This window comes from Miscanthus floridulus, chromosome 13 (genome assembly GCF_019320115.1).
Source record: "Miscanthus floridulus cultivar M001 chromosome 13, ASM1932011v1, whole genome shotgun sequence".
Classification (NCBI taxonomy): Eukaryota; Viridiplantae; Streptophyta; class Magnoliopsida; order Poales; family Poaceae; genus Miscanthus; species Miscanthus floridulus.
The window spans coordinates 9,349,152-9,421,240 of NC_089592.1; the positions used below are offsets into that span (position 1 = coordinate 9,349,152).

General features: G+C 45.9%; 2 protein-coding genes, 1 long non-coding RNA gene and 1 pseudogene across 3 annotated transcripts in view; 3 read left to right on the top strand and 1 right to left on the bottom strand.

Annotated features, from left to right (window-relative positions):
• Positions 1–307, bottom strand: part of LOC136499413 (UPF0481 protein At3g47200-like) — a 1,413-nt gene extending 1,106 nt beyond the window's left edge. The window contains exon 1 of the mRNA XM_066495076.1: positions 1–307. This exon is cut by the window's left edge and continues 1,106 nt beyond it. Coding sequence (XP_066351173.1) covers positions 1–307 — 307 coding nt within the window.
• A 19,102-nt stretch (positions 308–19,409) lies between these two features.
• LOC136499184 (uncharacterized) lies at positions 19,410–19,985 on the top strand. Its single transcript, XR_010769931.1, has 3 exons — positions 19,410–19,440; positions 19,530–19,727; positions 19,817–19,985. It is a non-coding gene; the product is annotated as an uncharacterized lncRNA (long non-coding RNA).
• Positions 19,986–20,096: 111 nt separating this feature from the next.
• LOC136499414 (uncharacterized) lies at positions 20,097–21,040 on the top strand. Its single transcript, XM_066495078.1, has 3 exons — positions 20,097–20,456; positions 20,544–20,741; positions 20,936–21,040. Exons 1-3 carry the CDS (start codon positions 20,097–20,099, stop codon positions 21,038–21,040), a joined length of 663 nt encoding a protein of 220 aa, XP_066351175.1.
• A 2,374-nt stretch (positions 21,041–23,414) lies between these two features.
• Positions 23,415–24,770, top strand: LOC136499415 (putative UPF0481 protein At3g02645; annotated as a pseudogene).
• The last annotated feature ends 47,319 nt before the right edge of the window (positions 24,771–72,089 follow it).

Below are 72,089 nucleotides of genomic sequence, written 5' to 3' on the forward strand. Positions count from 1 at the left end.
GACCCGAGTGTTTGTAAAGGTGGTAGGCTGCAGCGAGCTTGACCTCCTCCATCTTCTGCAGGTGCGGCAAGCCATGGTGGTACGGCCCAATGGCCACCACGCTCGGCACGATGTAGCGGTCGCTGTCGCCGCCGATCCCGTGGAGGCCGCGGGGGAATCGGTGGATCTTGGTGTCCACCTTGGAGAATTGAGCCTTGAGTCTCTCGTTCGCCGTCGCCGTCCTCTCGTCAATGGCGAGTACTATCTCATGGGTTGGGCCATCACGGATGAGGATTGTTTTTGTGCCTGCGTTGCTACTGGCGTCCATGGCGCCAAACACCGCTCTGGTAGTAGTCATTTTCAAAGTTTCACATGTCATGTTCGTAGAGCTTCAGCTTATATATATGGTTCTTCACTCATCAGAATCATGATTGGCAAATAAAACTGATCGATCCTTTATCCAGAAAGATCGATCCCTTGCTCAAACCGTTTCCAACATCTAGTTCCAAGCTTCATGTTAACGCGCGTCGCATCTACATGCCCCAGTAGTCTTTGTTTAAGCTTCATGATCGGCAAAACATAGAAATGAATTTATTGAACATGCAATTGTCAGATCAATCCTGATTCAGATGTCAGATGATTAATCGCCTTTCTAGGAAAAAAAAAAACCTGCTGAAGAAGAAACAAAACTACCTTTTGTCATCTTCCAGCCATAACAAAAAGACCAGAGCCTAGAATGAAAGCTTGGAATCAAATGCTATCAAAGATTGGGCAAGGAATAAGGATAAAGTCATAAAGATCAGTTTTGTTGGTCAAGTTTAATTTATAATAATAAAGGGTATAGGCCTGGTCCACAGATGGTCTTTTGCAGAGGAATCAAACTCACTTTATCCTTGGAGTGAACTGCAATTCTAGTCATGCATATGCTTGTATAACCAGCTCTAAAATATCAAGAAAAATCAAACTAGATTATGGCCTTCTCAATTTTTAAGGAAAATTGGTCTATTAACACACGTGCACCTATATGGGATCGCTGTATATTTTATTTATAAGTTAATGTATAATAGACAACATTAAATTACTACTGCTTCGCCGGACAAATTAAACGTACATGTATTACCTACATTTATTTTGTATACTAGCCCATCAACTCGTACTCTCCCTGATATATTCTAGAATCTTATGTTGCATAAGTATTAAAAGTTTTATGGATAAATTTAGTATGCGCAGCTAATCAAAATGATTATCTTTACTCTCTCGTTATTCTTTTCGTAACATAATATCCATTTAGATAGTATATAATCTCTATCTTGCTGTGACAAATGTACCAGTTACTCCATATATGTTTGCATAATTTGCAATTCACCTTTACGGGGGTTTAATTTGTATTTAGTTGAAACCTTAGCTTAAGTTCAAACACTAGTGCTTATGTATCTTTTATTCAAATTTTTTGCTTTTTACATTTTATCAATAATAAATTATAGGTTTATAAACTCCACCTACTCTTAGTTACTAAAATAGTATAACCAGTCATTATAGTTTGCACCATAGCACTCAAGACATTCATCCTCTATGAAAAGAATTATATATATATATATATATATATATATATATATATATATATATATAGGGAAAATGGTGTTCTTGCCCCTTACACAGATGTGCAATTATGATTTTGCCCTCGTTTTTACAACTTTGTGATTTTGCCCTTAACTGTTCACAAGTCAACGCGAATTTGCCCCTGGTCAACGCGAATTTGCCCCTGTTTTTACCGTTGACCAGGGGCAAAATCGCGTTGACTTGTGAACAGTTAAGGGCAAAATCACAAAGTTAGAAAAACGAGGGCAAAATCACAATTTCACAACAAAGTAGGGGCAAGAACACAAGAGCCCTATATATATATATATATATATATATATATATATATATATATATATATATATATATATATATATATATATATATATATATATATATATATATATATATATATATCTGTGTGTGTGTGTGTGTGTGTAGTAGTAGTAGTATGTTTTAACAAAAGCTAGAGTGCTTAAATTAAACTACAATTATTGGTATATATGCTAAAATGTATAAACTTATCTAAAGTAACAACTAAAAAATGTCGCATAGAGTTTTAATATAATTGAGCTTGAACTTCGATTGCTACATGCTAGTAACAAGGTCAGGAATGTGTATATGTTACAAAAAGACTAGTGCAGCATGTAGATGCGACGGGTTAACATGAAGCTTGGAACATATGTTGGCAACAATTTGAGCAAGGGATCTGGGTAAAAGATCAAACTTTCCAAAGTATAACTGAGAACCAAGCGCACCCCAAAGCATATATATATTCTCTGCAATATAATACAGTGTGTGCAAGCATTGAAAAATTATACCCAAATATAAGGGATTCTAGGGACAAAACAGTTTTGCATTAAATAGTTACATAAATTTGATAGGTATTATATTGTTACTTGTCATCTATCAACCAATTACCATTAATTATATATTGATGATAGCATCTGATTATGAAATAAAGTGAGAGTACATGTGTTTGTCCTAAAATCTTTAGAATACATTATATTACAGGACGAAGGGAGTAAGCTCTACGTGTATGACACCATGAAATGACCATTACCACTATATTTCACTCCTGGTCGGAACACTATTATTAGCATATACGGGAGAATGGCAAACCTTGAGGTTGAGAAAATTCCTTTTTTGCTACCAAAGACGAGCATACATATATAGGTGCACATACACCCGTCACTACTGGAAACAGCAACATTGCCGAGGGCAAAAGACTTTGCCGAGGGCCTGATTTCGGGCACTCGGCAAATCCTTTCTTTGCCGAGGGCCGCCCTCGGCGAAGCTTAGCCCTCGGCAACGGCTCGTTCGCCGAGGGCCGGACCCTCGGCAATCAACGACCCACGGTAAAGGCCCACCTTTGCCGAGGGTCGGGCCCTCGGCACAGTACCGCCTCTCGGCGACCTCGGCCGAGCGTGACGGCGGCACCGGCCGTCAGCCTTTGCCGAGGGCTCGGCGTTAGGCCCTCGGCAAAGAATTTGGAAATAAAAAAATAAAACTCTTTGCCGAGGGCCCGTTGTACAGGCCCTCGGCAAATATTTTGAACGGGATGGCGCCGGCGGAAATAAAAAGAAAACATCTTTGCCGAGGGCCTTGGATGTTGGCCCTCGGCAAAGAAATTAAATAAAAAAAATAAAAAAATCTTTGCCGAGGGCTCTGGATCTAGGCCCTCGGCAAAGAGGGGACCCCATATAAAAAAGGGAACGGCCGGGCGGGCGGCCTTATCCCAAGCCGCGCCCGCCCGAGCCGCCACTCGCCTGCCGCCGCCGCCGCTGGTCAGCCGCCGCCGCCGCCGCGCACGCCACCGCGCGCTCGGCCGCCGCCGCGCAGGCCGCCGCCGCGCACGCCACGGCGCGCTCGGCCGCCGCGCGGACGCCGCCGCCGCGCAGGCCGCCGCCGCCGCTCCCCCGTCGCCCCCCGTTTCCTCCTCTCCTGTCAGTCTTGACCTGAAGGTTCGGTGCCGTTATCATTTCATTCAGTGGTAGACCATGATGTTTACGGTTAATCCACCACAATGTCAGTCTTTCGAAAATACTTACAGGATATAACGGTTGTGCATCAGTATGTATATCTATACAAGTACGTGTCTATGTTTGTATCATGTTTTGAAATTATAAAAAAAAACTGCACCTTAATTAGTTGTAACAGTACAACTCTATATATATGCATGATTAATCTAGCTAACCGTTACAAGTAGGTGTTTGATTATTGGCATGATAATTAACGAAATGAAAGTACGCTGATGAACACATTGCACATGTGGCCAGTCTTGCATGCCAGGCAGCCCCGGAACCGTGCATGTGATGTGAGCCCTCTGCTCCGAGCTAGCTAGCAGGTCGCCCCCTTGCAATGATTCCACCGTTAGGGCTACTGACAGTTAGTCGTCGTGGACCCACCACTGACTAATCAGCATACATGCACAAAGCTACCAGTCACTACTACAAAAAGCATTTTTAGGGGCGGCTGGTAACCCTTTGTAGGGGCGGTTTGGCCAGCCGCCCCTACCGAACCGTCTCTACAAATCATGCATTTGTAGGGGCGGTTCCCAGGCCACCCCTACAAATAGATTTGTAGGGGCGGTTGGTTATTGAGCCGCCCCTAAAAATAGATTTGTAGGGGCGGCTGGTATTACGAACCGCCCCTACAAATCTATTTGTAGGGGCGGCTGTAGTGCCAGCCGCCTCTATAATACCTGTTTGTAGGGGCGGTTCAATCTAGAACCGCCCCTACAGTACATTTTCCCGCCAAAAAAAATTCAAATTTACAATTCAAATTCGACCAGAACTGTTTGTTTCTGCGTATTCCATCCAGCATCCGCATTGCCGAACGGCCCGCGACCAACGTTCCAAACCGCGTTCGCGTTGCCGAACGCCACGCGACCAACGTTCCGAACGCGACTATATAAAGTACAATTACAAGTCCAATTCGTAATGATATATATATACAATCCATCATTAAATATACAAATTTCATACACATTGTTATCAACGTCCTAGAGCTAGCCTTTCAGTCTCACGAAGGTGTTGGTACTGAGGATTTGTACCTAAGTCAGACTCTCGATCATGGTAGGCGCCTCTGACGTGTACAATCTGGTCCAATATGAAGTTGCAAAGGTCGCCGACGAGCTCTAAGAGTTGGTCATCCTTGTATGGGTCTCTTTTCATTCCTTTCTCTTCTCTCCACTACAAGAAAACAAGTTTCAGTTTAGTATTTCATACCATTTATAAAGTTTTTATACTACGGGTGAAGAGGTTCAAACTTACCCTTAAGGGGTGTCTCCTGTAGGCACCGGTGTTACTCATCATAGAACATATATAGTATCCACAATGTACACTCCCAGGCCTCTGCTTGGGGCACTGTGTGTTTTGCATATGAAAATATTAGGTAATGCTTTTGACAGCCATGTAACGGAGTACTGAAGAAGTAAGTTACACTTACCGCACATAGTGTTTTTATAGCCAGCTTTTCCTTCCTCGCTGGATCATGCCTTCCGTGATGATGCGAGACATAGAACCTAAATGCCCTGTTCGAATTATTTTAGCAAATACAACTTGTTAGTATGCATAAGTGAACGTTACAAGTATGTATACAGACATATAAGCTAATGAGGATTGTCGATATGTATACGTCTTGAGAATCGATATGAAGTATTTGTATGTCGCCGGGTCCTTATCTATTGAATCAAAGACCCATGCCATGCTCTTCCCGACATCGACGGCTATACAAATCCAGTGGTTGCTGCATGGATTTAATCATAGAACTAGATAAGCTCTTTTACATCGAATAAAATATATCGAACATAGCTTTAAGTTATAGTTGAACTTACTCGAAGTTGTATGGTAGCCATATAGTAGAGTGTTGTTGGAGATTTTTGAAAGCCAGAGCAATGTATGCCGCAACCTTAAGGGACTCTTCCCTTAGCTTCGCACTACGGATGCGCTCTTTCTCCCGAAGAGTCTTTGCAGCTGCTAGCTCTTTGGCATCCAGTGTCCACCGTTTAGGGTAATTAAAATTTGTTTGGGCTATAGCTTGAGGGTCTACATACCCAGCTTTCACACTTGGCATTTGTTTGACAATGTGCACTTGCATTCTACAAATCACGGCGTGGGTTAGTTACAACAAAATTCAAAGATTACATTCATATCATATCGGAAGGACAAGGACTTACAGGCACCACGTGCGAATTAGATTCATCTCCATTTCTCCCAGGTGAAAGCATATGTGCATGTCATTGAAGTCAAAGACAATTTTCCCGGCTGGGCTTCCAAATGTGCCGGTGGGAAAGCATGCTTGTATGATATCTATGCTCGTTGGGAGAACACGCAAGTACCAATCATGAAACCTTCTCATTCCAAGTGGTAGGCGCTGGATGTCCCGGTTTGGTAGGAAGGGCTTGCCTCTTTCATATTTTTTCGGGCAATCCTTTGACCATTCGATGGCATCAACATTTGGATACTGCTTTGCAATTTGGTGAAGTTTGCTACTGACGGCCTCCTCAGAACCCCGTGATGGGACATTTTTAACTTGGTTTTCAGGCTTGAACTGATCATGGGAATACCACTTGGACACCGACGAGACGTCTTTGATCAGAACATAAACTGGCCTTATGTGGATTGGAATCTTCTTTCGGAGTTCCCATTCAGGCACGTCCTCATCTTCTTGTGCATCACCTTCTTCAGGAGGCACTCGTTGTTCATGTATCGGTTGTGCTTGTTGACAAGACTGTGGCATCTCATGATGCACTTGCCCGGTACGAGCTGGAGAAGGTTGTGGCATCTCATCAGGCACATGCTCGATAGGAGGCGGGGAAGAATGTGGCATCTCAGGAATGTGGGGGTCACGAGACGGTGAAAATATCTCCCCGGCCTCAACAACTCGCTCCAAATTTGGGAGAGGGGGAGGCGGCGAAGAAGCAGTCAATATAATGTCCCGTTTGTGCCAGAGGATGAACTGCCCCATAACGTCTCTGAGTAACACCAGCCCCTCGGGAGTTGCGTAGTCTATCCTCCACTGCATGAACTCGGGCTTCACTGTATGCACCTCGACCCTAGTGTAGTCCGGCGGTATGTTATTATTGTGGTGTAAGCCACCGGGAGGATGTGCAACACCCGTTGCCACCTCCATCATAGTGTTCTACCGGCCGCTGAGAAACACCAAGGTGCAACTAGTAGGTTCCCGTATGAGATCGACTGAGGTTGTGGCTGCAGTGGAACCTTGGCTGCTAGGAACTTTCGGAGGGCTGCCAACTAATGCCAGTTCTCCCGGTGGCGTCACTAATATACGTGGCTCCATAGACATTCCTTGCTCCTCCAGTGCCTTCGCAACTAGAGCCTTCACTTGGAGCTCAAGACTAGTCTCCAGGTCTCGGCCATGTTTCTTGTACATGTGCTTGTCCTCTTCGAATCCTTGCTTCCAAGTCATCCTTTTCCCTAGCCCCCTGGTGCGGCCTGTGTGCTCCTTGTTTCCCAAGCCAAGGCTAAGCTCGTCCCTCTCTCTGGAAGGATTGAATGAGCCCTTCTCTTTGTCTTCAGCATATTTCAGTATCCTTGATACCGCCTCTTGGGTCTCCGGCTTATCAAACTTAAGATTACTGCCGGATGGTTCTGTACTCCTCGCATATATCCAGTTCCTTGAGCGTACCTTCAACTTCGTCACATCGATATTCCCAGCAGTTGCGGCCTCTTCATCCATCTTTCTAAACTGCTCTTCCTTGGCATAGTAGCCACCGGGGCCTAGATGATGGTGGTGTTTGTTCCTCTTCGCTAGCTCGGTGTTACGAGCACTGAGCTCCAATGCCTCCGCTGAAGTCTTCTGAGCCACGAGCTCCTCCCATTGACTAGAAGTTATTTTGCCGAACTCGTTGAAGGGAGTTAACCCCTTTTGGATATACTTCGTGTTAAGCTCCGACCTCCAACGTCGCAATGACTCTCCCATCATCCTGATAGCATTTTTTTTACCAATTCGTGCTTACCCTCTGGAAATCTAAAATTGACCTTCAGCTGCCTATCCCATAGTGCATTCTTTATGTTCTCTGGTACCTCTTTCCAGTTAGGGATTGCTGGGTTCAATTTATCTCTTACTAGGGCCCCGATCGCATTACGGAATCGTCCTCTTAATTCCTTCGGCTCAAGGATCTCCCCTGCTGGCCCAACCTCCGTTATCACATAGCAAGCCTTATCTGGATATAGATTTCCTTTTCTATCCCCTCGTTTCCTCTTAGGCTTGGTAGTCGTGGTTGTGTCTTGAGTTTGTGGAGCAGAGGCATCGTGATCCGTCTCTGTGGTTGTTGCCTCTGCTCTCCTTTCCTCTACTCCGTCTTGTCCAGCGAGATGTCGCGGACGTCGACGTCGTCTTTTCTGAGTTTCAGGAGGGACCTGTATATAGGACAGGTCAAAGTGTTAGCAGAGGTAACACAGCCAAAGCTTTAGCAAAATTTACAAGCTAAGGCTTCTTCCCTACCTCCTCGTTCGGGTCAAAATCCTTGTCCAAATCTTCCTCCGTTGGCCTCCTTCTTGCTTCAGGTGGGAAAGGATCCTCGGGACTTTCATATCCCTCTTCTGACTCATCATCCTCTTCTTCTTCGCCTTCAGCAGCCTCTCCTTCAGGGCCTTCCTCCTCGTCACACTCCTCCTGAGTAAGCATCACTTCTAGATCTTTTTCTACCTCGTTATCGAACTGTTCCTGAGTAAGCTGGTCCTCTAGTGCTTGCTCCTCAAGGGTTGGCTGCTCATCATGCTTGGGGCATCGAGCTGCACAGTCTGTTGTCCGCGACATTATTTCGCGCTTTGTTCTAAAAGATGCAAGAAAGTGTGCTTTAGGTACGCGAGAAGGTATAAGAAATCAAAAAGGTCTATAAACCAAAGTAGTCCTATAAAACAACAATATAAAAAAAACGAGAAGTAGCAGTGGTAGAGGCCTCAGAAACATGTCAATCATCATCTGATCTTGAACTTGGAGCATCAAGGCATCATAACAGAGAAGAGAGGAGAAGGTAATGTAGGGGCGGCTGCTAATGATGCCAAGTTCCTCACAAGTTCTTGATCATCAGCTCATATTCCATATAATGTATGGACTTGGACAATTTCATCATCGGCAAAACAAAGGAGAGGAGAGGAGAGGGGAGATTTGGCAAAAAAAAAGCAACTGCTGCTTAACAAACATAGAGAGGAAAAGGTATAAAAAAAGCAGCTGCTGCTTCCCAAACATAGAGGATAGGAAAGGTGGCAAAAATAGAGGAGAGGGGAGATTTGGCAAAAAAAAAAAGCAGGTGTTGCTTCCCAAAAAAAGCAACAACTGCCAGACAGAAGTAGAAGTAGTAAACAGTAGTAGTAGGGAAGTCGTAGAGTAGTAGTAGAAGTAGCAAAAGCTGCTTAGGAGAGAAGAGTAGAGTGGAGTAGAGGAGAGGAGAGGAGTAGAGTGCAGTAGAGGAGAGTAGTAGTAGAAGAGGAGTGGTAGAGTAGTAGGAGAAGAGCAGGAGTAGTAGTAGGAGTAGCAAGTAGTAGTAATAGGAGTTGTAGGAGACCAACCAGCAGCCACTAGTAGTAAGAGTTGATAGAAGACAGAAGATAATAAGTAGCAATAGTAGTAAGTAGAGAGAGGAGTAGTAGGAGTAGCAAGTAGTAGTAGGAGCAGCTGGCCAGCAGCCACCAAGTAGTAGTAATAAGAGTTGTAGGAGACCAACCAGCAGCCAGCAGCCAGCAGCCACTGGTACATGGGCAAATCAATGATTTCGCTCATGCTAACCACATTTCTAATACTCAAAATCACCAAACAGGAAACCAAGACATCATGATAAAACAAAGAAAACGTAATACTACGTTTTTGCTGAAATTGATGCCACTTGCACCTAATAATAGTAGACAAATAGGATGCAAGCTGCAGACAAATAGATTGCAGGTCGGATGAAGAATAGGATGTAGTAGCTGCAACATCCAAATATTATATGAAATAGAGATAACTGGTAAGTGCATAGGCAAAAAAGTCATGAAATATAAATAACTGGTAATATTATATGAAATAAAAAGTTTCTAGCAGATCCTAAACAAGGTCACAACAGAAATTAGCATTTTAGTTTTCACCCATATAGAGCTACAGTTAGTTTTCACCCATATAAAATTAGAGTAGAGTGGAGTAGAGGAGAGGAGAGGAGTAGAGTGCAGTAGAGGAGAGTAGTAGTAGAAGAGGAGTGGTAGAGTAGTAGGAGAAGAGCAGGAGTAGTAGTAGGAGTAGCAAGTAGTAGTAATAGGAGTTGTAGGAGACCAACCAGCAGCCACTAGTAGTAAGAGTTGATAGAAGACAGAAGATAATAGGTAGCAATAGTAGTAAGTAGAGAGAGGAGTAGTAGGAGTAGCAAGTAGTAGTAGGAGCAGCTGGCCAGCAGCCACCAAGTAGTAGTAATAAGAGTTGTAGGAGACCAACCAGCAGCCAGCAGCCAGCAGCCACTGGTACATGGGCAAATCAATGATTTCGCTCATGCTAACCACATTTCTATGTGGCAGCAATCCTACATTTAGCTCGATTCTATGTGGCAGCAATCCTTACGCCTAAAAGTAGAAAAAGGATGCCACTTGCTATTTTGATGAAAGGAAGAGTATTCCAACACCTAAACTGAGCACCTCCACCCTAAACTGAGTATTCCATCCTTGCAGCCAAATCAAATTGTTGTGAAACAAATTGAGAGCAAAGCACATGAGATAAGGTACCATCGATCAGTTCCTGCTAAAACAATTCGTATTCTAAACACATTTCTAACCCAATCACCACTATAGCAAGAGGATGCCACTTGCTATTTCACAGAAAGGAAGCGTGTTCTAACAGCTAAAATGAGAACCTCCCAATCTCAGCTCTCATATTCAAAATCATGAAATCGACTTCTAAAATTGGTTGAATCTGTTGGAATACTTTGATTTCCTACTGTTTCAAGGGAGTGATTAAATATCTAGGCTGCAGTCAGCCCCATGGGGGCAAACAGTCAAACCACACTGGAAACATATAACTTTCAGAAATAAAGCATGAAAATTGATAAATTTTGATTCCAAGTAGATATAGTTTCAGAGAGTTTACTATAGAAAAAAACATATTTCAGTTCAATTGGTTGCCTGGGTAAAAACAAAAGTAGGTGTGAAGAAAAAACAAAAGTGGTGTGAAGAAAATTGTATGTGCACCTAGAAGTAAATCAGCCAAGTCATATAAAAAGTCTATCTATCTATATGAATGGTAAAGTACCTATATGAGCGTCGGTGGCTCATTTGCACGCGGACGCGTGGTCTATGACTTTTTGCAGAATCAAAATCAGCAGAGCTCTCGACCAACGACCAACAGCAAGATAAATAAAACCCTAGATAGAACCAACACACAATTCGTCTAAATGCATCTCCCAGCAAAGGATTCAAGCTATTCGTCTAAATGCATTTTAGTTTCTAGCAGATCCTAAAGAAGGAGCGTACCGGCACAGGTGTTCAGAAGACGACGGTGAGCCGGAGTGGCGGGTGATGAGGTCGTCGAAGGGGTCCTGACGGCCGGTGGCCTGGCGAGTTGAAGCGGTCGAAGGTCCAGAAGCCGTAGGGGCGCGGCCGCGCTCACCCACCGCCGAGGAGCTCGCCTGTCGTCGGCGTGCGGGGGTAGGACGTCGGGGGCCGGGCGCGGGGCGCCGGGAGCCTGCGTCGTCGGCGCGCGGGGGCGGGCTCCAGGGGCCGGGGGCGGGACGCCGAGCGCCGAGGGCTGGTGTGGGCGGGCGCGGGACCGGCGGCGGGGCTGGCAGCGTGGGCAGCGGTGGAAACCCTAGCAGCCTGACGGCGTCGGAGGGAGAAGACAGCGCCCAGACGATGACTCCCGTGCGCTACCCTCCAATTTATACTAGGTATCATTTGTAGGGGCGGTTCCTGATCCAGCCGCCCCTACAAATAGATTTTTAGGGGCGGTTCCTGATCCAACCGCCCCTACAAATATTTTTTTAAATTATAAATTCTATATTTTTATATCATAAAAACACAATTATAAATTCTACATTTTGTTCAAACTTTCTCAAATGAAAAAATGGACTATATAAGGATTGTAGATCTTGATGAGATGAACAACCTTGTTATTCAGAGTTTTTCGATCTGAGGTCATTTAGTGTCTCATTTGAGCAAGTTTGACCAAGTCAAATTTGGTCAAATAAAAAAACAACACTTTGACTCTAGTATTATGAACTCTAAATAACTTCAAATTGAAAAGTTTTGAATACCAAGTTTGATCATCTCAGCAAGATCTACAATTGTTGTTTTGGTCAACTTTCCATTTGAGAAAGTTTGGACGGTTCAAATTTGTGATTTTTAAATTTCGATGCCTACAAACTAGTTTTCAGAAACCTAGGTTATCTCAAATTGAAAAGTTTTGAATACCAAGTTTGTTCATCTCATCAAGATATACAATCCTTATATAGTACATTTTTTCATTTGAGAAAGTTTGAACAAAATGTAGATCAAATTTGACAAGTGTGTGACATAGTTTCAGACAGTCTATATGAGATTCAAGAATTTGTGACTAGTGTTTGATAAAACTTTCTCAAATGGGAAAATAAGCTATGTAAGGATTGTAGATCTCGATGAGATGAACAACCTTGTTATTCAGAGTTTTTCCATCTGAGGTCATTTAGTGTCTCATTTGAGCAAGTTTGACCAAGTCAAATTTGGTCAAATGAAAAAACGACACTTTGACTCTAGTATTATGAACTCTAAATAACTTCAAATTGAAAAGTTTTGAATACCAAGTTTGATCATCTCAGCAAGATCTACAATTGTTGTTTTGGTCAACTTTCCATTTGAGAAAGTTTGGACGGTTCAAATTTGTGATTTTTAAATTTCGACGCCTACAAACTAGTTTTCGGAACCCTAGGTTATCTCAAATTGAAAAGTTTTGAATACCAAGTTTGTTCATCTCATCAAGATATACAATCCTTATATAGTACATTTTTTCATTTGAGAAAGTTTGAACAAAATGTAGATCAAATTTGACAAGTGTGTGACATAGTTTCAGACAGTCTATATGAGATTCAAGAATTTGTGACTAGTGTTTGATAAAACTTTCTCAAATGGGAAAATAAGCTATGTAAGGATTGTAGATCTCGATGAGATGAACAACCTTGTTATTCAGAGTTTTTCCATCTGAGGTCATTTAGTGTCTCATTTGAGCAAGTTTGACCAAGTCAAATTTGGTCAAATGAAAAAACAATACTTTGACTCTAGTATTATGAACTCTAAATAACTTCAAATTGAAAAGTTTTGAATACCAAGTTTGATCATCTCAGCAAGATCTACAATTGTTGTTTTGGTCAACTTTCCATTTGAGAAAGTTTGGACGGTTCAAATTTGTGATTTTTAAATTTCGACGCCTACAAACTAGTTTTTGGAACCCTAGGTTATCTCAAATTGAAAAGTTTTGAATACCAAGTTTGTTCATCTCATCAAGATATACAATCCTTATATAGTACATTTTTTTATTTGAGAAAGTTTGAACAAAATGTAGATCAAATTTGACAAGTGTGTGACATAGTTTCAGACAGTCTATATGAGATTCAAGAATTTGTGACTAGTGTTTGATAAAACTTTCTCAAATGGGAAAATAAGCTATGTAAGGATTGTAGATCTCGATGAGATGAACAACCTTGTTATTCAGAGTTTTTCTATCTGAGGTCATTTAGTGTTTCATTTGAGCAAGTTTGACCAAGTCAAATTTGGTCAAATGAAAAAACAACACTTTGACTCTAGTATTATGAACTCTAAATAACTTCAAATTGAAAAGTTTTGAATACCAAGTTTGATCATCTCAGCAAGATCTACAATTGTTGTTTTGGTCAACTTTCCATTTGAGAAAGTTTGGACGGTTCAAATTTGTGATTTTTAAATTTCGACGCCTACAAACTAGTTTTCGGAACCCTAGGTTATCTCAAATTGAAAAGTTTTGAATACCAAGTTTGTTCATCTCATCAAGATATACAATCCTTATATAGTACATTTTTTCATTTGAGAAAGTTTGAACAAAATGTAGATCAAATTTGACAAGTGTGTGACATAGTTTCAGACATTCTATATGAGATTCAAGAATTTGTGACTAGTGTTTGATAAAACTTTCTCAAATGGGAAAATAAGCTATGTAAGGATTGTAGATCTTGATGAGATGAACAACCTTGTTATTCAGAGTTTTTCCATCTGAGGTCATTTAGTGTCTCATTTGAGCAAGTCTGTGAATATGTAGTCTTACACACGTACACAAATATATAGTCTCACACGCATACACAAATATGTAGTCTTACACACGTACACAAATATATAGTCTCACACGCATGCATAAATGAAGCCTTACAAACACACACAACTAGCTAGCCCGCTGTAACGACTTTCCCATTAACACCTTTTCGTTCCCATGGCATTATATCTTTGGGGATGTTCTTTTCCACAACACTGATCTTCTTAGGAAAGTCTGTGAATAACGGCATCTCATCATAGTTATTGTAAGCTTCAACATCGTCCACGCCATCAACTCCAATAATGTGTTGTTTCCCGGAGGCAACCACGTGCTTTGTCTTCTTCTTCGGGGGGAGGTTACTTTGTGGGTCAGACATATAGAAAACTTGTGCGACACGTGAAGCGAGCACCCAAGGGTCATCTTGGTAGCCTAGATTCTCGAGGTCCAGGACTCTCAATCCGATCTCGTTCAGTTGGTGTTGTTTGATCCAGCGGCATCGAAACAGGGCCACCGTTATATCCCTTCCATAGTCAAGTTCCCATATCTCTTCAATGATGCCAAAGTATTGGATCTTTCGCCCTAATCCATCGAGAGCCTCTATTCGAACGCCGCTGTTTTGGTTCACATATTTACTATCCTTTGCGTGGGTATAGTACGTGTACCCATTGATATCATAAGTATTCCAAGATGTAACTTGTCTCGATGGCCCCTCCGCCAACCTACTGATGGTAATAGAGTCTATGGTTTCTCCAGGCGGTATGTTTTGGTCCTTCAACCATATAGTTAGTCGTTGCTTGTGCTGTTTCATGACCCAATCATCCGAACGGCCATTTCTCTCTGCCATAATGATAGCCAAGTGTTCATCAATATACGGTTGCATCAGTTGTGTACTTTGCAAGACACTGTAATGCGCCCGACTCACCTCTTTGTAATCATGGTCGATGAACACTTTTCTACCACTAGTGCCCTTCCCAGCCAGCCTACCCTTGTGACAAGAATCGGGTTTACCAATCCCTTTCTGTACTTTTAGGTACTCTTGACAGCACTCGACGACTTCTTCAGTACTATAACCCTCTATCATGGAGCCCTCTGGGTATGCTCGATTATGCACGTATCGACTTAAAACGGACATGAACCGCTCATAGGACCACATTTCATGCAAGTAGCAAGGGCCAAGCGCCTGTATCTGATGAACCATGTGAGTCATGAGATGTGGCATTATATCAAAAAAAGCAGGAGGTAAACACATCTCCAATTGGTTTTGTGTCTCCACCACAAATTCATGTAGGTCACTCAGCTCTTCCTTGCCAATCGTCTTCTGTGAGATCTTCGAAAAGAAGTAGCACATGCGGGTAATGGCCATTTTCAAGAACTCTGGCTTTATAGCCCTGATTGCAATAGGTAGAAACACTGTCAGCATCACATGGCAATCGTGAGCCTTGCAGTGTGTTATTGACAAGTCCTTCATCGACACTAGCTTCTTCACATTTGCTGAAAACCCAGTCGGGACTTTGATCCCCCTCAGGAAAGTGCATATAGCTCTCTTCTCGTCTGGTGTTAGGTTGAAGCACGCCGCGGGCAAAGTGTATTTTCCATTAGCCTCAGGTACCGGGTGAAGCTGTGGCATCATGTTTAGCTGCACCATGTCTTTCCGTGCTTTCAGACCATCCTTTGACTTGCCTGTGTCCATCAAGGTAGCAATGAGACTCTCAAAGACATTCTTCTGTACGTGCATAGCATCAATGGCATGGGGGACCTCCAAGTCTGGCCAATAAGGCAGATACTGAAAGAAGATCGATTGTTTCTTGAAAGGTACGCCTTCGATAGGAGGTGTGCTTCTATCTCTGTTCGTCCCATCTGGATTCTTCTTTCCATAGACGACGCGTATATTTTTCACCATTCTGTACACATGTTCTCCGTTATGACGTCTCTCCGGAGGGGGTTCAATCTCCAGGGCGTTGTCATAAAATCTAAAGAACAATTTGCTGCGGTACTTGTGACTTGTCTTTAAGAAGCGTCGGTTCCTTAGGTAAACTATCTTCTTGGATGCATCCAGGTACACCCATGTAGTACCATCCAAGCAAACCAAGCATCCCGTCTTCCCTTTGATCTGTCCAGACAAAGCAAACAACGCGGGGTAATCATTGGTAGTAACAAATATTATTGCTCTACATATGAAGTCCTCCTTTCGGAACGCATCGTACATCTGCTCCCCATGCCTCCATAGTCTCTCCATTTCTTGCATCAAGGGCTCGAGGAACACGTCTATATCAATGCCTGGTTGTTTAGGGCCAGAAATAAGAATAGTGAGGAGAAGGTACTTTCTCTTCTGACACAACCATGTTGGGATGTTGTACATGGTCCAGATCACTGGCCATGTGCTGTGGTTGCTCATCCTCTCATTGAAGGGATTCATTCCATCGGTGCTCAGGCCAAACCGTACATTCCTTGGGTCATCGCTGAATTCTTTGTGCTTCTCATCAAACCTTTGCCACTGACTACAATCAGCCGGGTGTGCAATCTTATCATCATCTACCTTGCGCTCATCATCCCACCATGTCATGAGTGCGGCTTCTTTAGGGTTTAGGAACATACGTCTCAAGCGGTCGGTCACTGGCAGGTACCACATTACCAGGGCAGGAATTCTTCTCTGCTTTGCATCGTTGCCTAATGGAGTGTCCTCTGGGGGCTGAGATTCTTGTACCACCTTTTTTGTACCCTTCTTATTCCTCTTTTTCCCCGTGGATGGTTCGTCCCCACCGTAAAGGTCATTGTTCTTGTACCGGCTGGCCCCACACCGGGGACATTTATCCAATGACTTGAACGTTTCACCACGAAAAAGTATACAGTGGTTGGGGCATGCATGTATTTTTTCAACCCCCATTGTCAATGGACTTATGATCTTCTTCGCTTGGTATGTGTTGGCGGGAACTGAGTTTGGTTGTGGCAGCACCCATGACAGGAGATGCAATAGATCATTGAAACTACAGTCTGACCAGCCGTACTTAGCCTTCAGGATGAGCAGCTCAAGCACGAAACGTAGCAATGTCCAATGTGTCGGACAACCCTTTTCAACACCATACACAGTCTCCTTCGATGCTTTTGTCACTCTTTCCAAATTTTCTAGACCTTTTGGGCTATTTAGTAAAATCTCTGGTCCAAGGGTTCGAATCATGTCATCTAAATCATCTTCAACTCCGACATGTGCTCCACCATCATTATTGGCACCACCTTCGTCGTTACCATCCCAACCACCAGCATCACCACCTTGTTCATTGCCAAACTCGAAATCCATTTGTGCATCAAGCTCGGCTGAATATTGGGACAGGGATTCTATGGTTTCATCGTCGTATTCCTCCTCATCCTCGTCGTTAACAATAACCATTTCACCATGATGAATCCACACTGTGTAGTCCTCAATAAATCCTCGTATAATCAAATGTGATCTGATGATAGTCACATCTGTCCATGCCATACGGTTCTTGCAATCTTTACAGGGGCAAATAATTGTATCCTTATTCTCTTTCAATGTCGTTGCATGCTTCGTTGCGGCTTCAATAAATTTATCCACCTCTTCACGGAAACCTGCCTTGAACCTTAACGAACCATACATCCAAGAGTTCCTGTACTCCATCTTTTACAACAACAATAAAATAAACATTAAAGGACTACTTATTCAGATATATATAAAAATTAATCAAAGTAATAATTATTTGAGAATAATTGTATATACCTCAGATATATATGAATATAAATCTAATATAATTACATGAAGCATACAAACACACCATGGTAGAGGAAAATTAATTAATGGCCCATTTATCCATAAATAATTAAAATACATATTTATTGATTACAATAAACAATTTCAAAGACAACAATTAGCAATAATTATACTTTACACAATATCTTTCGTATAAACCCTAGTCCAATTTTATCAAACATAAATTTACAAAAACGAAATTAATAAAAAAACCAAACCCTAGATCTAGATCACATGCACATGAAACATCCATAAAACTAACTAATGGTTCACTAAAATCAAGAAACATGGACCAAATAAGGGTATGATCTTGTTCCCCTCCCTAATTTACCCTAGTACATTTAAAAGTTGGGTCTAATTTGCTCATAAATAGCTCAAGCACCATAGAAGAGAGAGAAAAACAAAACTCTAATTATTCACTAATCAACCATTAAAACTTCAAAAAAAGTGTGGAATAGCATTTTCTTACCTTCTACAACCTCTCCACCAAAGGATTTGAGACCAAAACCTTCCCCCCTTAGTAGAGCAATTTTTGGGAGGTGCCCAAGCCCTCCCCAACTTTCTTTCACGGGTTGGAGTGAATGACCCGAGGAGGAAGAAGGTGCTGCTTCACTTTTATATGGGGTCATTTGTAGGGGCGGCTGGTGATTGAGCCGCCCCTACAAATAGAAGCTATAAATACGGGCCATTTTTAGGGGCGGCTCAATCACCAGCCGCCCCTAAAAATACCATTTCTAGAGGCGGCTGGTGATTGAGCCGCCCCTAAAAATCATACTCCATTTGTAGGGGCGGCTGGTGTCTGGGCACCCGAGCACGCCACTGTAGGGGCGGCTCCATCTCAAGCCGCCCCTACAAAAAAATTGAACCGTTGCTAAAAATCGTTTTCTACGTAGTGAGTTTTCCTGATCTATCTGAGCTGGTAGTTAACTAACCATAGAATCGATGCTATACGAGCGAGATCCATCCATCCCATCATCGTCAAATATATATAATGCATTTGCATGCATGCCCACGCACGCACGTACGTGGTGTATGCTTGCCTTTTAGTCGTTGCATCATCATCTCCACAGCATGGCTTTGTCGGGCACCATCATTAAGCTACTAAGTACATACTGATTATTAATCAGCATCGATCTAGTAGAGCGTGTAAATTTAGGATTTACTGGTTCAGTACTTTTCTGCAGTTGCACTTGTTTTATTCACTGTCTAAGCGGGTCATGTTTTGAAGCAATTACTTGGGCATGCAATGCAGGTGGTTCTGGATAACGGCCTCGTCTGGACGACCTTGCCGTCACCTTCACTTCCCCGTCCCTCGGTCGAGTAGAAGGTAAAACCATGGGTTGTCGGCCATCGCGCCGTTTTTTGATGTGGATGGCCTTCGTGCCTCCCATTGTTGATGTGTCGGCCTTTGTGCCGTGAATGTGGGTGTTGGCCATCGAGCCGATTTTTTTTGCAGGTTTTGGAAACCTCCCCGTACAGGGGAGGTTCTGCCGAAATTTTTAACTTATACCCTTTTTTTTTGCAGAGCAAAGGACGTCAAAGGAGCTTCAGAGTAGTCGATTGTCCTCGTCGGCGCTGCGACTCTCCACTGCCCCGACTCGCCACTGCCCCGCTACCCTGTCTCCACCGCCACCTTAGGTATAAACAACCTCTACTCCTGTATCTTTGTCGTAGACTGCGTAAACCAGTTAGGCGTCTCCCGTCCGAAAGAGATACGGTTGGAGGCATGCAGATCACTGTGTGTATCTGACCGTATCTGTTTCGGATTGTCCACGTTTTTTGGACAGCCCGCGTATGCGTAGATGAGGTCAGTTTCCATGCTCCGCTCCGATCCGAGCCAGAATTTCGGCAGCAAGCAGGAGCGGATACTTGCTGAGTTTTGGGTAAGTTCCTCTCGCACAACATTAATCAATCCTTCACATTGAATTCTATTTTTTTCAAATAACGATTGGATATATCATCTTTTATGCAGAGGTTTTTCAGGGCCGAAGAAGGAACCGAGGGCCTCGCTGATCGTGTGGCGCATGCAGCCTGTAGGAAGTATGTCACCGACATGTTTCACGAGGCGCGCGTCCAGGCCCACATAGACTACTACGCGTCGGCTCGTAGAATGACAGTCACCAAGAGGGAGGCTCGACAGATGACGCTGACCCAGGAGCAGTACCTTGAGGTACATGAATAACATTGATATTGTTTTGTTTTTGAATTAAATATGTTCAATTTCATCTTCATATATGTCAAACACTCGTTGACATGTAGGTGATTCCCTGGTGGTGCCGAGCGCATGCCGACGCCTGGACAATGATCGTGGCTAGGTGGTTCACGCCGGCCTACATAGAGAAGCACGAGTCTCAGCGGGCACTGCGTATGCTCAGGCCAGCTGCCACTCACCATCAAGGCAGCAGGAGTCTCCCCGGATTCAAATCAGCATATGTAAGTGATTTTTCTTCTATTTAGTTTCACGCTTAACGTATGCCTGATTGCTCACCACCTGCCGCCTTTCTCGCAGGAGGCTGCGCACCCGGACGAGGATGTCTCGATGTTCACGGCGTGGGCTATGTCCCACCAGACCAGGGTGGCCGGCGATGTCACCTGGGACCCGGCTGCCCCTCGCGAGGCATACTCCGACCCTAACGTGTACACTAAAGTCCAGGAGTACACGTTGGCGGTACAGCAGCGGCACGGGCCAGAGTACGACGTCCGCACCGAGCCCATTGATGCCGAGGCCATCATGAGGCTCGGTGGCGGCAGGAAGCACGGCCGGACGTGGATTGCGAACGCCGCCATCGACCCCACCACTGTTCCCACTCTGAGCCAGCTCCGAGCACAGAGCACGAGTTCCAGCCAGCCCATACGCTCACGGCCTACTCCGACACTGCAGCGGGTCGATGCGCTCGAGGTAATTCTTGTTTTACTCGTCGTAAATTAATATTCTCACACTTGAGTTAGTTTTGCATTACTGAAATATTGGAGTGCAATATTGCAGGCCCAGAACAACGAGAAGACGGCGCAGATCACGGCCCTCACTGCTCGGCTGGAGGCTGAGCAGGCCGCTCGGGAGGCCCAGGAGGTCAGGATTGCAGAAATGATGCAAATCATGCAAGCTCTTGGGCAGAAGACGGGTGTGCCTGTGCAGATGTCAGCTCCTCCGCCTCAGGTGCCGCACGCGTTTGCAGCTACTCCTGTAAGCGTTAAAGTTCACTTCTCGCTTGTGTGACATAGAAACCCAGAGAACACTAGCTACTGATTTGCTTGCATGACATAGAAACCCAGACAACACTAGCTATAAAAAATTTGATAGGTTTCTGTCTAAATACTAAAACTGTAGTCCTAGAATAATTACTGCAATCTCACATAAGCATATAATTGTTTGTGCAGCCTCAGTCGGCGGGTTCCAATAACCCCCCTCGTGCGTCACCTGATTCTGGAGGCTTCGTTACACCACCCTCGACGCAGAGGCCAGACGGTTGGGAAGGTTGGTGATGCAGAGGCCAGACGGTTGGAGAGGTTGGCCAGCCTCAGTCGGATTTGAACTTGTGGACTTGACACTTGAGTTAGATTGTGGACTTATGGAATTGTTGAATTTGGACTTGTGATGATACATGTGATATCTGTGAGATATATGTGATATTTGTGAGATATATGTGATGATTGTGATATTTGTGGGATATTTCTGCTGTTGAATATATATATATATATATTTTGTCTGCATGGAAAGCAAGAAACAGGTGGAATGTTGAAAATTTTCACTGGTCTTTGCCGAGGGCCTTGACCATAGCCCTCGGCAAAGAAAATCCCAGGAAAAATTAAAAACAAGTCTTTGCCGAGGGCCTTAACCATAGCCCTCGGCAAAGAAATTCCCAGGAAAAATTAAAAAGTAGGTCTTTGCCGAGGGTTTTGAACACAGCCCTCGGTAAAGAAATTCCGAGACAAAAATAAAAACGTAGGTCTTTGCCGAGGGCCTTCGATATAGCTCTCGGCAAAGAAATTCCGAGAAAAAAAAAGAAAATAGGTCTTTGCCGAGGGCCCTGCGGTATAGCTCTCGGCAAATAAATTCCAAAAAAAAGCTCTTTGCCGAGGGCCTGTATGTCAGCCCTCGGCAAAGACACCGTGGAAAATAACCGCAAACCTAACGACTACTTTACTTTGCCGAGGGCCTCCGTTAGCCCTCGGCAAATACTATGCCGAGTGCCCGATAAAAAGCCCTCGGCAAAGAGTCCTTCGCCGACGTTTTTTTTCCCGAGGGTTCTTCACCGAGGGCTGCCCTCGGCAAATCCTTCGCCGACGGCTGAAGAGCCTTTGCTGAGGGCTTCAGGCCCTCGGCAAAGACCCTGCGTCCAGTAGTGCGTGTAAGGGCATAGGAGAGACCAGACTGATAAATCTTGACAAAATCACAAAATATAGTGCCTCATTATCGATGGACACGTTTTTGTGACTAAAGGAATAATCAGCTATAAACGCAGCACCCACACAAAGAGTTAGGAACTTGAAACCACATAGATAGGTTAGAGCATCTCCAACAGAGAAACTAAATATGACCTCTACTCTACTTTTTGGTGTCGTAGAAAAAAAACCATAATCCAAGAGGCTCTAAATCAATTTCCTACTTTATGGAGGCGTCCAAATCTCCCCCTCATCCTTATCTTCGAGGGGGTGCTACTAGAGAGTTCTCTATTTATTTTTAGGATTTTTTGCACCAACTTACTCCCACATGTTTTTCCCATCTAAACTCGATCTTTCCCACCCCGTCGCCCTATTCTCCTCCCCTAGCGGAGCCCCTTAGCCCGATGCATCTTGTCGCACTATTCTCCTTCCCCCCGTGTGGCTCCCAGGTGAAGCCCTTAGCCGGCGCGGCTCACTTCCCCGGCACTCGTCCCATCCTGACGAGGCCCATTAAATGTGGCTCTCTCCTCCAGGTAAGGCACTCAACCCCACCGTAGCTCGCCTCCCCATGTAGTCTATCTCCGGTGCTCCTCACCCTCTGTGTGCCATGCATCTCCGGTACTCCTCCCCTCCTCTTCTGCCCCCTAGCTCAGTTGATTGGAAAGACGGTGGATATGGCTGAATGATGAGTGGGACCCATACGCCAATGTCTACTAGAATGAATTTGAGGGCTACTACCACAATATTTGTATAAAACAGATCTTAAAGAATTGGCGGAGCTCTTGAAACAAAAGTAGAGGTCATTGTTTTAGGGCTCACGCCGAAGTTGCTTAGCGTGGTGGTGAAGTTTGTTTAATCCAGGCGTATGCTTCAGCCATCTTGCGTAGGTCTATTATCTATATATAATGTACTAGATCATAGATCCACAGTTTGGTCGATGCACCTTGTGAGGTTTTCTCCTCCAGCGACCAGCTCCAAGCCTCCAATATGGAGATCGGCGCTGCTAGCCAGGGCTGTGCCGGTAAAATCCAGGGTCTTGTTCCAAACTTTAAAATAGGCCCTACCAGCCGAGCTAAATAGAACAATAATAGCATGTACATAGCATTGCGATAAATTAAGAATGGTACATATTCAACCCTTGGCAGCCTCCACTCTTAAGTCATGTGCGGATGGCGATTCAGTCACTCGGCATCGGCCTGCTTGATTGGCAATATGGAGACGCTTAGATGGGACGACGGGCCGATACAGGCCAGATGGATTTTGTAACGCCACTAAGAAGAGACGCAACGTTGGCAGCGAATCCTATAGAGTCGGAGCCATAATTTTTTAGGCCCTACGAATGGGAAGCCCCGTACAGTCGCACGTCTTGCACATGCATGGGGCACGGCCCTGCTGCTAGCAGTCCACCAGACGCAAAAACTGTACCTATCCCTGTAGCAGCCGCACAAGAAATGACATTAGAGGCTGCACAAAACAGCGGAGAGAGTGGAGACCCGCATCTCAATGAGCCCTGCCATGATCCACAAGTTCCCTCGTAGGCTACGAGGGCTCGGCGGCGAGGACAATCGGTACGTGGTGCCCGGCGTGGTGGCCATTGGCCCGTATCACCACGGCCTGCCCCACCTACAGGAGATGGAGGAGGTAAAGCACGCCGTGGCCTACAGGATGTGCAGGGGCTCGGGCCGCTCCGTCGACGATGTCTACGGGAAGATCGTCTCCATCGCCAGCGACGCCCGCCGCTGCTACGACGCTGACGACGCGAAGGTTAAAGGCCTGAGCGACGCCGAGTTCGCGACTATGATGTTCCTGGACGTCTGCTTCCTTCTGTGGTTCATGTCCAGCGGCGACGACGACCCGCTGTTAAAAGGGTGCGCCATTTCGGCCGCACCTAGCTTCCTCATGGACATTTCAATGCTCGAGAACCAGATCCCTTGGCTGGTTCTCGAGGTCCTAATGGAGTTCTGGCCCGTGGACATGGATTCCCTTGTTTATTTGGAGACGATGATTGCGTTTCTCTTGTGTGTAAAGGAAAAGATGGTTCCCTCATGGATCATGAGGTCCCAGAGATTCCTTCACACTTTCCTAGAGAAGTGCAGGCACGTCGTCGTCCCTGGACAGAAGACAAATACTGATGGTGAAACAAGAAGCATCACAAGCCATGGAAGAAACCTCAGGCCGCCGCATCTCCTAGGCCTTATGAGATTCATTCTCATACATGGCATGCCTCCTCAAGAGAGAGGGAGCGAGGATGGAGACAACTCAGACGAGGTATGGCTGTCTACTCTATCCAGCAGCGCCTTGGATCTGGCACAGATAGGTGTCAAGGTGACGGTCAGCACGGCCGGACGATTTGCGGACATGAACGTTCGGAAGAAGTCCGTCTTCGGCGAGCTCTCTGTCTCCGGTGTTCATCAATGACGTCATGGCCTGTTACCTCGTCAACTTGGTGGCGCTAGAGTCGGCCGGGGCTAGTACCGCCGCCAGCTTTATGTCTGATGGCTACGTCGTGAGCTCGTACCTGTCGGTGCTGGCGATGCTCATGGACAGTGAGGAGGACGTGCACGAGCTCCGGAGGCGGGGCTTGCTGTGCAGCCACTTCAGCAACACGCAGACGCTTGCCTTCTTCAAGGGCTTCGGCCAGCACCTTCGCCTGGGCCACAACTACTTCTGCATCGTAAGAGATATCCAGGAGTACATGCGCCGGAGGCCGGTGAGGATCGCTGTCCACAAGTTCGTCTACAATAACTACAAGCTCATCGCCGCCGTCCTGTCTATCGCCGGTGTGCTCGTCGGCATCTTTAAGGCCATCTATTCACTCAAGCAACCTTAGACGCATCACGTGCGGTGCGTGGTCCTCTGTCCTCCTTTGCTTATTCTCATCATATACTGTACGCACGTTTCATGCATATATATTTGCATTGCATCGGTCGCATTTCTTATTTTCTCATAGTAAGTAATTGATAAAATCAGCATGCATGCATGCATGTGATTTTTATATCCTATATGGTGTGTCTACGTGACATGTAGGATATCGGTCGCATTTCTTATATGCTGTGATAATTGATAACCATGTTAAAAATAATCTTAGTTATAACAGGATCGTCTTATCTTTCCCCAAACATGACCACTAACATAACTTAGTGTGGAAATTCATCTCATCTCATTCCATATATGCCTATGTAGACATAGTAGAGTTGATGTAGGTGAAGTAGAAGTACTATCTTGATAAAGAACTTGATGTAGATGTAGACCAGCAGTCTCCTAGCCTCTTGGAACATGAGTCGTGCTTCCAAACCTCTTGCAGTGTCTAATTGATCGGTTAGATGGGTTTAGGTGTCGAGGGAAAAGACTTGATGGGGACATGATTCTCGATCTTCCGTTAGGTGAAGATAACAACTATCGATTTGGTTGGAAAGCGACATACCGATCCGACTTCAGATCAAAAGACCTGACCCCCCTGCAACCTTAGCAACACGTCTCATCTAGTTATCAAGCGTGTCACAATCCGATTGACCTCGCTGAGAAGGCTAATCCATGCTATGAATGAAAGACACAAGCAAGAACAAGAAAAAACACAACTCAAGTAAAGTGATAATTGCAGATAAATGATAAAGCGCTCGAATTTGGGGTCTCACAAACCGATAACGGTGACTATTCAAAGATAGATTGGTCTAAAGCAAAACTCAAACTCTAACTTAGACTATGTCTACTGAATATACAGTCTAAGGGGCTGTCAAGGACCCCTATTCACGTCCCTAAGAAGTCCTGAGACGTTATAGGGCCTAAATGGCCCAAAAGACGACAACGCAACACCCTAACAGATTTCGGGTGTCCACTTGTTTCGATGATTCCTGTTGATTCGAGGAATTTTAATGTGGGACTAGCGCCATTAGTTAGTTTATAAGCTTATAAAATCATCTTTCCATCATCCATAGGTAGAACGTCAAAAACAGAGTCCGTATGTGACTTAGGCATCCGTTTTAGTGTGGGCTGCTCCTGGAGTCCGAGATGGACTCGAACTTAATGCGGATTGAGCCTCCAACTTGGCTTGGAGGACTCGAACTTGATGTGGATTGGGCCTCCAACTTGGCTTGGACGCTCTTGCTGGCCTCCTAAGGAGGTGGGCAAGTGGGAGGACGTCCAAGGGCTTCTTTGATGTGTTCTGACTTGGGCCCAAGGTCTCAAAGGTGAATAACAAGCCCACAACAACGTCACAGTACCCCACAGAAACAACGACAACTTATCATGATGATTTGAAGACCTTGTCGACATGATATTGAGGTGAGATTAGATCCATTTGAAAGCCGACTGGAGGAGGGATCCGCGCCGGCTGGATCTGGGTGGAGGGAGGCACCGCCAGTTGGATCTAGGTGGAAAGAGGCGGCGCCTATTGATCTTGCACGGGGAGTCGCCATCGTCTTTGGGGGGAGGAGTTGTAGCGAAGGGGAAGGGAGAGGAGAGGCACTCGGAGACCCGAACAGGAGAGGATGCGCGATGAGTCGAGCGTGAGAGATCGGGGTACGCTAGAGTTAACCATTTTTTCGGGTTCATGGTATTTACGTCAGTGATGCAGATTCAGTTCACGCGTATGTGAGTAACCATTTATGCTACGGACGTGTTTTATTAATCCGCGTCTCTGTAATATATGTCCATAGAAGATTTCTTTTCTAGAGATAACATATTAGAGACGCGTTTCAGTAAGACGCGTCTGTACACATTATAGACACGTTTTGTTTCTGCGTCACTAAATTAGGTGTCTTCTTTTTGCAAGTTTGGCATAGTGGGTACTGGTTGATGGTTTCGTCCAAAGCACAACTGCTAATAAAAAAGCAGCAGCGTGCACATTTTGCTTGCAAACTCAAACAAACGGCCGGCGCCAAACGCCAAACGCCAAACGCCAAACGCCAAACGCCAGCTCAGCCCAGCCCACAGCCTTAGTGGATCTCGATGCAAACATACAAGAACCCTACTGGTGCTACTGCATGCATGGTGATGGTAGCTTGGCAGTTGGCGGCATACACAGAAAACGCACATGCATGCCCTTTCCACCTGACCTCGGCGCCATGGCTTTTGTCATTGAGAAAACACGTCTCGGCGCTATGGCCAATGGCGCCGAGGTCTTGGCGGGGCGTCGGACGTGGCGGTGACCTGGCGCTGACGTGGACAAGGCCTCGGCGCCATAGATGTTGGCGCCGAGCTCGTCGCCGTAGATTTTAGGATCGAGCTGTTACCCTATAGATATTGACGTTTGAAATGAAACAAGTATAATTATTTCGAGGAACATGCAACAATGCCATTGTGGTTTAGCTGATTAGGACGTGCGCGACTTAGCTCAAAAAAGACCTGAGTTCGAACCCGAGCGCTAATTCTTTTTTTGCTATATTTTTATAAGCATTTTTCGGCTTCCTGACTCAGTCGCTCAGTCGCTCTCTTCTCATATCATATCAAACACAGCATAACCATCATGTGCAAGCTAAGTGCAGCAAGGCTTCCTGACTCCAGCACTGATTGGGTCGATTCCATCGAACTGAGCTGACACACACAGTAGGAGTATAAAATTACGAGTATGTGTCATGTGTGCACAGGTGGATTCGTACATATATTTGCAGTAAAAAAAACGGAGAGACGACGACACCGATCGATGGTCCAGTCTCTAGCTATAGCAGGCTGATTAATTGTAAGGACGACGGACCGCGACACGGACGGTCAGACGTCGTTTTTCTCCAAGACTCCAAAGGGTGCGGCAGCTGCCACGTTTGTTTAACAACGGGCCACGCACTTCACGGGAGCCAAAGTTTAGAATCTTTTTGCTGTTTCCGGCTCACAAGTCGCCATAGTACTCATTGTTATTTCTTTGGGTTCCCGTCGCCATACGCATGCATGAATTATTGCTACGTACTTATTTATTCACCCGTACCCACTAAAAAACCCGGTTTAAGACAAGCTAAGGGTCCATTATTGATTCCCATCGACATTATTGGTATGATTAAATGTTGGACCCAAGGTTTGGATTCCAACTTGCCGAAAAATGCTTATAAAAATATAGCAAAAAAAATTCAGCGCTAGGGTTTAAACCTAGGCAATTGAGCTAAGTCGCGCGCGTCCTAACCAGTTGAACCGCAATGACGTTGTTGCATGTTCCTCGGAACAATTATACTTGCTTCATTTCAAACGCCAAGATCTATGGCACCGAGGCCTTGTCCACATCGGCGTCAAGACACCGCCACGTCCGACGTCTCATCAAGACCTCAGCACCAATGGCCATGGCACCAAGACGTATTTCCTCGGCTTCAAAAGCCATGGCGCCGAGGTCAGGGCCTGTAAACGAAAATCAAACTACTAGAGGTCTATTTGTGAATATTTTTCAAAAAAAAGGGCTGAAAAATAAAAAAATCAGGCCCACAGCCTTAGTGGATCTCGATGCAAACATACAAGAACCCTACTGGTGCTACTGCATGCATGGTGATGGTAGCTTGGCAGTTGGCGGCATACACAGAAACCGCACATGCATGCCCTTCCCACCTCTAAAATTTAGTTTATGTGAAATCGAATATTTGGACACTAATTTGCAAAACTAAAAAAACTAATGGTATAGATTAAGACTAATTTGCGAGATGAATCTATTAAACCTAATTAGCCTATGATTTGACAACGCTGTGCTACCGTAAACATGTGCTAATCATGAATTAATTATGCTTAATAGATTTATCTCGCTAATTAGTCTACTTCTATGTAATTAGTTTTATAATTAACTCATACTTAGTTCTAGCATCAAACATAACTTTACCCTGGATCCCAGCAATAGCGATCAACGACGGGGAGCCGCCAGCAGCTGGCCAGTGACCGCCGACCACTAACCAGTCAGCCGTGTCGCGAGTGGCGACAGCGAGATATTTTATATTACCTCTCTGCGCTGCTGACCCAGTGACCCCATGCGAGATGCCACTCCTCCTGTCCATATCGACCATATCTACTATCGTAGCATTGCATTGTACTATTGTAAGTACTTCTACTGTCCTACAAAACATGGGAAGCAAGAGCAAGAGCAAGAGCAGGAGCAGCGTTGGTGATAGGAAATGGAAGGCTCCACCGGCGGGGTTCGGATCGTGTCCAGGCGTCTCGTCCGGCCAGAGCAGGCCGCGGGCTCGCCGGACGACAGCGCGCCGTCGGAGCCGGAGACCATCCACTTGACACCGTGGGATCTCCGCATGATCACGGTAGACTACATCCAGAAGGGACTGCTCCTGCCCAAGCCATGGACAGCAGGAGGAGGAGCACAGCTCGTGGACAACCTCGCTTCGTCCTTGGCACCAACACTTTCAGCCCGGGTCGCTCGGGGGCTTCATGAGGGTACAATACTAAATACTACCACTACTGGATTCAGGCGTTTTGCCGAGTGCCTAATGCACTCGGCAAAGGCTACTTTGCTCTCGGCAAAGCCTTTGTCGAGGGCAGCACTCGGCAAAGAGCCTCCGGTAAAAAATCCGTCGACAAAGAATTCTTTGCCGAGCGCTTTTTATCGGGCACTCGACAAAGTCTTTGCCGAGTGCAATCTCGGCACTCGACAAAGAAAAGTGACCGTCACGGCACCGGTTCCGTTAGCACATGCTTTGCCGAGTGTCATGTTAGAGGCGCTCGGCAAAGATTTTTTATTTTTTTTTTCAAAATTTCTTTGCCGAGTGCCCTACCGGGGAGGCACTCGGCAAAGATTTTTTTTAATAATTTCTTTGCCGAGTGCCCTGCCAGGTCGGCGCTTGGCAAATATTTTTTATTTTTTTTCGTAATTTCTTTGCCGAGTGCCAGGGTTAGGGCACTCGGCAAAGAGGCTAATTTTTTTTTGATTCTATATTCACAAACACAGCATATAAGAGATATATATAACATCTGTGACATCACAAACACAATATAGCGCATATATATCACATCCATCTCATCACAAAGGCAATACCACATATATATCACATGTCGATCACACAATATCTCACATACACAACATCACAAGCATAATAGGTCCAATATCCATCGAAACAAGTCGATAGTTGATCACAGTGCATCACATGTCTATCAAGCAGTGAAAAAGAGATACAAACTACCGATGGGGAGGAAACTGAGTGCTTGGTGAAGGAAAAGTGCCGTCGCCTGCTTGCGTCTGAGATGGGTTATTCGAACCCATCGACGGAGGCTGCATAAAGGACAAGAGATTGCATCTGTTAGAGTGGTCATCTAATGAAAGCACTAGTCGAAGCAATTTGGTTTCATACTCACAGGACTAGCTATAACTGGCGGTGACGGTGGAGCGAACTGCGGCACAGCTACACCGTGCATTTGCCCAAAGGTCTTCAGGAACATCGTAATCTCCGCCAGCTGCTTGGCCTGCCTTTCCCGCTCGGCCCGCTCGTCCTGTCTTTCCCGCTCGGCCTGCTCGGTCCTCGCCGCCAGGTCCCGCAGCTCCTGAGCCATCCTCTCGTTATCGGCCTGCAACATTTCAATCGAATGTTTCAGTAATGCAAAGGTAACTAAGTTATTTAAAGATCAATGTACGAAGAGTTAAACGGGACTAACATAGAGTGCGTCGACCCGCTGCTATGAAGAGGACGGCCGTTGGCGTATGGCCGGGCCTCCGCTCGGGGTCTGTGCTCGGATCTAGGAGAGGGAGTGAATCTCGCTGGGCTTGAGGGTGCCATCGCTTATCCAGTACCGCCCATGCTTCTTGCCTTGTCCGAGCCTCATGACCATCGCGTCCCATCGATGTTGTCGGTGCTCGGATCCTAGTCTGGCCCATGGACCGACCTTGCCTCCGACGCGTACGAACTGATGCGGGTGTGGACGCTCGGGTTGTTGTAGGACTCGGGCGGGTCATCCGGGGTGAAGGTGACAGCGGACGTCGCCTTACCCTTGCGGGCCAGACCATATGCCATGAAATTGGAGATGGACTGCCCACCATGTGACGCCCACTGCGAGAAAGACAACAAGATGATTAGAAGAAACATGCAGAATGGAGCGTAAGAATACTAAAAATTCACGTACCCATGCTTGCTTGTACGCGCCGAGGCTGCGGCTGCCTTGATGGTGTGTGGGGCCTGTCGCTGCCATACGCCGCTCCCGCCCCGCCTCGTGGTCCTGGATATAACCCTCCGTGAACCACCTATCCATGATCATCTCCCAGCAGTCCCGATACGACTCTCACCACCATGGAATTGTCTACATGTCATAAAGAATTTGAGATGTAAGAAGACCAAATTAAAGCTACTTAATCTCAAAACGAATCAGTATTATTATTCTTCATTTACCTCAAGGTACTGTTCCCGGGTCAGCGTCCTCTGTCTTGCCTGTGTCTTGGTGATCTTCTCACCAAGGTGCGTGGCGTAGTACTTGACGATGCAAGTGAGGCGCTCCTCGTAGTGCATGTCGGTGATTCGTTTCCTGGCACTTTTCACCATCACCTTCTCCGCCCTGTCCTCCTGTCCCTCTTCACATCTGAAAAAAGTCTGCAGACAGACACAATGTATCAATTCATTATGTCAAAAAAAGTCAAATGAATGCGATGTATTGATCAAAGTTGTGCGAGCGAGACTTACCCAGAACTCTCTCCTCACCCGCTCCTGCTTATCTCCACATGCGTCGGGGGCATCTTTGTAGTGGTCCCACGATTTGGCCGGCTCAATGTTCCCCTTGTGCGTGACAATGCCGGGGTAAAAGTGCCTGCACACAAGACCCAGGATGTGGTTGGGGTTGCATGAGTCACTAGGCGACACAACCAGCCAGTGCCTGCACAAGTCATTAACAAACATTATTAGTTTCTCTAACAATTTTCAACAGGTTATATGAAGTAGCTGTGATAAAATCTAAAGTTACTTACCTGTCCCCCTGGGGGCGGATCACTGGGCGTAGGGGAAGAAGCGGAGGCGCAGGGAGTTTCGAGGGACCTTGCAAGTAGATCCTGGCCACAACAGAGGAGTCTGAACCAGCTATGCCTCCAGCCTCGCCGCCCTGTTGTGCCTCGTCTCCCTCGTCGTCCGTCTGTCGAACTAGCTCCTCCTCGTCCGAGGAGTCCGGGGTATGGCGCTCCTCCTCCGGCACGTCACGCGGCCTAACTAGAGGAGGCCGGCCCCTCCTGCTGCCGCTGCCGCTACCGCTGCTCCTGGCCCTCTGCCTCCTCCTGTCCGACGACCCCTCTTCTACATCCGGATCTACATCGCGTGCCCTCATGAACCTCGAGTTCACGTTCCTTGGCACATGACTGCCCGCCATCTTTGTTCAATCACCTGCAATTAAAAAGAAACAAACAAGACATATTAGTACATGTGTTAAAAATAGATGCTAAATAAAAAAACAAAACACGATTACAAAATAACATAGTATTACATGTATTAGAAGTAATCATCATTATTGGGATTATCTGGATCATATGTCTCGTCATCACTATCAAAATTGTCCAAATAAACAACACTGTCCGAAGGTTCAATGTTGCCTTCATCGTCATCGTCTAAATGTAATCGCTCAAGCATTTCTATGTCCTTGGCATTTTGCACCTCATCTCCTTCTTCCTCGTCATCGACCCTTTCATTGTCTACTTCCATTCCGATCGCCTCGGTTAAGTCTATCACCAACCCCCTAGTAGCCCATCTTCTTGATAGAACTCTCCTTCATATGTGTTTGGGTTGAAGTTGTAATCTTCATCGTTTGGGACAGCTAGTCTACCATGTGGCGATACCTGGTGCACAATAGCCCAACCCTTAAGAGCCTTGTTGCCTTGGCACGCGTATGGCAAATAATAAACCTACACGGCCTGGTGAGCCACAATAAAGACATCTTTTCCTTGATAGACGGAATCTTGTCGAATCTCAACTTGACCAATATTAGGGCTCCGTTTCGTTAGTCGAGGATTGAACCAGTGGCATTTGAACATGACGAGACGAAGAGGTTTCGAACCATAAAATGAAAGTTCATAGATTTCTTTGATTATGCCATGATACTCGAGGCCATCAGGGCCGGGAGTACAAACTCCGTTGTTTGTGGTTTTTTGATGGGGCCGAGCTCGCTCGTAGCTTGCTGTGTGAAAGCGATATCCATTCACATCATAACCTGAATAAGCTTTCACCTTATTGTCGAAACCATTTGCAACCTGTCTCAACTCCTTACTCATAGTTGCATCGGTTTGGGCCTGCAAGCGCAAGAATGAAAGATTGCCGGACTAAGTACGTGAAACTCGAAATCTCGAACTAGGTACGAGGTAAATTGGACAATACCTTTGTTTTGAACCAAGAAATGAAATCAGGCCTCCCTGCTCCCGGACCCTGTGAAAGAAGGGTATCGGTTTGCCGTGGGGTAGGACCCCTTGGTTGATGCCAGGATACACGAATAAATTCCCTATGCAAACGAGAAAGAATCAGTTGGATGCAGAATAGTGACGGCGTATTGAAACAAGTTCGTTGAGAACTTACTCAATGAACGGCTTCACCTCGGTTAGGTTCTGCAACACATATAGCATGATACTGCGCCACTCTTCATTATCCAACCTCTTATTGGTCGATCCACTTGCACTTCCGAGTTGCCCTTGGAAAAGGCTGAGGTTGGATTCATTCTCGTCAGCATTGTAGCGAGGGAGTGGATTATGCACGCTAGGAAGGTTTGTTGTGTAGTATAGCTGTGTGAAGTTTGTCACCTCCTCCAGAATGGAAGCCTCTGCAATGGAAGCCTCAATTTTGGCTTTATTTCTACATTTTTTACGAACGGCCTTCAGACATCTCTCGATTGGATAGCACCAACGGGCCTGCATGGGCCCCCCCATACGTGCCTCATACGGGAGGTGCACAATCAAATGCTGCATTGACAAGAAGAAGCCAGGTGGAAAGATCTTCTCCAACTTACAAAGCAACTCAAGTGCCACTTTCTCCAAGTTTGCAACCACGGTCCGAGATAGCTCCTTGGCACAAAGCTAGCGGAAGAAATAACTCAACTCTGCAAGCACTAGCCAAACATGCTCAGGAACATAGCCTCGTACCATCGCCGGAAGAAGCCGCTCAATCCATACGTGGTAGTCATGACTTTTCATCCCATTGACTCGCATAGTGCCTAAGTTCACTCCCCTGCTCAGATTCGCTGCATACCCATCAGGGAACATTAATGCCTTGATCCATCGTAGTACTTCCCTCCTTTGTTCGGGTTTCAAGATGAAATCGGCCTTAGGCCTTTTCCAGTTCTTGCCGTTTGCAGGAGGCCGCATCTCTTGCTGTCGCCAGGTCCACTCTAGCCTTAGGGTTGTCCTTAGACTTGTTAGTGTCCATGAGTGTTGCCCAAAGTGCCTCGGTGATATTCTTTTCAGTGTGCATTACATCAATGTTATGGGGCAGTAGGAGGTTATCGAAATAGGGGAGCCTCGTCAAGTCGGACTTATGAGTCCACATGTGTTGCTCACCATATCCCACAAAACCACCTTCTTCATTGGGCACGAGAGCATATATCTGAGCATGAACCTCGGCACCAGTCTTCAAGTGCGGTCTAGGGTCCGTGACTGTGACACCTTTCCTAAAGTTCTTGGTGTCTTGTCGGAATGGATGGTTGGAATCTAGGAATTGACGATGTTAATCGAACGATGAATACTTGCCACCCTTCTTCAACCAAATGAACCTCATAGCTTCTTGGCATATTGGGCATGGGAACTTCCCCTGAACACACCAGGCGCTGAATAACCCATACGCCAGGAAGTCATGCATGGAGTATTGGTACCAGACGTACATTTTGAAGCTTTGCTTTGTAGCTCGGTCGTATGTCCATACCCCTTCATTCCAAGCTTTCATCAATTCATCAATCACAGGCTCCATGAACACACCCATATTCTTGCCTGGGTGTCCAGGAATTATCAACGTCAAGATCACGTTATGTCGTTGAAAGGCGACGCCAGGGGGGATATTGAGGGGGATAACAAACACGGGCCAACATGTGTAAGGGCAGCCATCATGCCATAAGGATTGAACCCATCTGTTGCTAGCACGACACGCACATTACGAGCCTCATCGGATTTCAGACGATGTTTGTCATTAAAGCCGGTCCATGCTTCACCATCAGATGGATGTACCATCTTGTCAGGATTGTACCGTTTGCCATTCTTGTGCTACGTCATATGTTTCGCGGTTTCCTCGGTCATGAATAGCCTTTGAAGCCTCGGCACGAAGGGAAGGTGCCGTAAGAGTCGGGCGGGTATCTTAAGCTGCCTCTTCTGGCCACCACCATCACCAGACTCTACCTCTAGGAACCTGGAAGCTTTACACTTTGGACAGTTATTTGCCTCCTTGTGTTCTTCACGAAATAGGACACACCTGTTTGGACAAGCATGTATCTGCTCATACGACATCTTCAGTGCTTTAAGGAGCTTCTGTGCCTCGTACATGGTCTTTAGCAACATGTGGTCCTTTGGAAGCAGGGTGCCAACCACAGCCAACACCTTATCGAAGCCTTCTCGACTCATGTTCAAATCGGACTTGAACCCCATCAAGCGACTAATGGCATCTAGCTGAGAGACCTCAGAATGAGCGTGAAGGGGTTTCGCCGCCGAGTCCATCATGTACTTGAACGCATCTACGGCTGCCTGCATCTCCGCCTCCTCACGTCCTTCATCAAACTGTGCTTGGTGAACGTCATCTACCATGTCTGCTACCCCGGCATCAGCATCGAAAGCCTCGACGCGTGGTCTCACCACCTCCTCTCTCATACGATCGGCTTCACCATGGTGGACCCACCGGGTGTAGTTCGGCGTAAACCCATTCTTGTGCAGATGTATACCCATGACTTCCTGGTTTTGCATTCTCCTGTTACCACACTTGCTGTAGGGACACAAAGCCATTTTCGGGTATCTAGCGGCCTTGCCAAATGCACGCTTCAAGAAACGATCGGTCTTGTTCATCCATTCAATGCTGACATCACCTTGACTTGTCCGGCCCGTGTACATCCACTGACGGTCCTCCATCCTCTAGCATATATAACATCTCCATAGGTGACCATCAATTGCATCTACGCGGTGTCCCTACTCTCTAATACGTGAGGATAGGTCCTAATCCCACCCGCCGATGCGTAGATGAGGTTAGTTCCCATGCTCCGCTCCTATCCGAGACAGAATTTCGGTAGCACCTCCCTGCTGTTCTCCCGATACACGTCCTGCAAGGGAGAGTGTGTATCCAGAGAACAACAGGGGGTAATGCCAAAACACCATCTCGGACCAGAGCGGACCATGGAAACTAACCCATCTACGCATCCGTAGGCTGTCCAAAAAACATGGACAATCCGAAACAGATACGGTCGCAGATATACAAAGATCTGCATACCTCCAACCATATCTCTTTCGGATAGGAGACACCTAACTAGGTTATGCGACCAAAGACCACATATGGATAGAGGGGTTATACCTAGGGTGCAGGTGAGGTCAGGGTAGCAGGGCGGTGGAGAGTCAGTGCAGTGGCGAGTCGACGCGGTGCAGGAAGACCCGCAGCGTCGACGAAGACGATCGGGGTCGCCGAGTCCCTCCCACAGGTCCTCCTGCAAAAAAGGGCAAAAATGGTTAGTGTCGACTCAAAATTTCGATAGCACCTCCCCTGCACGGGGAGGTTACCAAAACCTGCAAAAAACATGGCACAAAGGCCAACAACCACATATATACCAAACATGGGCACGAAGGCCAACAACCACCAATATATCAAGAGGAGCCATGTACTTTAGTTCTCTTTCCATACAGATCAAAGTATTGAAGTAGTACAACAACAATTACTACTAACCCTACAACTACTACTAACAACTACTTAACTACTAACAGTACTAATACTAAGAACTACTTAACTATTAACAACTACTACTACTAACCACTACTACTTACTAACTACTACTATTTACTAACTACTACTACTACTACTAACCCTACAACTAACACTACTAACTAATACTACTAACCACTACTACTTACTAACTACTACTATTTACTAACTACTACTACTACTAACCCTACAACTAACACTACTAACTACTACAACTAACACTACAACTAACACTACTAACTACTACTACTAACACTACAACTAACTACTACTACTACTAACCCTACAAGGGTAGGGCTTACCTTGGCGGCAAGAACGGCAAGAGCGAGGGCCGGCAACGACGGCGGGGATGACCGCAGCAGCGCGAGGATCAACGGGCGGTCGGAACGGCGCGAGGATCGACGGGCAGTCGGGTCGGCACCTTCGTCTTCTTCCTCCTTCCCTTCTCTTTCTTCCTCTTCTTCCTCCTCCCCCTTCTCTTTCTTCCTCTTGCTCCTCTCCTTCTCCCTCTGCTGGCCGGCCATAGGGCACGGCGGGGCCGGTGGAGCTCGGGGCCGGCGGGGGAGCTCGGGGCCGGCCGGGTCGCTGTCCCCGAGGAGCTCGGAGCCTGGGGCGCCGGCGAGCTCGGGGCGGCGGCCGGGGACCCGGGGCATGGGCGCGGGGCCGCCGGGGCCGGGCGCCGGGGCGAGCGCCGCCGGGACAGGGGCGGGGGGCGCCGGGGCGGGCTCGCCGGAGGGGGACGATGGCGGGGGCGGCGGCGGCGCGGCAGGGACGCGTGGGCGGGTGGGAGAGGAGTGAGAGGGTGTGGGGTTGGGCCGGCCCGTGCTGGGCCTTTAGGTTAAAAGATTTGCCGAGTGCCGAGCCCAGTGACACTCGGCAAAGGGTTTTTTATTTTTTTTTAAAAAATTCTTTGCCGAGTGCCCTGTGACCTGGCGCTCGGCAAAGGCTTCTTTGCCGAGTGCCAAGGTTGGCACTCGGCAAATTAATTTTTTTTGTTTTTTTCACCCATTTTTTTCTAGGGCCTTGCTACAGTAATTAAAACTCAATTTCAGAATTTGGGACAATTTTGAGTTTTTTTACTATATTTCCTTAATTATTTTTGTTTCGTTGAATTTTTCCGACTATTTCAAATTTGAACGGCATGTACATGAAATAATGGAATTTGGTCATTCAAAAAATGGTATTCATGATGTTTGGCGTATGTTGAGGCCGTATCCAGGAACTCGCATGGAATTACGAGCAGCTTGTTGTCATAACATGACGATGTACTTGCGGGAAAAGTGTATTTAAATTATATAAAATCCAAACGAAGTCCGAAAATCATGAAACTTGTCGAGGTGTCTTGTTATCGCATGTGGAGGCCGTGGTAAAAAATGAGAAAGTTTGAAGCAAGTTGTGACGTCGGATGCCTAAAAGCCAGACATCTCCCAAATTTTGAAATGGAGGTTTAATTACTGTAGCAAGGCCCCAGAAAAAAATGGGGCAAAAAAAACAAAAAAAATTAATTTGCCAAGTGCCAACCTTGGCACTCGGCAAAGAAGCCTTTGCCGAGCGCCAGGTGACAGGGCACTCGGCAAAGAATTTTTTTTAAAAAAAATAAAAAACCCTTTGCCGAGAGCCTAACGTCGGGGCACTCGGCAAAGGCTGACGGCAGGTGGCTGCCGTCACGCCGGCCACCTTTGCCGACGACCAAATTTTGCCGAGTGCTCGGCACTCGGCAAAGATTTTTTTGCCGACGGCCGCTCTCGGCAAAGGCATATTTGCCGACGGCCTGTCTTTGCCGAGTGCCGCAGGGGCCGACTCTCGGCAAAGATTGCCTTTGCCGAGTGCCCGACAGAAAGCGCTCGGCAAATCTTTTTGCACTCGGCAAATCGGCCGTGTCCGGTAGTGTACCTATCTTTTTTTTCTGTTATATGGTAAAAACTTTTTGCCCATACAAAAGCGTATTCCATTCCTTCGATTACCCTACCTGACTTTGTTTTTACTCCCGAACGAGCGCACCCTACCACAACCTACGTTTACGAGCAGCCGAGCCTCGCGGGTCATGCCCGGGTTCTTAAAAGCTGCAGCCTACGGAACGAACGAGCAGGTGCGAAAAAGAAAGGATAAAAATAAAGCTATGCTAGGATAAAAAACAAGGAACGGATAGTGATTCTATCACAAAATAGAACTGATGTATTCATTGATACAAAAAACTGTTCACACGGGGGCTCCCCCACAAACTTAACGATTATATTTTCTGACTACTTCTACTCCGAATACTACTGTGGCCGCTCGGCGGCATCGGCTGATGCCAAATGAGGGGCCACGGCACACGCGCGCTGGACATAACCACCGCCGCAAGGGCCCGCATGGCTCCACTCCCTCGACTTCGGCGAGCGCAACGGGTACCTCAAGGGCCCTGCCCAGTTCTGCTCCCTCGACTTCGATGAGTGCAACGGGTACCTCAAGGACGTCGCACCCATATATGCTCAGCAGAAGATCATGGAGCTCCTGACCTTCTCATGCAGTCGAGGCAGCTCCTGGGCAGGACGCTGCCCGCCGAGGTATGGCCGCCGTGGCTGGAAGATATCTCATCAAACTTTATGAACTGGCCAACCTGAGCAGCTGCAAGGGCAAAACCTCCCACCGACGCAGTCCCGAGCATCTTCCTCTCGGACAAGGCTCACCCGGAGATGACTCGCCGAAAGGAGTCCATGTGCGACTCCATCCCAACGAAAGCCTCACAGATGGTGATGAAGCCAGCGACGTGCAGTACCCTCTAGTGCGCCACCTCCTTCGACGAAAGCAACCCCTTCTCGGCGAAGGCGGCCAGTACCACCTCATCTAAGCTGGATAACCTCCAGCTCAACATCGCGCTCTGAAATCATGAACGGGTCTATGAGTTCTCCTTTCCCTCTCCCTTCCCCTATTTAAGGAGAAGATGCAGCAGTTGAAGAAGGGCGAAGGATTAGGACAAAAAACCCTCTCCCTTCCCCATTCAATGCGGATGGGAAATGACGGAACACGCCCTGACCAATGGGACGCACCCTGCCTGACGGAACGACACCTGGTTAGATGAGACGTGGCCTAGGTATGGCCCACCACTACCGTATGACCGGGCACGAGAAACAAGACACCACCACACGCAGGCGGCCCTCCGCCTTCCCAGATGAAAGTTGGAAAGGCCCAACTACAGGATCTCCGCCCAAGAGAGACTATCGGGCTTCTTAAGTCAATCGAACGGTTTAGGAAAACACCGAGAGATAGGTAAGGAGCAAAGGGACGCCCCATGTGGGCCATGCCGATTCCGTCACGAACGACGAGCACGGATCCCGGTCAGACATTTTCGATTGGAGCTCTTCAAACCCCATCACTCGTGTCATCAAGGTAACGTTACTAACCCCCACTATTTCTTTATATAATCATTCATACATCCATACACGCATTCATTCCATACACCCGCACCCCCCGAACGATTCTACCCAAATCGCCTAGGGGCTCGGGGGCTAAGGCATCGCATATGCACTTAAATGCATCACAACGCTCCGTGTTGCGTCACGAAGCGGCAGTTGCCTCATTCAACATGAGCAACGACCGTCTGGGGTTCGAAAGCCAGCCCACGAAGGGCTCGAGGCCACCTTGCGTCAAACAGAGCTAGGGGAGAAAATGCAGATGAGCCTCGAGCGGCCCTCTCCCAGTCTGCCCCGAAGCAGACAGGGTCATCTCAACCTTCTCGTTCAATCCTAAACATCTGCCAAACCCACAGAATCTCCATCGAGGTGGGCCAGCGGGCCACCCAGGTCGGTCTCTGGAATAACCCAGGCATCTGTCGGGTTGCAGGTAAAGAAGCAGTGGAATGTCACATGAGGGCTATGCCGACCCCGTCACGAACGACGGACCCAGATTTCACTCGATCATACCCGTTAGCGAGCTCACCGAGCGCGTCACTCGAGCTCGAGCCATCAAGGCAAGCGATGTTAGTTCAGCCCCTCTGGTTGTGAGAAACCACGGACGGGGTAACGCACAAAACTCAACCGACCCCTATCAAGCCCAAACAGGGCTCAGGGGCTCAAGACACCTAAACTGCCTCGGCTACGCCTGACGCCAGGATCCGCGACTCCGTATCGCCCGATCCCTAAAAACTGCCTCGGCAGCGCCTGACGCGCGCGCCCGATGCTAGGATCCACGACTCCGTATCGCCCGATCCCTAAAACTGCCTCGACAGCGCCCGACGCTAGGATCCGCGGGCTCTGTCACGCCCGATCCCTAAAAAATGCCTCGGCTGCACCCGTCGCGTGTGCCCGACACCAGGATCCGTGACTTCGTATCGCCCGATCCCTAAAACTACCACGACAGCGCTCGACGTGTGCGACCGACGCCAGGATCCGCAAGCTCCGTCTTGCCTGATCCCTAAAATTGCCTCGGCAGCGCCCGACACGTGCACCCGACGCCAGGATCCGCGAGCTCCGTCTCGTCCCATCCCTAAGAAACTTCCTTGGCGGCGCCCGACACCAGGATCCGCGAGCTCCGTCTCACCCGATCCTGAAAACTACCTCGATCCCTAAACTGCCCACTGACAAGACCCCCAGGTGATTCTGCCCAAATCACCCAGGGGCTACACCCGTGGGTGCACTTGCGCGCACCCGCTGATAAAAGAAAACTTCTCCCGCTGGCAAACACAAAAAAACCCCAGATGATTCTACCCGAATCGCCCGGGGGCTACACCTGCGGGTGCGCTCGCGCGCACCAGCCGTCAAGACAAAAATACCCGAGATGATTCTACCCGAATCGCCTGGGGGCTCAGGGGCTCCTATCGGGTTCATAAACCCGGGTTCCCTCATGGACCGGCTTCCCAGCAAAGGCTTGGCCCAGCAGACAACGTTGCGAACGACGCGCAACTCTTGGGCCAGCCCAAAATACCTAAACGACAGGCCAAAAGGACGACCCAATCTCCGACCGGGAGGCCTGACCAAGGAGGAATAGCGCCCGCTTCCGACTCCGGCCCGCCTCTCTACCTGGAAGGCCTCACAAAAGAGGAACATCACTCTCTTCTACAAGGGCCCATGTTGGGACACTCCTTCCTCACCCGGTACTCCATCCCAATCTTCTCCTCACACTTGCCGCATGCAATGAGAGGGAGGTCCGGCCTCAGTCGCTTTGGAACCCGATGAGAGACCGAGGACCCAGAAGCAGTTGCCATCTACTCTCTATACTCATTTTTAATATAATATAAATTTCTCATTTTATAAACAAATAAAATTAAAAAACTCTAAAATTCTCTATATCTCTAAACCATGAAGTGTGCTATGCATGCTAGAAATGAAAGCTGAATACTAGTTTTGAATAACTACTTTAACCTTCCTTCATCCAAATATGCAAACTTTAAAGTGATTTTGAGCTTAAATGGCTTACAAATAAAAAGAATCCACCATAAAAAACCACATATATCTAGTCCATAACATGAGATATGCTACTGATGAAACATGAGAGTATAAAGTTGGTAACCATTAGAACCGAAGAATCGATGGAGGAATCGAAGAAATCTTGTGATTACCGGCGATGAGGAAGAAGAGAGGCCAGCGATGAAGCAAGAACACTTAGCTCGAAGTGGCTCGGGCTCGGAGAGGAAGAAGGGGTATGTAGGAGGGGATCTTTAGTCCCGGTTGGAGACAGCAACCGGGACTAAAGGTCCCTTTCTAGTCCCGGACGGAGCCTCCAGGCGGGAGTAGACTTTTACTCCCGGTTGGAGGGACCAACCGGGAGTAAAAGTTAACCTTTAGTCCCGGTTGGTAGCTTCGACCGGGACTAAAGGTCCCATGCAGCAAAAGCCTGCCGCAGTAGCCATTGGGTAGGGACTTTTAGTCCCGGTTGGAGCTACCAACCGGGACTAAAGGTTTCTCTAGTCCCGGATGCGAAAAACACCGTGACTAAAGCCAAATTTCGAAGTGGATCAAAAGTCGTTTCTCTACTAGTGTCGGCATCTTTAAAGCCATCTATTCACTCAAGCAACCTTAGATGCATCACCTGCGGTGCGTGGTCCTCTGTCCTCCTTTGCTTATTCTCATCATATACTGTACGAACGTTTCATGCATATATATTTGCATTGCATCGGTCGCGTTTCTTATTTTCTCATAGTAAGTAATTGATAAAATCAGCATGCATGCATGCATGTGATTTTTATATCCTATATGGTGTGTCTACGTGACATGTAGGATATCCTTATTGCCTATTGTGGATTGTTGAATAAGGCTGTAAGGGCCATGTACAAAATAGCTATTTGTGATTTGCTGTGATAACTGTTAACCATGTTAAAAATAATCTTAGTTATAACAGGATCGTCTTATCTTTGCCCAAACATGACCACTAACATAACTTAGTGTGGAAATTCGTCTCATTCCATATATGCCTATGTAGACAGTAGAGTTGATGTAGGTGAAGTAGAAGTACTATCTTGATAAAGAACTTGATGTAGATGTAGAAAAGCAGTCTCCTAGCCTCTTGGAACATGAGTCGTGCTTCTGAACCTCTTGTAGTGTCTAATTGATCGGTTAGATGGGTTTAGGTGTCGAGGGAAAAGAATTGATGGGGACATGATTCTCGATCTTCCGTTAGGTGAAGATAACAACTATCGATTTGGTTGGAAAGCGACACACCGATCTGGCTTCAGATCAAAAGACCCGACCCCCCTACAACCTTAGCACCACGTCTCATCTAGTTATCAAGCGTGTCACAATCCGGTTGACCTCGCTGAGAAGGCTAATCCATGCTTTGAATCAAAGACACAAGCAAGAACAAGATAAAACACAACTCAAGTAAAGTGACAATTGCAGATAAATGATAAAGCGCTCGAATTTGGGGTATCACAAACCGATAACGGTGACTATTCAAAGATAGATTGGTCTAAAGCAAAACTCTAACTCTAACTTAGACTATGTCTACTGAATATACAGTCTAAGGGGCTGTCAAGGACCCCTATTCACGTCCCTAAGAAGTCCTGAGACGTTATAGGGCCTAAATGGCCCAAAAGACGGCGACACAGCACCCTAACAGATTTTGGGTGTCCACTTGTTTCGATGATTCCTGTTGATTCGAGGAATTTTAATGTGGGACTAGCGCCATTAGTTAGTTTATAAGCTTATAAAATCATTTTTCCATCATCCATAGGTAGAACGTCAAAAACAGAGTCCGTATGTGACTTAGGCATCCGTTTTAGTGTGGGCTGCTCCTGGAGTCCAAGATGGACTCGAACTTAATGCGGATTGAGCCTCCAACTTGGCTTGGACGACTCGAACTTGATGTGGATTGGGCCTCCAACTTGGCTTGGATGCTCTTGCTGGCCTCCTAAGGAGGTGGGGAAGTGGGAGGACGTCCAAGGGCTTCTTTGATGTGTTCTTCATTTCCTTTAGGCATGTCCTGATTTGGGCCCAAGGTCTCAAAGGTGAATAACAAGCCCACAACAACATCATAGTACCCCGCAAAAACAACGACAACTTATCATGATGATTTGAAGACCTTGTCGACATGATATTGAGGTGAGATTAGATCCATTTGAAAGCCGGCTGGAGGAGGCATCCGCGCCGGCTGGATCTGGGTGGAGGGAGGCGCCGCTAGTTGGATCTAGGTGGAAAGAGGCTGCGCCAGTTGATCTTGCACGGGGAGTCGCCATCGTCTTTGGGGGGAGGAGTTGTAGCGAAGGGCAAGGGAGAGGAGAGGCGGTCAGAGACCCGAACAGGAGAGGCGCTCGGAGACCCGAACAGGAGAGGATGCGCAATGAGACGGGCATGAGGGATCAGGGTACGCTAGAGTTAACCATTTTTTCGGGTTCATGGTATTTACGTCAGTGATGCAGATTCAGTTCACGCGTATGTGAGTAACCATTTATGCTACGGACGTGTTTTATTAATCCACGTCTGTAATATATGTCCATAGAAGATTTCTTTTCTAGAGATAACATATTAGAGACGCGTTTCAGTAAGACGCGTCTGTACACATTAAAGACACGTTTTGTTTCTGCGTCACTAAATTAGGTGTCTTCTTTTTGCAAGTTTGGCATAGTGGGTACTGGTTGATGGTTTCGTCCAAAGCACAACTGCTAATAAAAAAGCAGCTGCGTGCACATTTTGCTTGCAAACTCAAACAAATGGCCGGCGCCAAACACCAAACGCGCGCCAAACGCCAAGCGCCAGCTCAGCCCAGCCAGCCTTAGTGGATCTCGATGCAAACATACAAGAACCCTACTGGTGCTACTGCATGCATGGTGATGGTAGCTTGGCAGTTGGCGGCATACACAGAAACCGCACATGCATGCCCTTTCCACCTGACCTCGGCGCCATGGCTTTTGTCGTCGAGGAAACACGTCTCGGCGCTATGGCCAATGGCGTCGAGGTCTTGGCGGGGCGTCGGACGTGGCGGTGACCTGACACCGACGTGGACAAGGCCTCGGTGCCATAGATGTTGGCGCCGAGCTCGGCGCCGTAGATCTTGGGATCGAGCTGTTACCCTATAGATATTGGCGTTTGAAATGAAACAAGTATAATTATTCCGAGAAACATGCAACAATGCCATTGTGGTTTAGCTGATTAGAATGCGCACGACTTAGCTAAAAAAAGACCTGAGTTTGAACCCGAGCGCTAATTTTTTTTGCTACATTTTTATAAGCATTTTTCGGCTTCCTGACTCAGTCGCTCAGTCGCTCTCTTCTCATATCATATCAAACACAGCATAACCATCGTGTGCAAGCTAAGTGCAGCAAGGCTTCCTGACTCCAGCACTGATTGGGTCGATTCCATCGAACTGAGCTGACACACACGGTAGGAGTATAAAATTACGAGTATGTGTCATGTGTGCACATCTGGATTCGTACATATATTTGCAGTAAAAAAACGGAGAGACGACGACACCAATCGATGGTCCAGTCTCTAGCTATAGCAGGCTGATTAATTGTAAGGACGACGGACCGCGACACGGACGGTCGGACGTCGTTTTTCTCCAAGACTCCAAAGGGTGCGGCAGCTGCCACGTTTGTTTAAGGCGAAATAGCCATTTTCGGCCCTAAACTATCGCTCGAGGCTCAATTTGGCCCCTGAACTATCAAATTGTCAATTTTCGTCCTTCAACAATCGATTTCGGACTCAATCTCGTCCATTCCCCTTGACAGCACGCCACGTGGCCAGCTAGACATGCATAATGTTTGTCCTGCCCCTCGCTCACTTCTTTACCCGTTGGCCGGCTGACGGTGTTTCCCTCTTCCCCGTTTCCCCCCTCTCGCCCTCATCCTCTCTGTTCGTCATGGCAGCTGCATAGGTAGGTTAGGGTTTTGGCTTGGGGCGGAGATCACTGTGGGACGCCGGATTGTTCGAAGGGGTGGAGGCGCGCCCCTCGTCCTTGGGCAGACAGACCCCTGCTCATAGGCAACCACGACGCAGGAAGAGGAGTGAACGTGCTGCAAAGGTGAGATGAAGTGGCACTTCACTGGTTTTGCAATTGCGTTTGATTTCCTTGTAGAATGTTTAAATTTGACCATATAGTGTATCTGTAGGGCTGCAAAACAATGTCTGAATTGGAGGTACTGGAAGTTCGATTTCATTTTAATGGGGAATTTGTTCTTGATGCGTCAAAGATGTTGTATTGCGATGGGGATTGTGGAGTGTCCCACATAGAGAAGGACAAGATATATATCCTAGAACTTGAAGGCCAACTATTGGATCACACAACTTTTCCTAGATCTGTTAGGATGTTCTGGTTGCCATATGGTGCAGAATTGAACAGTGGAATGAGGTTACTTGTAGATGACAAGTCATGTTTGGACATGATTAATGAGCAGGGAAATGCTAGAGCTGTAGATATATACACCGAATCAGTTGACATGGGTGGGAATGAAGAATCTGGAACACAGTATGCAGATGGGGATGTATTTGCCATATTTCGAGATGATAATATCATTGATTTGGATCATGTAGAACCTGTTGTTGAGGAACAAACTGTCCAAAATAGGGACAAATTTATTCAGGGTGGTAACATGTTGTGTTTGGAAGGTCCAACCCATGGTCAGGATAGTCTGAATGAAGAAGAAGCAGAAGATTCAGAATCAGAGAGTGATGGCTGTGACGCTATAGGTTTCACAAGTGATGAAGATGATGAAGTTAGGGAGATAAGAACCAAATACAAAGAGTTTATGTCAGAAGTAAAGAAGAGAGGAGATATTCCAATGGACAACCCAATTGAGGTTGATGGCATACAAGGTGGAGATATTCCATTAGACAGTAATAATCAGGTCTTAGAAGGTGGAGATGGTGTTGAATACTTTGATTCAGATGGTGATGCATCATATGATGAGGACAGTGATGGTGCCTTTACAAGAAGGAAGTGTAGGTTCCCAATATTTGATAGTTCTGTTGATACTCCACAGTTTGCAGTTGACATGTGCTTTAGAGGAAAGGATCAATTGAAGGATGCTATAGAGAGGTATGCACTGAAGATGAAGATAAATATCAGATATGTGAAGAATGAGCAGAAAAGGATTAGGGTTGTTTGTAGGTGGAAAGGTTGTCCTTGGCTTCTATATGCTTCCCATAACTCAAAATCTGATTGGTTTCAGATTGTAACTTATAATCCCAACCATGCTTATTGTCCTGAGCTTAAAAATAAAAGGTTATCTACAAGTAGGATATGTGAGAGGTATGAGAGTACTATCAAGGCTAATCCATCTTGGAAGGCTAGAGCAATGAAGGAGACAGTACAAGAGGACATGGGAGTGGATGTGTCAATCACAATGATTAAGAGAGCAAAGGCACGTGTAATGAAGAAAATAATGGATACTCAGACTGGTGAGTACTACAAGTTGTTTGACTATGCTCTGGAGTTGCAACGTAGTAATCCTGGAACTAGTGTGCATGTTGCCCTTGACCTAGAGGAAGAAGACCATGTGTTTCAGAGGTTTTACGTATGTTTTGATGCATGTAGAAGAGGATTCTTAGAAGGATGCAGGAGGATAATTGGGCTTGATGGTTGTTTCCTTAAGGGGCCATTGAAAGGTGAGTTGTTATCAGCTATTGGCAGGGATGCAAGTCACTCAAGCCCATTGCAAATTGAACCTGCACAGTCGAAGCAAACTAAAGGAAAATCCATAGTGGCATCATCAAGTAAGAGTAAGATGCCTGAGGGTTCATCATTTATACAGGTTAGTAATAATTCCGACATGTCCATGCTACAGCCTAAGTAAATTGTATATTTGCCTAAATTGGCTTTGCTGTTTACAGTCTGGCCATAAGAGAAGACTGATATCTTTTGAAGAGAGTGCTCAAGCTTCTGCAAAGTCAAGTGCTCAAGCATCGGCGAAGGCATCTGTTGGAGGGAGTGCTTCTGTTGTCATTGAAACCAATGCTGGGACTGCTGGCTCATTTGCAAAGGCAACAATCAATGTAAAAGGTGGACGTGCCTCTACAAAAATCCATTCGATTTCACTTGGCCATGGATCAGCATCAGGCCAAAGCAGCTCGTCCCAGAAAAAAACAACAGAGCTGGTGAATTCAAAGAATAAGATGATGTAGCTTGCCAATGTAGTTTCAAAGCAGCAATGCTTTTGTATCACTTAGTCATAACGTCGTGAACACTTGCATTTGTTATGTCAAAACCATGAGCATGAGACATGTTAAATTTGTTTTTGCATTCATTTCTCATTGCCTCAAACAATGGTTACACAATGAGCCATATGCCACAAGCAATTACAATGCTAAAACAAATTAAGATTACAATGCACTCTCGTTGTTCTCTAATAGTACATTTCAGTTCACGAATTTCTTGTTTCGCTCTCTGTCGATTAGCATACATATCATCCCATTGTCCAGCTGAATGTCCGTACAGCTCCGACATGCTGTGCCTCATGGAAACTAGGTCCTGAATCACCCTTTTTGCTCTACCTTCAAAGTGTTCATCGATCCAATACTTGAAATCACAAGGCTGCTCAACTTGTGAGCACGCCAGGAACCTTCTTCCTGTGTCTGGACCAGACCAACAACAACACAAAATTGGGGAGAATCCATGCCGGCATGTAAGCCCTGTCCTCACCAGCATCCCCTCTGAATGTTGTTCAAGCAGTGTGATGTGATCACGCCAGCGTCGGGGACCTCTCCGACCACCTCGGCGACCTCTCCGACCACCTCGGCGATCTCTCTGACCACCTCGGCGACCTCTCCGACCACCTCGGTGACCTCTCCGACAACCTCACCAGCTGATACACCACTCCAAGTCCCTACTGGACCAATCACCCATAGTCGCGCCCAAAAGATACAACAAGAGGTGCACGCGCTACTTTGTGAATTTCAATTAAACATTGATGGTAATTTCGAGCTACCTAAGTCGTGCATGTTGTTATTACTCAGGTTCTCTGAGAAGAAAGACAAGGATACATCAAGGATGGATCAGAGAGAAGAGCTACGTTCGAGTCAACCCAGCATGACAGAACCATCCAGAAGAAACAGTCATATCTTTTGTCTCCCAAACGCTATGAAGGTGAATGAGTACTTGTTGGAGAGATCTTGAAGCCTAGTTTCCAATGCTGTCATGCCGACCAGTTTGGAGTGTCCAGCATGGCGTCCGACCAGTTTTAGTGAAGACTGCTCCAAAGCTCAATAGTCTGCATGAAGCTAAAAGATCCCGTGCAAAACTGAAGGAGTTATGACCAAAACATTAAAGATTGCATAGAAGCCCAGAAGACGCGCAGAAACTGAAGACCACTTCGTGAATGCTTTAGGCCATTGACCTTCCACCTCCCAACCTGGCTTCTTCAGTTCACATCTATCTTAGAGACTTCTCGTAGTATAAATATTACCTCTAGGCTACTAGAAAAGGACTTTTTGACGATTTTGATAATTCCAGTAATATTGCAGCCGAGCTGCCGAGTGCTTACTCAAACCCTTGTTCTTCCTGGACTTGTGAAGAGATTTATCTGGGATCCACTAGTCCGTGCTTTGCGGGTTCCAGTACGGCTGCCCCACCTTGTGTGGATTAGCTCCGGTTGTGGTTCTGCGGTCATTCGGAGATCGAGTCGAATTCTTTGTGGTTTTGGTGTTTCTCTCCCCGTCGCTTGGTCGCCTCCAACCTTGGCCAGGTATAAAGCTAGTTATTCCGCTGTTCTTCAGCAAGTTACCCTTTTATCCTCGTTGCCTTGTTGTAAGTTATCTTGATCGTGACCTACTGACGTGAAGATCGGGCCAACTCCTGTACTGAAATAGTTCAGTACCTATCATCTGGTATCAGAGCTTCAGATTGACACGGTAAGTCTTGCCGTCATCCACATCGTTATCCTTGTTTAATCTACTTCATATATTTGTGTTTATTCTTATCCTATAGTCCAAAGCCACACAAAAAAATACCTATAACCATTTCGCGGTACTATTACGTTGTGTATTGTGTTCATCGAGTTGCTAGTCACCACCGTTTATATATAATTTGAGTTGTTTCGCTCGTTACCGCTGTCAGTGTTATAAAAAAATAGATAAAAAAAAGGAAGAAAGAAAGATTAGTTTCAAAAAAAAGAGAGAGAAGTGAAAAGAATTTGAAGGATCTGTGTTGCGGTGTATTGTTGAAAATTTCAGTTTACATATTTGAGTTTGTGGTGATCTTGTTAGCAGCAACGTCGTATCTTTGAGCACATCAAACCACTCGGTTGGCAGTACCGTAGCCCTCCTTGTTAGCCACCTATAGCTCCACCAAAAACCTGAACCGGGACATTCGATTCGTAATCCTTATGACCTCTCTACCACCTCCGTTGAAGCTGCCACACCAGCACTGTCACGATCCTTGACATCAGGAAAGAACTTGGGTAAGTAAAAGGTGAGATCGAGTGTTTTCACAAATTTACCTATTCCACTTTTTCTTGCAACTAGTCTAACATGGCAGGATCCAATTCGAGTATTCATGGTGGAAACCATGGAGATGGGGAGCCCCCTGTCTCACGGGCTGAGGTGCACCACATGGCAAACTCGCTGGTGGAGGCGATGGAGAGGATGCTTGACGCTCGTCTTCCCGTGGAGGGAGGCCAAGGGCCACATCGTCGTCATAAAGAAAATCACCGGGAGGAGTCTGGTGATGAGAATTCTGGTTTTGGCCATGGATTTGATCGCTTCGGCGATGGCCATGGAGGACATGGTGGTGGTCGCCGTGCTAGTTTTGATAATAAGCGCGGTGGCCGTCGTGCACATGGACGTCGTGTACGATTTGAAGATGAAGATGAGGTTCATGATGAGTATGAGGCGGGATTTGATGATAATGAAAATCCTTTTGGTCACCATGGGCGTTTTGGACAGCCACATGAACATCGTCGTGGTGCTGGTCATGATGGGGAAAATCATCGTGGTCGTCGCAATAGAGATGATCCGGATAGCATTGCTCGTGTAAAGTTGAGTGTTCCAAAATTTTCAGGGAAAGAAAATATTGATGCTTATCTTGAATGGGAGGAGCAATGTGATCAGATTTTTAGAGTGCATAATCTTTCTGATCAGAGGCGTGTCAACCTTGCTTCTGTTGAGTTTTTAGGTTATGCTCTCACATGGTGGAACCAAGTTCAAGAAAATCAACGTGTGTTGGGATGTGATCATATCAACACATGGGCTGAGATGAAGAGAGTGATGAGAAGACGCTTTGTGCCATCAAGCTATCAGCGTGACCTCCGCAATAGGTTACAAACATTGAGACAAGGATCAAAATCTGTTGATGACTACTTCAAGGAGATGGAGTTACTCTTGGTGAGATCTGGAATTAGAGAAGATGAAGAGTAAAAAATGGCAAGATTTTTGAATGGTCTCAATGAAGAAATTTTAGGTTTTGTTGAGATGTTTCCATATCATAATTTGCAAGACCTTGTTGATCAAGCTATGCGCACCAAGAGAAAAATTCAACAAGAGGGACGAAGAAGGTCTTATGGGAGCCAATCAATTTCAGCCCCATGGCGTCGGCAGAAGTCCGGTACCTTTATTGGTGGGGGAAGATCACAAGGAGTTGCTACTAGTGCTTTTCCATCCATTGGTGCTGCAAAGACAACGGTTTCTATTGCTTCTTCACCTGCAATTCAGCAAGAACAGCGACGTCCTGCTGCAAGCACAACAACCCCTTCTGTTGCATCAGCTGCTGCTTCTTCTTCCCATACCCGAGGCATTGTTTGTCACAAGTGCCAAGGTCAAGGACATATTGCTTCTCAATGTCCTAGTCGAAGGACCATGATTATAAATGAGCAAGGTGAATGGGAATCTGAAAGCGAACCTGAGGAAGAAGCTCCAATATATGATGAAGAAATTATGCAAGATGAAGGTGATGAAATTCAACCTGATGATGGAGACAATAATTGCTTCATTTCTCGCCGAGTGCTTAGTGTTACTGCTGTCCAAGAAGAGAGTAATCAGCGGCACAACCTTTTTCACACCCGGGGCATGATCAAGGACAAGTTGTGCTGAATCATTGTTGACAATGGCAGCTGCAATAATATTGCAAGTCGAGAATTAGTTGAAAGATTGGGACTGAAACAGCGGCGCCACCCTTCTCCATACAAGATGCAATGGTTAAATGATTGTGGTGCGCTACGTGTAACAAATATTGTGACTGTTTCCTTCTCCATTGGGCGATACAATGATCATGTGGAGTGTGATGTGGTTCCAATGGAAGCGTGTCAATTGTTGTTAGGAAGACCTTGGTTATTTGATCGTGATGTTCAGATCTTTGGAAGAACCAACAAGCTGTCTTTCATGTACAAAGGAGAGCGAATTTCTTTGCTTCCTTTAACACCGGAGGAAATTTTGAAGGATGATCTTAAGAAGAAACAGCGAGAGAGTGAGAACCACCTACGAGTGACCCACAAAAATAGTGAGGGAGAGATTCCAAAGCCAAATAAAACCCCACAGCCTCAAAGAACCAAGACACCGGGAAAAGAGGGTTTAGTTATGATGGCTAGGAAAGGGGATCTAAAAGAATTAAGTGAACCCAATGCCATGTTCTTCGTACTCCTGTACAAGGACACTCTTCTTTCTACTAACAACTTACCCTGTACCCTGCCAAGTGTTGTCTTTGATGTGTTACAGGAATATGAGGATGTCTTTCCGGATGGCGTGCCACCAGGACTACCACCTAAGAGAGGAATCGAACATCAAATTGATCTTGTGACCGGTGCTTCACTCCCAAACCGTGCTGCCTACCGCGCCAACCCGGAAGAAACCAAGGAGATTCAACGATAAGTGGAAGAATTGATGAGAAAAGGGTACGTACAAGAAAGTCTGTCACCTTGTGCTGTTCCTGTCCTTTTAGTGCCTAAGAAAGATGGGTCTTGGCGGATGTGTGTGGATTGCCGAGCAATAAATAACATTACCATAAGGTATAGACACCCCATCCCTCGGCTGGATGATATGCTTGATGAACTTAGTGGTGCTATCATATTCACTAAAATTGATTTAAGAAGTGGATACCACCAGATTCGCATGAGAGAAGGAGATGAATGGAAAACAGCATTTAAAACAAAATTTGGGTTGTATGAATGGTTGGTAATGCCTTTCGGGTTAACCAATGCACCAAGTACATTTATGAGATTGATGAATCATGTGCTTAGAGCTTTCATTGGCAAATTTGTTGTCGTTTACTTTGATGACATCTTAATTTACAGCAAGACTCTTGATGAACATGTTGAACATATCCAATGTGTGCTTGCTGTCCTACGTGAATAGAAATTGTATGCTAACCTTGAAAAGTGCACCTTTTGCACCGACAAGGTTGTCTTTCTTGGATTTGTTGTTACAGGACAAGGAGTGGAGGTAGATGAAGAAAAGATCAAGGCTGTACGGGACTGGGCGCCTCCACAGAACGTGAGCCAAGTAAGAAGCTTCCTTGGGCTTGCTGGTTTCTATCGGTGGTTCGTGAAGGATTTCAGCACTATTGCTACACCAATCAATGAGCTGACAAAGAAAGAAGTGCTTTTCAAGTGGGGAGAAGCACAACAGAAGGCATTTGAAGAATTGAAGATGAAGTTAACAACAGCCCCAGTCCTTGCACTCCCAGATTTTGGTAAGTCATTTGAAATAGAATGTGATGCAAGTGGAGTTGGGATTGGAGGTGTGCCCATGCAAGGACGAAGGCCAATTGCATACTTCAGTGAAAAGCTAAGTGGTCCAACTCTAAATTATTCAGTTTATGATAAAGAATTATATGCTCTTGTTCGGAGTCTGGAAACTTGGCAACATTACCTTTTTCCTAAAGAATTTGTGATACATTCAGATCATGAATCATTGAAACACCTTAAAGGACAACAGAAACTGAATAGAAGACATGCAAAATGGTGTGAATTCATTGAATCATTTCCCTATATTGTCAAGTACAAGAAAGGAAAAGAGAATGTTGTAGCAGATGCGTTGTCTCGATGTCACACTTTGCTAACCCAACTTGACACTAAGATTCTTGGATTCGAAAGCATAAAAGGTTTATATACAACTGATTCATATTTTGCTGAACCATATTCCAAGTGTCGAAATGGCAAAGGATGGAAAAACTTTCATGTGCATAATGGGTTTTTGTTTCGAGCTAACAAACTATGTATTCCAGATTTCTCTGTTTGAATTTTACTTGTGCAGGAAGCCCACGCAAGAGGACTCATGGGCTATTTTGGCACCAAGAAGACAGAACAAGTCCTTACCGACCACTTCTTTTGGCCAAAGATGAGAAGAGATGTGGAGAGACATGTTCTTCGCTACGAATCATGCCACAAAGCTAAGTCTCGTGTGAACCCTCATGGATTATACACTCCTCTGCCTATCCCTACTGTGCCTTGGGAAGATATCTCCATGGATTTTGTTCTTGGTTTACCTCGAACCAAGCGGGGAAGGGATTCCATCTTTGTTGTGGTTGATCATTTTAGCAAAATGGCACATTTTATTCCATGCCACAAGAGCGATGATGCTTCACATATCGCTGAATTGTTTTTCAAAGAAATTGTACGACTACATGGAGTGCCACGAACCATTGTTTCTGATCGTGACACCAAATTTTTGAGTTACTTTTGGAAAACATTGTGGGGAAAACTTGGAACACGGTTGCTGTTCTCTACGACGTGTCATCCACAAACGGATGGACAAACTGAAGTTGTGAACCGTACTCTATCAATGCTACTACGAGCTATCCTCAAGAAGAACTTGAAACTTTGGGAAGAAAGTTTGCCACATGTCGAGTTTGCATACAACAGGGCAGTACACTCGACCACTAAATTTTGTCCATTTGAAATTGTATATGGGTTTAAACCCACTGCTCCCATAGATCTTTTGCCTTTACCTATGCAGGAACGTGTAAACTTCGATGCAAGCAAGCGAGCCGAGTTTGTCAAGAACCTTCATGATAGAGCTCGGACAAACATTGAAAAGATGACAAAGATGTATGAGAACCACGCCAATAAAGGTCGAAGGAAGGTGTTATTTGAACCAGGAGACTTGGTTTGGGTGCATCTACGCAAGGACAGATTTCCTGAACAATGCAAAAGCAAGTTGCAAGCCCGAGCTGATGGTCCTTTCAAAGTGCTACGCAAGATCAACGACAACACTTATGAAATTGATCTGCCTAGTACTTATGGTGTGAGTACCAGTTTTAATGCGGCCGATCTATCTCCATTCTTTGGATTGGAAGAGTCGAGGACGACTCTTTTTCAAGGGGGGAGGATGATATGACCACGCCAGCGTCGGGGACCTCTTCGACCACCTCGGCGACCTCTCCGACCACCTCGGTGACCTCTCCGACCACCTCACCAGCTGATACATCACTCCAAGTCCCTACTGGACCAATCACCCGTAGCCGCGCCCAAAAGATACAGCAAGAGGTGCACGCGCTACTTTGTGAATTTTAATTAAACATTGATGGTAATTTTGAGCTACCTAAGTCGTGCATGTTGTTATTACTCAGGTTTTCTGAGAAGGAAGACAAGGATACATCAAGGATGGATCAGAGAGAAGAGCTACGTTCGAGTCAACCCAGCATGACAGAACCATCCAGAAGAAACAGTCATATCTTTTGTCTCCCAAATGATATGAAGGTGAATGAGTACTTGTTGGAGAGATCTTGAAGCCTAGTTTCCAATGCTGTCATGCCGACCAGTTTGGAGTGTCCAGCGTGGCGTCCGACTAGTTTTAGTGAAGACTGCTCCGAAGCTCAATAGTCTGCATGAAGCTAAAAGATCCCGTGCAAAACTGAAGGAGTTATGACCAAAACATTAAAGACTGCACAGAAGCCCAGAAGACGCGCGGAAACTAAAGACCACTTCGTGAATGCTCTAGGCCGTTGACCTTCCACCTCCCAACCTAGCTTCTTCAGTTCATATCTATCTTAGAGACTTCTCGTAGTATAAATATTACCTCTAGGCTACTAGAAAAGGATTTTTTGATGATTTGATAATTCCAGTGATATTGCAGCCGAGCTGCCGAGTGCTTACTCAAACCCTTGTTCTTTCTTGTTCTTCCTGGACTTGTGAAGAAATTCCTCTAGGATCCATTAGTCCGTGCTTTGCGGGTTCCAGTACGGCTGCCCCGCCTTGTGTGGATTAGCTCCGGTTGTGGTTCTGCGGTCATTTGGAGATCGAGTCGAAGTCTTTATGGTTTCGGTGTTTCTCTCCCCGTCGCTTGGTCGCCTCCAACCTTGGCTAGGTATAAAGCTAGTTATTCCGCTGTTCTTCAGCAAGTTACCCTTTTATCCTCGCTGCCTTGTTGTAAGTTATCTTGATCGTGACCTACTGACGTGAAGATCGGGCCAACTCCCGTACTGAAATAGTTCAGTACCTATCACAGTGTTTCAAGCTACAACAAATCGACGAATTTTTATCAAAAATCAAATCAATCCCTGATTCAAATCAACCCTAGCCCAAACGCCAACAGCTCTGTACTCACCTCCACTTCGCGCGCAGCTTCATGAGCACCAGAACTCGACGCTCTCCGGGATCTGGCGCTACTCCCCTTATTGGCATCGACCTTCTCCCTCTCCCCTCCCTAGATCCATGCTCCATGGGGATACAGGCACAGCGGTGGCCACCTCCACAATGGAGCGAGCAGATGGGGGAGCGATGGAGCTAGCAGATGGGGGAGACGGGGGAGATGAATCGAATGAAGCAGACGAGGAAGAGGGAACTGGGGACCCGGCGGCCAATGGGTCTTCCTCTCCGGCGGCGACGACGAACAGAGAGGACGAGCGAACAGAGAGGACGAGGACGAGAGGTAGGAAACGGGGAAGAGGGAAACATCGTCAGCCAGCAAACGGGTAAAGAAGTGAGCGAGGGGCAGGACAGACATCACGCATGTCTAGCTGGCCACGTGGTGTGCTGTCAAGGGGAACAGACGAGATTGAGTCCGAAATCGATTGTTGAAGGACGAAAGTGGACAATTTGATAGTTCAGGGGCCAAATTGAGCCTCGGGCGATAGTTTAGGGAGGAAATGACTATTTCGCCTTTGTTTAATAACGGGCCACGCACTTCACGGGAGCCAATGTTTAGAATCTTTTTGCTGTTTCCGGCTCACAAGTCGCCATAGTACTCATTGTTATTTCTTTGGGTTCCCGTCGCCAGATGCATGCATGAATTATTGCTACGTACTTATTTATTCACCCGTACCCATTAAAAACCCGGTTTAAGACAAGCTAAGGGTCCATTATTGATTCCCATCGACATTATTGGTATGATTAAATGTTGGACGCAAGGTTTGGATTCCAACTTGTCGAAAAATGCTTATAAAAATATAGCAAAAAAAAATTCAGCCCTGGGGTTTAAACCCAGGCAATTGAGCTAAGTCGCGCGCGTCCTAACCAGTTGAACCGCAATGACGTTGTTGCATGTTCCTCGGAACAATTATACTTGTTTCATTTCAAACGCCAAGATCTATGACACTGAGGCCTTGTCCACGTCGGCGCCAGGACACCGTCACGTCCGACGTCTCGCCAAGACCTCAGCACCATTGGCCATGGCACCAAGACGTATTTCCACGGCGCCAAAAGCCATGGCGCCGAGGTCAAGGTCTATAAACGAAAATCAAACTACCAGAGATCTATTTGTGAATATTTTTCAAAAAAGGGGCTGAAAAATAAAAAATCCGGGCCCATATATGTTTGCATAATTTGCAATTCACCTTTACGGGGGTTTAATTTGTATTTAGTTGAAACCTTAGCTTAAGTTCAAACACTAGTGCTTATGTATCTTTTATTCAAAATTTTTGCTTTTTACATTTTAGCAAAAATAAATTATAGGTTTATAAACTCCACCTACTCTTGGTTACTAAAATAGTATAACCAGTCATTATAGTTTGCACCATAGCACTCAAGACAGACATTCATCCTCTATGAAAAGAATTATATATATATATATATATATATATATATATATATATATATATATATATATATATATATATATATATATATATATATGTAGTAGTATGTTTTAACAAAGGCTAGAGTGCTTAAATTAAACTACCATTATTCATATATATGCTAAAATGTATAAACTTATCTAAAGTAACAACTAAAAAAATGTCGCATAGAGTTTTAATATAATTGAGCATGAACTTCGATTGCTACATGCTAGTAACAAGGTCAGGAATGTGTATATGTTACAAAAAGACTAGTGCAGCCTGTAGATGCGCGACGGGTTAACATGAAGCTTGGAACATATGTTGGCAACAATTTGAGCAAGGGATCTGGGTAAAAGATCAAACTTTCCAAAGTATAACAGAGAACCAAGCGCACCCCAAAGCATATATATATATATATATATATATATATATATATATATATATATATATATATATATATATATATATATATATATATATATATATATATATTCTCTACGCTATAATACAGTGTGTGCAAGCATTGAAAAATTATACCCAAATATAAGGGATTCTAGGGACAAAACAGTTTTGCATTAAATAGTTACATAAATTTACTAGGTATTATATTGTTACTTGTCATCTATCAACCAATTACCATTAATTATATATTGATGATAGCATCTGATTATGAAATAAAGTGAGAGTACATGTATCTGTCCTAAAATCTTTAGAATACATTATATTACAGGACGAAGGGAGTAAGCTCTACGTGTATGACACCATGAAATGACCATTACCACTATATTTCACTCCTGGTCGGAACACTATTATTAGCATATACGGAAGAATGGCAAACCTTGAGGTTGAGAAAATTCCTTTTTTGCTACCAAAGACGAGCATACATATATAGGTGCACATACACCCGTGTAAGGGCATAGGAGAGACCAGACTGATAAATCTTGACAAAATCTCAAAATATAGTGCCTCATAATTGATGGACACGTTTTTTTGCGACTAAAGCAATAATCAGCTATAAGCGCAGCACCCACACACACAGTCAGGAACTTGAAACTAGATAGATATATAGGTTAGAGCATCTCCAACAGAGAAACTAAATAGGACCTCTACTCTACTTTTTGGTGTCGCAGAAAAAAAACTTAATCCAAGAGGGCTCTAAATCAATTTCCTACTTTATGGAGGCGTCCAAATTTCCCCCTCAGCCTTATCTTCGAGGGGGGGTGCTACTAGAGAGAGTTCTCTATTTATTTTTAGGATTTTTTGCACCAACTTACTCCCACATGTTTTTCCCATCTAGCCTCGATCTTTCCCGCCCCGTCGCCCTATTCTCCTCCCCAAGCGGAGCCCCTCAGCCCGATGCATCTTGTCGCACTATTCCCCTCCCCCGTGTGGCTCCCAGGTGAAGCCCTTAGCCGGCGCGGCTCACTTCCCCGGCACTCGTCCCATCCTGACGAGGCCCATTAAATGTGGCTCTCTCCTCTGGGTAAGGCACTCGACCGCACCATGGCTCACCTCCCCATGTAGTCTATCTCCGGTGCTCCTCACCCTCTGTGTGCCATGCATCTCCGGTACTCCTCCCCTCCTCTTCTGCCCCCTAGCTCAATTGATTGGAAAGACGGTGGATATGGCTGAATGATAAGTGGCACTGGTGCAGCAAGGGTTTTTGCTCCCGGTTGGGAAACCCCTTTAGTCCCGGTTTCCCAACCGGGAGCACCAATCCGGGACTAAAGGTACCCTCCTTTAGTCCCGGCTTGGCGCCCGGGACTAAAGGGGGACCCCAACCGGGAGCAAAAACCCTTGCTGCACCAGTGCCACTTATCATTCAGCCATATCCACCGTCTTTCCAATCAATTGAGCTAGGGGGCAGAAGAGGAGGGGAGGAGTACCGGAGATGCATGGCACACAGAGGGTGAGGAGCACCGGAGATAGACTACATGGGGACCTTTAGTCCCGGTTGGAAACACCAACCGGGACTAAAGGGGGGTCTCCAGGGTTGGCGTTCAACGCCACGCGGCAGGACTTTTAGTCCCGGTTGGTGTTACCAACCGGGACTAAAGGTCCCTCTTTTTTTTTCCTTTTTCTGGTTTCTATTTTTGGTTTCTTTTTTCATTTAATGATTAGTTAGTTTTGATATTAAAATATATTTTCGAATATGCTGCTAATAGTAATATATAATAGTAATATATATGTGTCCTTCGCACGCGTAAGTTTTCGTTCGAACTTTGTACATAAATAACAAACGAATATACGCGTCCTTACTTTGTACACCATACTCTATATATATTACAAATGTTTGATATATAAATTGTCTAGGTCCTTAGGAATTCACTCCTCCAGATTTGGATTCCACGTTTTGTTCGGGTCATTGTAGAACTCGCCGTTGGGGTTGATGACCTGGTCATTGAAAAATCCTGCTATAGTCTCTCGAATTGCTTTAAGTTGGTCAAGTCGTATGACTCTTTTCCTCAACCATTCAGTCTTCAATAAAAGTTAAAGGAAAAAGTATTAATATATATATATATATATATATATATATGTATGTGTATTGCTCATGTAATTACTTATACAAATGAGAGCAATAAAGAAATTGTAAATATAAGATCGAAATAATATGAAGGAAAAAGTATTTATATACGTACTTTGAGACGCTCTTCAGGAGTTCTCTTTGAGTACGCCATGATGAACTCGCAAACATAGTATCCGCAGTAGTTGTTACCCTGCTCCTGCCTTAGAACCCACTTTTACGAAAAAAAATCAATTAGGGTGAATTGAAATCATCATATGGTGTTAATTGAATATAAATGTGTAGTTATAGTACTTACTTTGTGTGCGATTACATCCAGTGGCTCTTTGCAATGTTTCATTTTTTGTTCCTCAATTAACCTTTTCCAAACCCTGCTCCCAATAAAATAAAAAATATAATTTAACCTTTAATAATTGTTGAGAGATCGGCGCCATTATATATATATATATACATATATACATATATATATATATATATATATATATATATGTTGTTATAGAGAAACTAAATTAATTACCCTTGTATAATATCTATCATGTCTTGATACTCCGTTTGTGATTTTCTCAATGAGTCTAAGATTTTCAATCTACTATTGGCCATATCGATGACCATCAATATCCAGTGATTGCTGCATAAACATATATATATATATATGTGTGTGTGAGAGAGGTAACTAGCTAGTAAGGAAATATTGATGTCCCATATATATGATCGACATTAATTACTTATAATAACACTCACTTGAAGTTGTAGGGGAAGAGTATCTCCTTCTTGTCGCGTTGGTTCACTAAGAAATTCATGAGATTTCTCTCAGGTTCTGGCTTATAATCCTTCGGGGGGTTAGGGTGTTTGAATACGACATACGGATCAACGAACCCAACATCATTATCCTTTCTCTTTCTAAGTTCTGTCATCTCATATCTGCATACATGAAAATAGTGAATATATATTGTGAATATATAATAAAGAAATTGTGAATATAGTAGAAAATAATCACACTTACAGACAATAGCAGCTAACGAGACTTTTGTCGAGAGAGTCCAGGTGGCATAGTTGGTGTAATTCTGGAAGCTCGACATAGATAATGTCATTGCCACGGAAGTAATGGTGGTTTCTAATTCTGACAGAAATATAGATTTGTCCCGCAGCAGACGCCGACATGTACCACTCATTTAGCAGGTACATTTGCGTACCCAGTTCATCTAATTTCTTTGGGTTGTATAGACTCTGGCCTGCTACAAACTTCTTGTAAGGATCCACTTCCGGAGCAGATGGTCCTTCAGCGAGCACTTGGGCAAGGTTCAAACCAGTGTCGTGATAAAACTGAAGCAATGACTCATAGCCGCCTACCTCCTCCATTAAGTTTAAGTTTGAACCATATTCGTTAGGAACGACAAGGGGGGGATTGATTGTTGCGATTGTTGTCCGAGTTGTGCAACACCTTTCCCTACTATCTTCTTTTTTTGCGCCGCCTCATATGACTTGGTGAGAGAGCGGTCATAGTCCGATATCGGTTGTTTCGCGGCGCTCTTAAGAGAATCCTGTTTTTTTTGTTCCACCTTCTTTCTTAGCTGATCCGGAGGTAGGTAGAAGTATGATTTCTCCAGGTTGTCCCTCGCTCGTTGTGCCTGTTTTACACCTTCAAAGAAATCATGCACATCTTTTTGTACTGCATCCTTTAATTCCTGATCACTTTTCTCATAAGATAGTTTTTGGGGAACTGGATGAGTACTTGCTTTCTGCTTCTTTGCCGATGGGCGGGGCAACGGCTTCGTTTGCGGGGCGGACCTCTTAGGGGCTAGCTTCCTTGGAGGCAGGGGAGGCGTTGGAGACCGCCTTGGAAGCAGTGCAGACTTTGGAGGCGGCGGAGCGTTGGAGACCTCGGCGGAGGAGTTGTGGACTTCCTTGGAGGCGGCGGAGGAGTTGGAGATGGTGGGGATGCAGCAGTGCCTTCGAAGGCGTCATCATTGCCCTGAGCACTATGATGGTCGGGAGAAGCAACAACTGGACTTAGGTTGGCGGAGGCCCTGCTTTGTGAGTACAAAAAATAATGAGATATAAGTAAATGCTTATTATTAGTCATACCCATAGAAAATTATCAAAAAAATGTTTTGTTAACTTTTGTCCGCACCTAATGTCTGCTGGCGGTGGAGCAGACGCCCCAGGGATAATGATGTAGCGCTTGCGCCATAGTATATATGCCTTCTCTGCTTCTCCTAGAGTCTTCTCTGCATCACCTCCAGGAATGTCAAGAACTAGATCCTCATAACCTTTGCTCACTTGGTCCACTACAACCCTAGCATATCCAGGTTGTATTGGTGCCCCATGGATTCTTGGTGTCTTGGTAGGGTCTGGAGGAGTAAAAACACCGACAGCGACCTTGATTGTGTCATTCCCCCTTGGAACATGTAGCTCAATTGATGTCATTGGAATAGTGACATCATCCATGGGGAAGCGCAGCGCTGCGTCATCTTGCTTTGGCAGCTCAGTGGAAGCGCAGCTGCTTTTCAACTAACCAGGGGGGCTAATATTAACATTCATTCCTGGCTCTGATGCCTGCCTCTGAGCACTCATTGCTATCTGCACTTGCTTTCTGATTTCTTCCTGCATTCTTGCTTCCATTGCTTTTTCTCGCTCCTTTGCTTCAAGCACCATTTCCTCCAACACTGCCACCCGCGCTGCTTGCTCCTCCTTGCTTCTCTAGCGGCTTCGGTAGGTTTCCCTATCATTAGGAAAACCATGAACCCATGGAGTGTTGCATCCTAAGCCTCTGGTTCGGCCAGTGTGTTCAGCAGTCCTGATGGCATACGTCAGCTCATCCTTCTCTCTATTGGGCTTGAACGCACCAATCTCTTTGGCTTCTATAGCAAAAGCCAATCGGCGTGCTGCTGTTTCGAGTTTTGGCCCATACACTGCTCGACCGGTCTGTGGGTCGAGTCTTCCCCCATGACCGAAAAACCAATTCTTCGAGCGTAGGGGCCACTTGGCTGATTCTGGTTCGATCCCCTTGGCAATAATGTCCGCTTCCATTTTTTGCCACTTCGAAATGGTAGTATCGTAGCCACCTGATCCCATGTCATGGTGGTATACCTTTTTTCGGGCATTCTCTTGGTTCCTTCTCACCCGTGCCTCACCCTCTTCTGATGTCTTGTACTATACGAAAGCATTCCAATAGGCCCTTTGTTTCGAGATCGGGCCCTTAGCAGTAACCCAATTCGGCGTTTCGTTCTTCTTGATGTATGTGTTGTATAGGTATTTCTTCCAAGTCTGGAATTGTGTGGCCATCTTCTTCATAGCCCACGATCGAACTAGCTCCTTCAATTCATCATCGTTGATATCATCATAATCATCCGCTTGCAACGTGAAATGGGCAAGGATATCATTCCAGAGCAAATTCTTGTCAACATTAGGGACAAAACTAACATCAGGCTCGTTGATCTTTTTCTTCCATTCACGGATACTGATCGGAATTCTGTCCCTTACAAGGTACCCACAGTGTTCCACGAATTTCCTTTTATGTGGACCAAGTGGTTCGCCTGTCTCGATCTTGAATTCCGATATTATGTACCGGCCCTCTAGTGGTTTCTTCGGTCCTCGAACATTTTTGCTCTTCGCCGTTGTGGTCACCGATCCAGAGGGCTACATATAAAAAAATAATAAATAAATATCTTTTGTACACAGAAATATATACAATATTCCACATATAATATATATTTAGTATATATACCTCGCCTGTATTTTCTTGCAAAACATTTTCTTGCTCATTTTCAAGAGCTAGATATTGACTTCCGTCATCAACATCCTGCGCATCACCTCCAGCAATAATATTCATCATTTCTTCATCCATGTTGTCTCCCGGGGCAGCCATATCTAACAAATTTAACAAAATCTAAGTCACATATATAAACAAGTCATATATATAAACAATTCATATATGTAAACAAGTCATATATGTACAATTTGCCCTAGCGAGAACGACAATTCGCCCTAGCGAGAACGACGATTCGTCGTAGCTAGAACGACAATTCGCCCTAGCGAGAAGGAAAAATCGCCCTAGCGAGAAGGAAAAATCGCCCTAGCGAGAACGACGAATTCGCCCTAGCGAGAACAACGATTCGCCCTAGCGAGAAGGGCGAATCGTCGTTCTCGCTGGGCGAATTCGTCGTTCTCGCTAGGGCGAATTCGTCCTTCTCGCTAGGGCGAATCGTCATTCTCGCTAGGGCGAATTCGCCCTTCTCGCTAGGGCGAATCGTCGTTCTCGCTAGGGTGAATCGTCGTTCTCGCTAGGACGAATCGCGACGTACGTTGCTACGCATATACAACACAACGGGGCGGCGTTGCTCCGCATATACAACAACAGGGCGGCGTTGCTCCGCATATACAACAACGGGGCGGCGTTGCTCCGCAGTTACAACATACACTGCATACACACAAGTCATATACCATACACACAATGCAAGTCATATACCGTGTGCTCGGCGGTGAGCTTCGGTGGGCGTCGGGGCGGTGATGGCCGGCGTCGAGGGTCGGCGTAGGGTCGGCGGCGTAGTGGCAGTGGGGGCAGCGTAGGGTCGGCGTAGGGCCATCGATCCGGGGCGGCGTGTCGGTGTGGCGTGCGGCCGTCGATCCGGGGCGGCGTGTCGGTGTGGCGTAGGGTCGGGGCGCCGGTGGGCCGAACCGGTGGGGGTCGGGGGCCGGCGCGAGGTGGAGGAGGGGCGCCGGTGGGCGCGAGGTGGAGGAGGGGCGCCGGGGCGCCGATGGCCGAGCGGTGGGGGTCGGGGGCCAGCGTCGGGGCGCCGGTGGGCCGAGCCGGTGGGGGTCGGGGGCCGGCGCGAGGTTGAGGAGGGGCGCCGGTGTCGTCGAGGTGGGCCGCGTCGGCGAGGTGGCGTGCGGGCGAGGTGCGGCGTCGGCGTCGGCGTCGGCGGCGGTAGACTTAGGGCAGTGGGGAGGAGGAAGAAGAGGGGCCGGGCGGGCGCTTATATAGGTGGAGAACATTTAGTCCCGGGCTCAACCACCAGCCGGGACTAAAGGTCCTTTAGTCCCGGGCGTTCACAGGGCCCGGGACTAAAGGTCCCTGAGGGGCCGGGGCGGGAGCAGAGGAAAATACCTTTAGTCCCGGGCGCCGCCACCAGCCGGGACTAAAGGTGTTTTGGCGGGCAACAAACATGCAGTTTCACTGCCCGCCAATTCGTTAGGATTTTATTTTGCTTTATTAAATACAATTGATAAAATGTTTGTTAAATGCACAGAAAATTAAATACAAGGCATAAAAATGTTTAAAAAAAATATAGATTCTATTTTGCTTTATTGTACACAGCAAAATTCTGTGACCTAAAGTTTTAATTTTTTAACAAGTTTTAAAACATAATATTGTGTTTAAATTACTATTTCGATAATGCAAAAATATAATGTTTAATTAAATTCAGAAAAACTCTTGTGTTTCGACTGGAAATTTGTTTTCACATCATTTGAACGTGACATTATCCCACCATCAAACATAAATTTGTTTTCACATCATTTCAACGCGACATAATCCCAACATCAAACATAAATTTGTTTTCACATCGTTTCAATGTGACATAACCCCACATTCAAACATAAATTCACAATTATTACATAATATCTCAAATACACACTATTGAACATCAATATATATATATATCAAGCGGGCACAGTAGTGAACTTCTTCTTGACGTATGTCCCTTGGTTATGATCGCGCCGTAACCATGGAGTGTCCTCATCGTTTAGCTGGATGCTAGGGTCTTTGTTCACTGTGAAGGGTGAAATTCGGTCATCCTTTTCATAATCTTCTGACATGTCTGACTTGTCTTCGATTCCGACGATGTTTCTTTTTCCTGAAAGAACTATGTGGCGCTTTGGCTCATCATTGATTGGGTGGTTGTCGTTTTTCCCTCTCTTCGGTTTTGTAGACATATCCTTGACATAGAACACCTGAGTCACATCCTTTGCAAGGACAAATGGTTCGCCTTTGTACCCAATATTGTTGAGGTCCACTGTTGTTATTCCATACTGGTTGTCGACTACTACGTCGCCTCCAGTCGTCTTTACCCACTGGCACTTGAACAAAGGTACCTTAAAATGAGATGCATAGTCCAGTTCCCATATCTCCTCTATGCAGCCATAATATGTTTGCTTGTTCCCACTAGGGTCGGTGGCATCTATGCGGACACCACTGTTCTGGTTGGTGCTCCTTTTATCTTGTGCTACTGTGTAAAATGTATTCCCATTTATCTCGTACCCTTTGTATGTGAGGATATGCCATGATGGCTGCCTAGCCAACAAATACAACTCCTCATCAATACTCTCATCACCCTGACATTCTTTTCGCAACCAGTCGCTGAAAGTTTCCATGTGCTGACGCGTAATCCATGCTTCAGACTTCCCTGAGAACTCAGATCAGAGGAGGTTCTTGTGTGTCTCGATATACGGATCTACCAAGGCGGAGTTCTGTAGAACTGTGTAGTGTGCTTTATTGAAATAATCATCACCCTTACCAATATATGTTTTCTTCCCCAGTGTCCCCTTTCCACTTAGTCTCCCCTCGTGTCGCGATTCAGGAACACCAATCGGGTTAATATCGGGAATGAAGTCAACACAGAACTCAATGACCTCCTCTGTTCCGTAGCCCTTGACGATGCTTCCTTCTGGCCGAGCACGGTTATGAACATATTTTTTCAGGACTCCCATAAACCTCTCAAAGGGGAACATGTTGTGTAGGAACACAGGACCGAGAATAGTAATCTCCTTGACCAGATGAACTAGGAGGTGTGTCATGATATCAAAGAAGGAAGGAGGGAACACCAACTCAAAGCTAACAAGACATTGAACCACATCATTCTGTAGTTTCGCTAGATCCATTGGATCGATTGCCTTCTGAGAAATTGCATTGAGGAATGCACATAGCTTCACGGTGGCTAGACGTACATTTGGCGGTAGAATTCCTCTTAATGCAACTGAAAGCAATTGAGTCATGAGCACGTGGCAGTCATGGGACTTTAAGTGTCCAAATTTCTTCTCTGGCACATTTATTATACCCTTTATATTCGAGGAGAATCCAGACGGTACCTTAATGCTATCTAGGCATTCAAACAAGCTGTCCTTCTCTTCTTTGCTAAGAGTGTAGCTGGCAGGACTTAAGTACTGGCGTCCATCATCTATCTTCTCTGGATGCAGGTTGTCTCGTTCTTTCAAACACCGTAGGTCCTATCGTGCTTCAATTGTGTCCTTAGGCTTCCCATACACGCCCATGAAGCCTAGCAGGTTCACACAAAGATTCTTCGTCAGGTGCATCACATCGATCGCGCTGCGGACCTCTAGGACTTGCCAATAGGGTAGCTCCCAAAATATGGACTTCTTCTTCCACATGGGTGCGTGACCGTTGGCGTCCTTCGAAACAGGTTGGCTGCCAGGTCCCCTTCCAAATATTACTTTCACATCATTGACCATATCGAGGACGTCCTCACCAGTTCGGTTGCGAGGCTTGGTCTGGTGGTCTGCCTTACCTTTAAAATGCTTGCCTTTCTTTCTTATGGGGTGATTTGTAGGAAGAAATCGTCGATGCCCAAGGTACACGACCTTGCGACACTTTTTCAAGAATATACCTTTCATGTCACCGAAACAGTGCGTGCATGCATTATATCCCTTGTTTGATTGTCCTGATAGATTACTTAGAGCTGGCCAATCATTGATTGTTACGAACAACAATGCTCGCAGGTCAAAGTGCTCCTGCTTGTGCTCATCCCACACGCGTACACCTGGCTTGTTCCACAAAAGTAGAAGTTCTTCAACTAGTGGCCTCAGGTACACATCGATGTCGTTGCCAGGTTGCTTTGGGCCTTGGATGAGCACCGGCATCATAATAAACTTACGCTTCATGCATAACCAGGGAGGAAGGTTGTAGATACATAGAGTAACAGGCCAAGTGCTGTGACTACAGCTCTGCTCCCCGAAAGGATTCATACCATCCGTACTTAAAGCAAACCTTAAGTTTCTTGCGTCACTTGCAAACTCGGGGAATTCTCTATCGATTGCTCTCCACTGGGACCCATCAGCAGGGTGTCTCAACATATTGTCTACCTTACGGTCTTCTTTGTGCCATTGCAACAACTTTGCATGGTCTCTGTTTCTAAAAAGACGTTTCAAGCGTGGTATTATAGGAGCATACCACATAACCTTGGCAGAGATTTTCTTCTTGGGACGTTCGCCCTCAACATCACCAGGGTCATCTCGCCTGATCTTATACCGCGACGCGTGACATACAGGGCATGCATCCAACTTCTCGTACTCCGTGCCACGGTAGAGGATGCAGTCATTAGGGCATGCATGTATCTTCTGGATTTCTAATCCTAAAGGGCAGACTACCTGTTTTGCTTCGTACGTAGTGCTGGGCAATTCGTTATCCTTCGGAAGCATCTTCTTTTGGATTTTTAGCAACTCCGCGAATCCCTTGTCAGATACACCATTCTTTGCCTTCCATTGCAGCAATTCCAATGTGGTGCCTAACTTTTTCTTCCCCGCATCACAAGTTGGGTATAGCAATTTCTTATGATCCTCTAGCATGCGGTCGAACTTGATCTTCTCCTTTTCACTTTCGCATTCTCTTTGTGCATCACGAATGGCCTGACCAAGATCGTCAGCGAGCTCCTCCTCTGCCCCCGCCTCTTCTTCAGCGGGTTTCTCCTTTGCCCCCACCTCTTCTTCAGCTTCCCCCATTGCAGTATCATTGAAGGCACCATATTCAGCAAAAATGTCATCATCGCCCCATTGTTCTTCTTCACCTTCTTCCATTAAAACTCCGGTTTCTCCGTGCTTCGTCCAACAAATATAGTTTGCCATGAAACCCGACTTGAACAAGTGTGAATGAAGAGTCTTTGAGTTAGCATATTCCATCGTATTCTTACATACGGCACATGGGCAGCACATGAAACCATCACGTTTGTTTGCCTCGGCCGCACGTAACAAAGAATGCACGCCGTCCATGAACTCTTGTGAGCGACGATCAGCATTGTACATCCAATGCCGACTCATCTGCATTACATGACATAAATACCGTATTAAAACCTAGAACATAATTAGTTAACTATACAACATGCATACCACCACAAAAGCTATAAATTTAAGAAAGCCTCGCTACAATATAGACAATCCCAACTACCACTATAAACACTAAAGCTAAAATGCACTTCAGCAGAACAAGGATTTCGCGACCAATCTCAACTAAAACAAACAGATCTCCCGTTTGTTCAACATCTTTGGGCTTCTTTGGCTGGATCACTGCATCATTAGCCACCATATTTGCCTGTTGTGCAAGATATTTTTGCACGAGTTCAACATATTCTTCCTCCCAGTAGAAGCCTGAACATCCAGTGCCATCCCACTGAAATTAAAACATAAATTAGAACTTTAATCACAACCATCATGAAAATAGGTATAAACTAACCATAGTCATTAAATACGATAAAATAACTCACATTGCGATCCGGACACTTGTAGAAAATGCGACCCTTGTTCGGACCCTCCTTCTTCACTCGGTACTCCATCACAATCTTCGTCTCATCACAACACTTGCCGCATGCAATGAGTGGAAGGCCCGGCCTAAGTCGCTTTGGGAACCCATGATACCCCAAGGACCCGGAAGCAGTTGCCATCTACTCTCTATACTCATTTTTTAATACACTATAAATTTCTCATTTTATAATCAAATAAAATTAAAAAAAACTCTAAAATTCTCTATATCTCTAAACAATGAAGTGTGCTATGCATGCTACAAATGAACGGTGAATACTAGTTTTTAATAGCTACTTTAACCTTCCTTAATGTAAATATGCAAACTTTAAGTGATTTTGAGCTCAAATTGCTTACAAATGAAAAAAACCACAATAAAGAACCATATATATATAATTATATATAGTGAACAAAATGAGATAAGACAATGATGAAACATGAGAGTTTGAAGTTGATAACCTTTAGAACCGAAGAATCGACGGAGGAATCGAAGAAATCGACGGAGAATCGAAGAAGAATGGATGGAAGAGCGAGAACACTGAGCTCTCGGGCAAGCTCGGGGAGGAAGAAGTCAGCCGGTATATATAGGGTGGACCTTTAGTCCTGGTTGGTGGACCCGGCCGGGACTAAAGGTATGTTTTCAGCCACGGGCCACGCCACCAGCCGGGACAAGAGCTTTACTCCCGGTTGGATCCACCAACCGGGAGTAAAGGTCGACCTTTAGTCCCGGTTGGTGTATCCAACCGGGCCTAAAGGTCCCCTGCCACAACGACCTGGCGCAGGAGCCATTGGGCAGGGACCTTTAGTCCCGGTTGGATCCACCAACCGGGACTAAAGGTCTCTCTAGTCCCGGGCGCAAAAAATGCCGGGACTAGAGTCTGATTTGACCCTTGGATCAAAGGTCTGTTCTCTACTAGTGTGGGACCCATACATCAATGTCTACTAGAATGTATTTGAGGGCTACTACCACAATATTTGTATAAAACAGATCTTAAAGAATTGGCGGAGCTCTTGAAACAAAAGTAGAGGTCATTGTTTAAGGGCTCACGCCGAAGTTGCTTAGCGTGGTCACTACTGGAAACTCATTTTCTTCTGTGTGTGATTATTTTTTCTGTGCGTTTTTGGCGATACGCACAGAAAAATTAAAATTATTCTGTGCGTTTCAAATAATCCCGTCAGACAAATACAATAACACACAGAAAAATGATATGTTTTTTCTGTGCGTGGAAATATACACACGGAAAAACTTCACACTCACAGAAAAATATCAATTATTCTGTCGGTGGTCTCGATACGCACAGAAAAATTATGTTCACGCACAGTAAAATTTATATTATTCTGTCGGTTTTTTTGAAAACACACAGGAAAAAACATACACACGCACAGAAATATTGAAATGACCACTAGGATTTGGGGTTCGCGCTCTCATTTTGGCGTTCGCGCTCTTTGTTTCGGTGTTGGCGCGTTGTCACGAAATGAAAATACATTAATGAATAAAAAAAAGCAAAAGACTCCTAACCCTAACCTGCTGCCCGCCGCCCCCAACACGCACACGCCCGCCCCCAACTCCGCCACACGCCCGCCCGCACGCAAGCGGCGCCCGCTCGCGGCTCGTCACGCACGCGCGCCGCCCGCCCCGCCGCCGCCACCGCAGCGCCGCACGCCCCGCTGCCGCTGCTCCGCACGCCCCGCCGCCGCCGCGGCACACACCCAGCCGCCGCCGCTCCACACGCCCCGCCGCAGCGCCGCCGCAGGACCTCCGCAACCATGCCGTCGGCCGATTCAGCGTCTCCCGAAGTTCCTCGCCTCTAGATCCGCGCCTCTCCAAGCTCCCCGCCGGCCACTGCCACTGATTGAGCGCCCTCCCTCTACCTAGCTCGCCGGCGGCCGCGCCCTCTCCCGTGCTCTGGCCTAGGTCCGCTGGGGTCCCGTGCTACAACCTTCAGGCGAGCTCGGCTCCGGTCAC

Coding starts and splice junctions, on each gene's coding strand:
- LOC136499414 (XM_066495078.1), top strand. CDS start 20,097: ATGTTCACGGCGTGGGCTATGTCCCACCAGACCAGGGTGGCCGGCGAT. Junction 20,457..20,543: donor AGCGGGTCGATGCGCTCGAG/GTAATTCTTGTT, acceptor GCAATATTGCAG/GCCCAGAACAACGAGAAGAC. Junction 20,742..20,935: donor ACGCGTTTGCAGCTACTCCT/GTAAGCGTTAAA, acceptor TTGTTTGTGCAG/CCTCAGTCGGCGGGTTCCAA.